Source organism: Mya arenaria, chromosome 8 (genome assembly GCF_026914265.1).
Source record: "Mya arenaria isolate MELC-2E11 chromosome 8, ASM2691426v1".
Taxonomy (NCBI): Eukaryota; Metazoa; Mollusca; class Bivalvia; order Myida; family Myidae; genus Mya; species Mya arenaria.
In genome coordinates, this window is record NC_069129.1 from 48,429,803 (window position 1) to 48,501,891 (window position 72,089).

Genomic DNA, 72,089 nt, shown 5'->3' on the forward strand with positions numbered 1-72,089 from the left:
CTAGTCAAGTGTAACCGCGGCCCCCGAGGTCCGGGGGATAAAGCGGGGAAAGCCGGGAAAATTGGCCGTGTTTTTACCTTCCCGGTGGCCCCGCAGTGCCGAGTGAATGCGGTGGTTTTGTATTCGCGACACATTTAGCGAGGAATGTGCCTTACTTAGGGTCCCTGGGGTGCGAGGGCATTTGGCAGGGATTTAACCATCAGTTCGTCCCCGCAGGACGGGAGTTTTACCCGGGCTTGGCTTCACCGAAAGTCAAAGTCCTCGCTACTCCCCGGACCTGGAGGGGCCGTGGTTACAATTGAATGGTGCATTATATTGTGATTTATTGAAATAAAGTAATCAGAATCTGAGGCACATGTTTTCAATCCTTGATTGCATGTCTGAGGAATCTTCTAGAAAATGATTAATATTAAAGCAGACAACTGGATGAAGTACATTGTGTATAATGTACAACTACATGATTTTATTACTAATATTATTAATAAGGTGTACATTTTTTTGCGTTTAAGTAGGGCTTTTGCGCACTACTTGAACTGTTAGCCGATTTAATGATAAAAAAATGGTAAGACCTATTCTTGGAATTTCACCAGAAAAACAAATCTCTGAAACAGAAACCTAGTCAGCATAGAGTTGACTCAGCAGTGATTAAATATCATCTAATTTTTCAAGTATTAACGCATTAGAGGAGACCAAACTTCAAGTGTGCTTCATGTTCTTTTTAACATACTTTAGTTATTATTACACTGATTTTATATATATATATATACTGCATTCTGAGTTTGTATATTGAACACTCGCTATCGAAATTGTAAGAACATCGAGATAACGAACATTCGATATAACCGAAATAAATAGCATGTCTTTCTTACCCCATTTTCTTTCGAAAAGAAATCGACATATCCGGAACATTGAGATAAAAGGGTTCGACATAGCGAGTTTCGACTGTTACTTTGAATGCATTTATTTTAAAGAGACCACTTTATGAATAAATCCAATTAAGCTTTACCACTTTTAAAAAAATTAGTAATTTATAAGCTTTGTCTGGTTACACGACAAAATGTATATTGTCTTCAAAACTGAACGGTATACTATTATAAATTGTCTGTTTAATTATTCCATATTCATCATAAAAAAATATTCAAAATTAGTTCACCAGCTAGTTATATATTCATTTTTTATGATTTTAATAAAAACTTCTTTAATTATATTTTCGAGCATTGCATAACTTTTTTTTAGAAAAGTCACAAGATACAGCAAATACCTTAATAGCGAATAAGCTAACCCCCTAAAGTATAATGTAGAGTTTATGGTATCATTTTAAATACATTATTTAGGCAATATTCCAATGCAAACAGTAAACCATATATACAGTCGAAATCCGTTGGCTCGAACTCGCTTGGCTCGAATTCATCGTTTGCTCGATCTAGATGGAAGGGACCGATTCCTATATACTAAATGTAAACATTTCCGCTTGGCTCGAAATTTAGGACTTCGAGCCAACGGGGTTCTACTGTATATCATATTTCATAGTCAATGCTCATTCAAATATCAAATTGCTAAGTACAAAACTTGATAGTAATAATTTATTTTTAAAATACAACTGTTACACATCAAATAAAGCATAAGAAGAGAATAAATATAGTATAAATATTAATCTATAAAACTCTATCAAGGAAGTATATTATAATGCAGTTTTTAGAATAAGATAAGGAAAATTAATATGACAGAATAATATTTAACGTGGTTATTAATATAGTGTCAAACATCTTTGCGTAGGTGAATGTTAAATATGTAAGAAAGTTAACTTCTGTACCGGGTGACCACATATTATTTCTCTATCTGCTTTATAATACTGATATAGAAATTTCTGAAAAACATCAAAGAAAAAGCTTTTTTGTATTTTTATTCTTAATTTCAACTGAAATCGGACCTCACATCAACTATTTTGCACCATTTCAAGGTCAAATAATGTCTGTAGCATTATATAGGTAAGAGCTTTGCACACTTTTTTTCTACTCATAACACACTTTCAAATGATAGCAATATAATACTGTCCGGTTAGCGCACTCGCTTCTCACAAAGACGACCAGGTTTCGATTCCCGGTATGGCCGCATGTGAGTTTGGTTAGTGGTCACCAAGACAGACAAGTGGGTTTTCTCCGAGTTTTCTCCGGGCACTCCGGTTTTCCCCACAACACAACAACACCGTGTTGTCGTAACTTTCTTCAGCAAAGTTGCGAAATGTATAATGTTTAAACATCCATAAATCGATATACAGATAGTAGTAAATATACAGATGGTAGTAGATACACAGATGGTAGTAGATATACATATGGTAGAGGATATACAGATGATAGTAGATATACAGATGGTAGTAGTTATACAGATGGTAGTAGATATACAGATGGTAGTAGATATACAGATGGTAGAGGATATACAGATGATAGTAGATATACAGATGGTAGTAGATATACATATGGTAGAGGATATACAGATGATAGTAGATATACAGATGGTAGTAGATATACATATGGTAGAGGATATACAGATGGTAGTAGATATACAGATGGTAGTAGATATACAGATGGTAGTAGATATACAGATGGTAGTAGATATATAGATGGTAGTAGATATACAGATGGTAGTAGATATACAGATGGTAGTAGATATACAGATGGTAGTAGATATACAGATGGTAGTAGATATACAGATGGTGGTAGATATACAGATGGTAGTAGATATACATATGGTAGAGGATATACAGATGGTAGTAGATATACAGATGGTGGTATATATACAGATGGTGGTAGATATACATATGGTAGAGGATATACAGATGATAGTAGATATACAGATGGTAGTAGATATACATATGGTAGAGGATATACAGATGATAGTAGATATACAGATGGTAGTAGATATACATATGGTAGAGGATATACAGATGGTAGTAGATATACAGATGGTAGTAGATATACAGATGGTAGTAGATATACAGATGGTAGTAGATATACAGATGGTAGTAGATATATAGATGGTAGTAGATATACAGATGGTAGTAGATATACAGATGGAAGCCGATATACAGATGGTAGTCAATTTACATATGGTAGTCGATAAACATATGGTATTAGATAAACAGATGATAGTAGATATACAGATGGTAGTAGATATACAGATGGTAGTAGATATATAGATGGTAGTAGATATACAGATAGTAGTAAATATACAGATGATAGTAGATATACAGATGGTAGAAGATATACAGATGGTAGTAGATATACAGATGGTAGTAGATATACAGATGGAAGTAGATAAACAGATGGTAGTAGATATACAGATGGTAGTAGATATACAGATGGTAGTAGATATACAGATGATAGTAGATATACAGATGGTAGTAGATATACAGATGGTAGTCGATATACAGATGGTAGTAGACATATAGATGGTAGTAGATATACAGATGGTAGTAAATATACAGATGATAGTAGATATACAGATGGTAGTAGATATACAGATGATAGTAGATAAAAAGATGATAGTAGATATACAGATGGTAGTAGATATACAGATGGTAGTAGATATACAGATAGTAGTAAATATACAGATGATAGTAGATATACAGATGGTAGAAGATATACAGATGGTAGTAGATATACAGATGGTAGTAGATATACAGATGGTAGTAGATATACAGATGGTAGTAGATATGCAGATGATAGTAGATATACAGATGGTAGTAGATATACAGATGGTAGTAGATATACAGATGGTAGTAGATATACAGATGATAGTAGATATACAGATGGTAGTCGATATACAGATGATAGTAGATATACAGATGGTAGTAGATATACAGATGGTAGTAGATATACAGATGGTAGTAGATATATAGATGGTAGTAGATATGCAGATAGTAGTAAATATACAGATGGTAGTAGATATACAGATGGTAGTCGATATACAGATGATAGTAGATATATAGATGGTAGTAGATATACAGATGGTAGTAGATATGCAGATGGTAGTAGATATATAGATGGTAGTAGATATACAGATGGTAGTAGATATACAGATGATAGTAGATATACAGATGGAAGTCAATTTACATATGGTAGTCGATAAACATATGGTATTAGATATACATATGATAGTAGATATACAGATGGTAGTAGATATACAGATGATATTAGATATATAGATGGTAGTAGATATACAGATGAAAGCCGATATACAGATGGTAGTCAATTTGCATATGGTAGTCGATAAACATATGGTATTAGATATACAGATGGTAGTAGATATACAGATGGTAGTAGATATACAGATGGTAGTAGATATACAGATGGTAGTAGATATACAGATGGTGGTCGATATACAGATGGTAGTAGATATACAGATGGTAGTCAATTTACATAATGGTAGTCGATAAACATATGGTATTAGATATACAGATGGTAGTAGATATACAGATGATACAGATGGTAGTAGATATACAGATGGTGGTAGATATATAGATAGTAGTAGATATACAGATGGTAGTCAATTTACATATGGTAGTCGATAAACATATGGTTATAATATAATAAATATACAGATGGAAGTCGATATACAGATGGTAGTCGATATACAGATGGTAGTCGATAAACATATGGTAGTAGATATACAGATGATACAGATGGTAGTAGATATACAGATAGTAGTCGATATACAGATGGTAGTCGATATGCAGATGGTAGTCGATATACATATGGTATTAGATATACAGATGGTAGTAGATATACAGATGGAAGCCGATATACAGATGGTAGTCGATATACAGATGGTAGTAGATATACATATGGTATTAGATATACAGATGGTAGTAGATATACAGATGGAAGTCGATATACAGATGGTATTAGATATTCATATGGTAGTAGATATACCTATGATAGTCGATTTGCATATGGTAGTAGATATACAGATGGTAGTCGATATACGGATGGTATTAGATATTCAGATGGTAGTCGATATACAGATGGTATTAGATATTCAGATGGTAGTCGATATACAGATGGTAGTCGATATACAGACGAAGTTGATATACATATGGTAGTCGATTTACATATTATAGTCGATGTACATATGGTAGTAGATATACAGATGGTAGTAGATATACAAATAGAAGTCGATGTACAGATGGTAGTCGATATACAGATGTGAGTCTATGTACAGACGGCAGTCAAGCAAACAATCAATAAAACTTCACAAGCTTTATTAAGGCACATTTTTTACTTTATCTTTGTTTCCTAAATAAGAAAGAAATGATTTATCGGGTTTATAATACAGAGTGTTTCGTTTTAAAATAATACAATAATAGAGTTACCAATTACGGGTGTATTATAACCAAACATCTAATTTTAAAATAATACAATAATAGAGTTACCAATTCGGGTGTAATATTATTACCAAACATCTAATTTTAAAATAATACAAAAATAGACTTACCAATTACGGGTGATATAACCAAACATCTAAATCTAAAATAATACAAAAATAGAGTTACCAATTACGGGTGTAATATTACCAAACATCTAATTCTAAAATAATACAATAATACTGGTTGAGAAGCAGTTTCCGACAGTTTTTATTGAATTATTTATACGTGTTTGAATACCTACTAAAATTGTTCACATTTTAGATAACTTCAGCTGAAGCTGCTATTGTCGATATATTTTTCAGATGTGTGACGTCACATTTAGTGTATCTAATAGGGGCGCAAAGAGGGTACTTACACTGTTCTGATTATCTTGTGATGAGAAGCAGTTTCCGACAAATATAATGCGGGGCAGATTTAAGGTGCCTATTGTATGCTTTTATTATCCGTTTATTAAATATACTAAATATAAGACTGTAATAAGAGAAATATTATTCAATTCTTCAGCATTTACGAAAAATTTAAATCTTAAAATTCGACAGTCAATTCATACTCGAAATCAGGCAGCAACTGAATATCAATGATATTTTAATTCATTTTTGATAGAAACTTGTTTTTGTATACATTTAAGTGAATGTGGATGCGAAACAAGCATGACACCAGTGTTCACAAATATGTACACAATGATCATCGTTTGTATAAGTCAATTAAGGAAAACCTTGAAGCTATTGATAGATATGCAAATTAGGTTCACACGCATGCGCACTACGCTGCGCGTGCCGATCCCCCACGTGCAAGTTTGTGTACAAAATGAAAAATAAACATTACATATTAAATAATAATAATAGTTGCTTACGTGTCTCGGTAAGAATTTCAACTTTTGATTGCCTAGTTACCATATAGTTGAATTGCAGTACCTTCTTTATGAAGATCTAAAGAAAGTACGCGAAAAAGCAATTTGTCGGAAACTGCTTTCCGTCGGAAACTGCTTCTCAACCAGTAGAGTTACCAATTACGGGTGTAATATTACCAAACATCTAATTCTAAAATAATGCAATAATAGAGTTACCAATTACGGGTGTAATATTACCAAACATCTAATTCTAAAAAAATGCAATAATAGAGTTACCAATTACGGGTGTAATATTACCAAACATCTTATTCTAAAACAATACAATAAAAGAGTTACCAATTACGGGTGTAATATTACCAAACATCTAATTCTAAAATAATTCAATAATAGAGTTACCAATTACGGGTGTAATATTACCAAAAATCTACTTCTAAAATAATACAATAATAGAGTTACCAATTACGGGTGTAATATAACCAAACATCTAATTATAAAATAATAAAATAATAGAGTAACCAATTACGGGTGGAATATAACCAAACATCTAATTCTCAAATAATACAATAATAGAGTAACCAATTACGGGTGTAATATAACCAAACATCTAATTCTAAAATAATAAATAATAGAGTAACCAATTACGGGTGTAATATAACCAAACATCTAATTCTAAAATAATACAATAAAAGAGTAACCAATTACGGGTGGAATATAACCAAACATCTAATTCTCAAATAATACAATAATAGAGTAACCAATTACGGGTGTAATATAACCAAACATTTAATTATAAAGTAATGCTATAATAGAGTAACCAGTTACGGGTGTAATATAACCAAACATCTAATTCTAAAATAATAAAATAATAGAGTAACCAATTACGGGTGTAATATAACCAAACATCTAATTATAAAATAATGCAATAATAGAGTTACCAATTACGAGTGTGATATAACCAAACATCTTATTCTAAAATAATAAAATAATGGAGTTACCAATTACGGGTGTAATATTATTAACAAACATCTAATTCTAAAATTATACAAAAATAGAGTTACCAATTACGGGTGTAATATAACCAAACATCTAATCCTAAAATAATACAATAATAGAGTTACCAATTACGGGTGTAATATTATTAACAAACATCTAATTTTAAAATAATACAAAAATAGAGTAACCAATTACGGGTGTAATATAACCAAACATCTAATTCTAAAATAATACAAGTATAGTGTTACCAATTACGGGTGTAATATTAACAAACATCTAATTCTAAAATAATGCAATACTAGAGTTTACAATTACGGGTGTAATATTTCCAAACATCTAATTCTAAAATAATACAATAATAGAGTTACCAATTACGGGTGTAATATTATTAACAAACATCTAATTTTAAAATAATACAAAAATAGAGTAACCAATTACGGGTGTAATATAACCAAACATCTCATTCTAAAATAATACAAGTATAGTGTTACCAATTACGGGTGTAATATTACCAAACATCTAATTCTAAAATAATGCAATACTAGAGTTTACAATTACGGGTGTAATATTACCAAACATCTAATTCTAAAATAATACAATAATAGAGTTACCAATTACGGGTGTAATATTACCAAACATCTAATTCTAAAATAATACAATAATAGAGTTACCAATTACGGGTGTAATATAACCAAACATCTAATTCTAAAATAATACAATAATAGAGTTTCCAATTACGGGTGTAATATAACCAAAAATCTACTTCTAAAATAATACAATAATAAAGTTACCAATTACGGGTGTAAAATAACCAAACATCTAATTTTAAAATAATACAAAAATAGAGTAACCAATTACGGGTGTAATATAACCAAACATCTAATTCTAAAATAATACAATAATAGAGTTACCAATTACGGGTGTAATATAACCAAACATCTAATTCTAAAATAATACAATAATAGAGTTTCCAATTACGGGTGTAATATTACCAAAAATCTACTTCTAAAATAATACAATAATAAAGTTACCAATTACGGGTGTAATATAACCAAACATCTAATTTTAAAATAATACAAAAATAGAGTAACCAATTACGGGTGTAATATAACCAAACATCTAATTCTAAAATAATACAATAATAGTGTTACCAATTACGGGTGTAATATTACCAAACATCTTATTCTAAAATAATACAATAATAGAGTTTCCAATTACGGGTGTAATATTACCAAAAATCTACTTCTAAAATAATACAATAATAGAGTTACCAATTACGGGTGTAATATTACCAAACATCTAATCCTAAAATAATACAATAATAGAGTTACCAATTACGGGTGTAATATTATTAACAAACATCTAATTTTAAAATAATACAAAAATAGAGTAACCAATTACGGGTGTAATATAACCAAACATCTAATTCTAAAATAATACAAGTATAGTGTTACCAATTACGGGTGTAATATTACCAAACATCTAATTCTAAAATAATGCAGTACTAGAGTTTACAATTACGGGTGTAATATTTCCAAACATCTAATTCTAAAATAATACAAAATAGAGTTACCAATTACGGGTGTAATACTATTAACAAACATCTAATTTTAAAATAATACAAAAATAGAGTAACCAATTACGGGTGTAATATAACCAAACATCTAATTCTAAAATAATACAAGTATAGTGTTACCAATTACGGGTGTAATATTACCAAACATCTAATTCTAAAATAATGCAATACTAGAGTTTACAATTACGGGTGTAATATTACCAAACATCTAATTCTAAAATAATACAATAATAGAGTTACCAATTACGGGTGTAATATTACCAAACATCTAATTCTAAAATAATGCAGTACTAGAGTTTACAATTACGGGTGTAATATTTCCAAACATCTAATTCTAAAATAATACAATAATAGAGTTACCAATTACGGGTGTAATATTATTAACAAACATCTAATTTTAAAATAATACAAAAATAGAGTAACCAATTACGGGTGTAATATAACCAAACATCTAATTCTAAAATAATACAAGTATAGTGTTACCAATTACGGGTGTAATATTACCAAACATCTAATTCTAAAATAATGCAATACTAGAGTTTACAATTACGGGTGTAATATTACCAAACATCTAATTCTAAAATAATACAATAATAGAGTTACCAATTACGGGTGTAATATTACCAAACATCTAATTCTAAAATAATACAATAATAGAGATTCCAATTACGGGTGTAATATAACCAAACATCTAATTCTAAAATAATAAAATAATAGAATTACCAATTACGGGTGTAATATTACCAAACATCTAATTCTAAAATAATACAATAATAGAGTTACCAAATACGGGTGTAATATTACCAAACATCTAATTCTAAAATAATACAATAATAGAGTTACCAATTACGGGTGTAATATTACCAAACATCTGATTCTAAAATAATACAATAATAGAGTTACCAAATACGCGTGTAATATAACCAAACATCTAATTCTTAAATAATACTATAATAGAGTTACCAATTACGGGTGTAATATTACCAAACATCTAATTCTAAAATAATACAATAATAGAGTTACCAATTACGGGTGTAATATAACCAAACATCTAATTCTAAAATAATACAATAATAGAGTTTCCAATTACGGGTGTAATATTACCAAAAATCTACTTCTAAAATAATACAATAATAGAGTTACCAATTACGGGTGTAATATTACCAAACATCTAATTTTAAAATAATACAAAAATAGAGTAACCAATTACGGGTGTAATATAACCAAACATCTAATTCTAAAATAATACAATAATAGTGTTACCAATTACGGGTGTAATATTACCAAACATCTTATTCTAAAATAATACAATAATAGAGTTTCCAATTACGGGTGTAATATTACCAAAAATCTACTTCTAAAATAATACAATAATAGAGTTACCAATTACGGGTGTAATATTACCAAACATCTAATTCTAAAATAATACAATAATAGAGTTACCAATTACGGGTGTAATATTATCAAACATCTAATTTTAAAATAATACAAAAATAGAGTAACCAATTACGGGTGTAATATAACCAAACATCTAATTCTAAAATAATACAATAATAGTGTTACCAATTACGGGTGTAATATTACCAAACATCTAATTCTAAAATAATACAATAATAGAGTTACCAATTACGGGTGTAATATTACCAAACATCTAATTCTAAAATAATACAATTATAGAGTTACCAATTACGGGTGTAATATTACCAAACATCTAATTCTAAAATAATACAATAATAGAGTTACCAATTACGGGTGTAATATAACCAAACATCATACTAGATGCATTATACACAGTCAAATATTCATGAAACTTAATCAGAATGTTTTCCTTGATGAACCCTTGGTCGTAAATAAATCTGGGTCACATATGATTGCAAATTAGGTCACAAGGTCAAATCTTATAAAAAATCTTGTCCGGAACCATATCATGGTAATGATTGGTCAAGTTATGTTCAAACTTGGTCATGATGTACCCCTTGATGAAATATGGACCACTTTAAAATATGGGTCACATGGGGTCAAAAACTAGGTCACTAGGTCATATCTTACAGAAAACATGGGAACACTATAGAGGCTCGATATCTTGAGGGTCGATATTTCTCCACGCTCGAAGTCATTTTCGCGGTCCCAAGTTAGAATTTCACACTTTGTTTTGTATGCCTGGGTCGATGTCATTTTCGCGGGTTCAGTTAAGAATCTCACACCTTAAATTGTTTGCTTGGCTTCATTTAGCACAAGGTGCTAATTGATTAAAATTGCTTGACTGGTATTATAATTATTATCAAATTTAAATGGTTAAACAGGTTGATTTACCATGACATCACTTTAAGTTATGTCTCTAATTGTTATCCATCTATAAATTTCTATGCATTTTGATATACCTTATGAGCTATAGTTGTGTTACCCACTGTTTAAAACTGCTTGTTTGTTGCTTTCGCATAAATGTATTTTCATAATAATTTTAAAAAAATCAAAATATATTTTATAAGTATCGAATAAGTCATGCTACGTACTTCACGATTGTAATTATGTCCAATAAATACTCTTCGCTTCTCTTGCGGAGATGGTGTAGCCAATAACAAATGTCGTAAACAATACTTTTTGTAACGAATAAAAAAAATAACATTCTGTAAGCAATCCCGCTTGGCTCGATATTCTCGAGGCTCAAGTATTTTGGCCGGTCCATAGAATATCGAGCCATCGAGTTTCGACTGTAGTTAAAGGTTTATCACTCAAATCTATGTTTGTTATTTGTGACAGATGTGTATGTATTGATTCAAGACGTTAATGCTGTTTCTGTCAATAAAGGTAGTGAAGGGAATTGGCTTTAAATGCATTAACACTTATTGGCTGGAAGCATTTAATCCATTATTGACTGAAAATCAGTGATTTTGGTCGCTGTCATTAATGAATAACGTACAATAATCTTCCCAATCATATATACCTTTAATGTTAATCAATCAGTTATAAGGCTAATCTATTCACGTGAAATTGAAAAATATTTATATGAATGTATGAGGGTTAATTAAGATTTTTAATTAATAAGTTGTGGGCTTGCTGTAGGGGGCAATGATCACCTGAGTTTGCCAGCCTGTGTTTCAAGGAGCTGTTGAGTTTGTTTGTCTTTTTCCTGCACTCCGCTCGCCTCCCACCAAACCTTCAGTGCAGAGTAGCTTGGAACAACTTCAACCTGCAAAGCCAATATATATATATATATATATATATATATATATATATATATATATATATATATATATATATATATATATATATATATATATATATGTATATATATAAAGGGAATTCAATACTTGCTAAGAAGCAAGTTTTTTGTTTATATTAAGTCTAACATACTTATTTTATTTTAACAAAATTTGTGAATCAAATCAATTGGGAATTAAACCAGCCTGATGATTGATATTCCCCGCCTGATTGGGCTAAGTCAAGGAATGAAAATAAATTGTTGGTGAAGTATATATATGAGTTTGAGTTTAATTGCAACTGTTTGAAATAAAAAAAATATTGTATATAATCTAACTTTTAGAATTGACCAAAAAAACCTAGTTTATGACTACATGTTACCCAGTTCCAAACTAATCTAAGATTTCATCAAGGCAAAGTTTCATCAAGATTGGTCGAGATATGTTGCAAAAAATATAGCCTCTAGAGTGTCCAAAAAGGTGTTTTAAGATTTGACCTCATTTTTACCCTATATGACCTACTAGTTTCAATCTATTCCAAGATTTCATCGAGGCAAACATTCTGATTAAGTTTCATGGAAATTAGAGCAGATGTATTGCCTCTAGAGTGTTTCCAAGTTTTCTCTAAGATATGACCTAGTGACCTAGTTTTTGACCCCATGTGACCCATATTTTAAAGTGGTCCATATTTCATCAAGGGGTACATCATGACCAAGTTTGAACATAACTTGACCAATCATTACCATGATATGGTTCCGGACAAGATTTTTTTATAAGATTTGACCTTGTGACCTAATTTGCAATCATATGTGACCCAGATTTATTTACGACCAAGGGTTCATCAAGGAAAACATTCTGATTAAGTTTCATGAATATTTGACTGTGTATAATGCATCTAGTATGTTCTTTGGTTATATTACACCCGTAATTGGTAACTCTATTATTGTATTATTTTAGAATTAGATGTTTGGTAATATTACACCCGTAATTGGTAACTCTATAATTGTATTATTTTAGAATTAGATGTTTGGTAATATTACACCCGTAATTGGTAACTCTATTATTGTATTATTTTAGAATTAGATGTTTGGTAATATTACACCCGTAATTGGTAACACTATTATTGTATTATTTTAGAATTAGATGTTTGGTTATATTACACCCGTAATTGGTTACTCTATTTTTGTATTATTTTTAAATTAGATGTTTGGTAATATTACACCCGTAATTGGTAACTCTATTATTGTATCATTTTAGAATTAGATGTTTGGTAATATTACACCCGTAATTGGTAACTCTATTATTGTATTATTTTAGAAGTAGATTTTTGGTAATATTACACCCGTAATTGGAAACTCTATTATTGTATTATTTTAGAATAAGATGTTTGGTAATATTACACCCGTAATTGGTAACACTATTATTGTATTATTTTAGAATTAGATGTTTGGTTATATTACACCCGTAATTGGTTACTCTATTTTTGTATTATTTTAAAATTAGATGTTTGGTAATATTACACCCGTAATTGGTAACTCTATTATTGTATTATTTTAGAAGTAGATTTTTGGTAATATTACACCCGTAATTGGAAACTCTATTATTGTATTATTTTAGAATTAGATGTTTGGTAATATTACACCCGTAATTGGTAATTCTTTTATTTTATTATTTTAGAATTAGATGTTTGGTTATATTACACCCGTAATTGGTAACTCTATTATTGTATTATTTTAGAATTAGATGTTTGGTAATATTACACCCGTAATTGGTAACTCTATTATTGTATTATTTTAGAATTAGATGTTTGGTAATATTACACCCGTAATTGTAAACTCTAGTATTGCTTTATTTTAGAATTAGATGTTTGGTAATATTACACCCGTAATTGGAAACTCTATTATTGTATTATTTTAGAATTAGATGTTTGGTAATATTACACCCGTAATTGGTAATTCTATTATTTTATTATTTTAGAATTAGATGTTTGGTTATATTACACCCGTAATTGGTAACTCTATTATTGTATTATTTTAGAATTAGATGTTTGGTAATATTACACCCGTAATTGGTAACTCTATTATTGTATTATTTTAGAATTAGATGTTTGGTAATATTACACCCGTAATTGTAAACTCTAGTATTGCTTTATTTTAGAATTAGATGTTTGTTAATATTACACCCGTAATTGGTAACACTATACTTGTATTATTTTAGAATTAGATGTTTGGTTATATTCCACCCGTAATTGGTTACTCTATTTTTGTATTATTTTAAAATTAGATGTTTGTTAATAATATTACACCCGTAATTGGTAACTCTATTATTGTATTATTTTAGGATTAGATGTTTGGTTATATTACACCCGTAATTGGTAACTCTATTTTTGTATAATTTTAGAATTAGATGTTTGTTAATAATATTACACCCGTAATTGGTAACTCCATTATTGTATTATTTTAGAATAAGATGTTTGGTTATATTACACTCGTAATTGGTAACTCTATTATTGCATTATTTTATAATTAGATGTTTGGTTATATTACACCCGTAATTGGTTACTCTATTATTTTATTATTTTAGAATTAGATGTTTGGTTATATTACACCCGTAACTGGTTACTCTATTATAGCATTACTTTATAATTAAATGTTTGGTTATATTACACCCGTAATTGGTTACTCTATTATTGTATTATTTGAGAATTAGATGTTTGGTTATATTCCACCCGTAATTGGTTACTCTATTATTGTATTATTTTAGAATTAGATGTTTGGTTATATTACACCCGTAATTGGTTACTCTATTATTTTATTATTTTAGAATTAGATGTTTGGTTATATTACACCCGTAATTGGTTACTCTATTATTGTATTATTTGAGAATTAGATGTTTGGTTATATTCCACCCGTAATTGGTTACTCTATTATTTTATTATTTTATAATTAGATGTTTGGTTATATTACACCCGTAATTGGTAACTCTATTATTGTATTATTTTAGAAGTAGATTTTTGGTAATATTACACCCGTAATTGGTAACTCTATTATTGAATTATTTTAGAATTAGATGTTTGGTAATATTACCCCCGTAATTGGTAACTCTTTTATTGTATTGTTTTAGAATAAGATGTTTGGTAATATTACACCCGTAATTGGAATCTCTATTATTGCATTTTTTTAGAATTAGATGTTTGGTAATATTACACCCGTAATTGGTAACTCTATTATTGCATTATTTTAGAATTAGATGTTTGGTAATATTACACCCGTAATTGGTAACTCTACTGGTTGAGAAGCAGTTTCCGACGGAAAGCAGTTTCCGACAAATCGCTTTTTCGCGTACTTTCTTTAGATCTTCATAAAGAAGGTACTGCAATTCAACTATATGGTAACTAGGCAATCAGAAGTTGAAATTCTTACCGAGACACGTAAGCAACTATTATTATTATTTAATATGTAATGTTTATTTTTCATTTTGTACACAAACTTGCACGTGGGGGATCGGCACGCGCAGCGTAGTGCGCATGCGTGTGAACCTAATTTGCATATCTATCAATAGCTTCAAGGTTTTCCTTAATTGACTTATACAAACGATGATCATTGTGTACATATTTGTGAACACTGGTGTCATGCTTGTTTCGCACCCACATTCACTTAAATGTATACAAAAACAAGTTTCTATCAAAAATGAATTAAAATATCATTGATATTCAGTTGCTGCCTGATTTCGAGTATGAATTGACTGTCGTAAATTTTAAGATTTAAATTTTTCGTAAATGCTGAAGAATTGAATAATATTTCTCTTATTACAGTCTTATATTTAGTATATTTAATATACGGATAATAAAAGCATACAATAGGCACCTTAAATCTGCCCCGCATTATATTTGTCGGAAACTGCTTCTCATCACAAGATAATCAGAACAGTGTAAGTACCCTCTTTGCGCCCCTATTAGATACACTAAATGTGACGTCACACATCTGAAAAATATATCGACAATAGCAGTTTCAGCTGAAGTTATCTAAAATGTGAACAATTTTAGTAGGTATTCAAACACGTATAAATAATTCAATAAAAACTGTCGGAAACTGCTTCTCAACCAGTATTATTGTATTATTTTAGAATTAGATGTTTTGTAATATTACACCCGTAATTGGTAACTCTATTTTTGTATTATTTTAGATTTAGATGTTTGGTTATATCACCCGTAATTGGTAAGTCTATTTTTGTATTATTTTAAAATTAGATGTTTGGTAATAATATTACACCCGAATTGGTAACTCTATTATTGTATTATTTTAAAATTATATGTTATGTTATAATACACCCGTAATTGGTAACTCTATTATTGTATTATTTTAAAACGAAACACTCTGTATTATAAACCCGATAAATCATTTCTTTCTTATTTAGGAAACAAAGATAAAGTAAAAAATGTGCCTTAATAAAGCTTGTGAAGTTTTATAGATTGTTTGCTTGACTGCCGTCTGTACATAGACTCACATCTGTATATCGACTACCATCTGTATATCGACTTCTATTTGTATATCTACTACCATCTGTATATCTACTACCATATGTACATCGACTACAATATGTAAATCGACTACCATATGTATATCAACTTCGTCTGTATATCGACTACCATCTGTATATCGACTACCATCTGAATATCTAATACCATCTGTATATCGACTACCATCTGAATATCTAATACCATCCGTATATCGACTACCATCTGTATATCTACTACCATATGCAAATCGACTATCATAGGTATATCTACTACCATATGTATATCGACTACCATCTGTATATCGACTTCCATCTGTATATCTACTACCATCTGTATATCTAATACCATATGTATATCTACTACCATCTGTATATCGACTACCATCTGTATATCGGCTTCCATCTGTATATCTACTACCATCTGTATATCTAATACCATATGTACATCGACTACCATCTGCATATCGACTACCATCTGTATATCGACTACTATCTGTATATCTACTACCATCTGTATCATCTGTATATCTACTACCATATGTTTATCGACTACCATCTGTATATCGACTACCATCTGTATATCGACTTCCATCTGTATATTTATTATATTATAACCATATGTTTATCGACTACCATATGTAAATTGACTACCATCTGTATATCGGCTTCCATCTGTATATCTACTACCATCTGTATATCTACTACTATCTATATATCTACCACCATCTGTATATCTACTACCATCTGTATCATCTGTATATCTACTACCATCTGTATATCTAATACCATATGTTTATCGACTACCATATGTAAATTGACTACCATCTGTATATCTACTACCATCTGTATATCTACTACCATCTGTATATCTACTACCATCTATATATCTACTACCATCTGTATATCTACTACCATCTGTATGTCTACTATCATCTGTATATCTAATACCATATGTTTATCGACTACCATATGCAAATTGACTACCATCTGTATATCGGCTTCTATCTGTATATCTACTACCATCTATATATCTAATATCATCTGTATATCTACTACCATCTGTATATCTACTATCATATGTATATCTAATACCATATGTTTATCGACTACCATATGTAAATTGACTTCCATCTGTATATCTACTACCATCTGTATATCTACTACCATCTGTATATCTACTACCATCTATATATCTACTACCATCTGTATATCTACTACCATCTGTATATCTACTACCATCTATATATCTACTATCATCTGTATATCGACTACCATCTGTATATCTACTACCATCTGTATATTTACTACTATCTGCATATCTACTGCCATCTATATAACTACTACCATCTGCATATCTACTACCATCTGTATATCTACTACCATCTATATATCTACTATCATCTGTATATCGACTACCATCTGTATATCTACTATCATCTGTATATCTACTACCATCTGTATATCTACTACCATCTGTATATCTACTACCATCTGTATATCTACTACCATCTGTATATCTACTATCATCTGTATATCTACTACCATCTGTATATCTACTACCATCTATATATCTACTATCATCTGTATATCTACTACCATCTGTATATCTTCTACCATCTGTATATCTACTATCATCTGTATATCTACTACCATCTGTATATCTACTATCATCTGCATATCTACTACCATCTGTATATCTACTACCATCTATATATCTACTATCATCTGTATATCTACTACCATCTGTATATCTTCTACCATCTGTATATCTACTATCATCTGTATATTTACTACTATCTGTATATCTACTACCATCTATATATCTACTACCATCTGTATATCTACTATCATCTGTTTATCTACTATCATCTGTATATTTACTACCATCTGTATATCTACTATCATCTGTATATTTACTACCATCTGTATATCTACTACCATCTATATATCTACTACCATCTGTATATCGACTACCATCTGTATATCTACTACCATCTGTATATCTACTATCATCTGTATATCTACCACCATCTGTTTATCGACTACCATCTGTATATCTACTACCATCTGTTTATCTACTTCCATCTGTATATCTACTACCATCTGTATATCTACTACCATCTGTATATCTTCTACCATCTGTATATCTACTATCATCTGTTTATCTAATACCATATGTTTATCGACTACCATATGTAAATTGACTACCATCTGTATATCGGCTTCCATCTCTATATCTACTACCATCTGTATATCTACTACCATCTATATATCTACTACCATCTGTATATCTACTACCATCTGTATATCTACTATCATCTGTATATCTACTACCATCTGTATATCTACTATCATCTGTATATCCTCTACCATATGTATATCTACTACCATCTGTATATCTACTATCATCTGTATATCCTCTACCATATGTATATCTACTACCATCTGTATATCTACTATCATCTGTATATCCTCTACCATATGTATATCTACCACCATCTGTATATCTACCACCATCTGTATATCTACTACCGTCTGTATATCCTCTACCATATGTATATCTACTACCATCTGTATATCTACCACCATCTGTATATCTACTACCATCTGTATATCTACTACCATCTGTATATCTACTACCATCTGTATATCTACTACCATCTGTATATCTACTACCATCTATATATCTACTACCATCTGTATATCTACTACCATCTGTATATCTACTATCATCTGTATATCTACTACCATCTGTATATCCTCTACCATATGTATATCTACTACCATCTGTATATCTACTATCATCTGTATATCCTCTACCATATGTATATCTACTACCATCTGTATATCTACTATCATCTGTATATCCTCTACCATCTGTATATCTACTACTATCTGTATATCTACTACCATCTGTATAACTACTACCATCTGTATATCTACTATCATCTGTATATCCTCTACCATATGTATATCTACTACCATCTGTGTATCTACTACCATCTGTATATTTACTACTATCTGTATATCGATTTATGGATGTTTAAACATTATACATTTCGCAACTTTTCTGAAGAAAGTTACGGTAACACGGTGTTGTTGTGTTGTGGGGAAAACCGGAGTGCCCGGAGAAAACTCGGAGAAAACCCACTTGTCTGTCTTGGTGACCACTAACCAAACTCACATGCGGCCATACCGGGAATCGAAACCTGGTCGTCTTTGTGAGAAGCGAGTGCGCTAACCGGACAGTATTATATTGCTATCATTTGAAAGTGTGTTATGAGTAGAAAAAAAAGTGTGCAAAGCGTTTACCTATATAATGCTACAGACATTATTTGACCTTGAAATGGTGCAAAATAGTTGATGTGAGGTCCGATTTCAGTTGAAATTAAGAATAAAAATACAAAAAAGCTTTTTCTTTGATGTTTTTCAGAAATTTCTATATCAGTATTATAAAGCAGATAGAGAAATAATATGTGGTCACCCGGTACAGAAGTTAACTTTCTTACATATTTAACATTCACCTACGCAAAGATGTTTGACACTATATTAATAACCACGTTAAATATTATTCTGTCATATTAATTTTCCTTATCTTATTCTAAAAACTGCATTATAATATACTTCCTTGATAGAGTTTTATAGATTAATATTTATACTATATTTATTCTCTTCTTATGCTTTATTTGATGTGTAACAGTTGTATTTTAAAAATAAATTATTACTATCAAGTTTTGTACTTAGCAATTTGATATTTGAATGAGCATTGACTATGAAATATGATATACAGTAGAACCCCGTTGGCTCGAAGTCCTAAATTTCGAGCCAAGCGGAAATGTTTACATTTAGTATATAGGAATCGGTCCCTTCCATCTAGATCGAGCAAACGATGAATTCGAGCCAAGCGAGTTCGAGCCAACGGATTTCGACTGTATATATGGTTTACTGTTTGCATTGGAATATTGCCTAAATAATGTATTTAAAATGATACCATAAACTCTACATTATACTTTAGGGGGTTAGCTTATTCGCTATTAAGGTATTTGCTGTATCTTGTGACTTTTCTAAAAAAAAGTTATGCAATGCTCGAAAATATAATTAAAGAAGTTTTTATTAAAATCATAAAAAATGAATATATAACTAGCTGGTGAACTAATTTTGAATATTTTTTTATGATGAATATGGAATAATTAAACAGACAATTTATAATAGTATACCGTTCAGTTTTGAAGACAATATACATTTTGTCGTGTAACCAGACAAAGCTTATAAATTACTAATTTTTTTTAAAAGTGGTAAAGCTTAATTGGATTTATTCATAAAGTGGTCTCTTTAAAATAAATGCATTCAAAGTAACAGTCGAAACTCGCTATGTCGAACCCTTTTATCTCAATGTTCCGGATATGTCGATTTCTTTTCGAAAGAAAATGGGGTAAGAAAGACATGCTATTTATTTCGGTTATATCGAATGTTCGTTATCTCGATGTTCTTACAATTTCGATAGCGAGTGTTCAATATACAAACTCAGAATGCAGAATATATATATATAAAATCAGTGTAATAATAACTAAAGTATGTTAAAAAGAACATGAAGCACACTTGAAGTTTGGTCTCCTCTAATGCGTTAATACTTGAAAAATTAGATGATATTTAATCAATGCTGAGTCAACTCTATGCTGACTAGGTTTCTGTTTCAGAGATTTGTTTTTCTGGTGAAATTCCAAGAATAGGTCTTACCATGTTTTTATCATTAAATCGGCTAACAGTTCAAGTAGTGCGCAAAAGCCCTACTTAAACGCAAAAAAATGTACACCTTATTAATAATATTAGTAATAAAATCATGTAGTTGTACATTATACACAATGTACTTCATCCAGTTGTCTACTTTAATATTAATCATTTTCTAGAAGATTCCTCAGACATGCAATCCAGGATTGAAAACATGTGCCTCCGATTCTGATTACTTTATTTCAATAAATCACAATATAATGCACCAGTCAATTGTAACCACGGCCCCTCCAGGTCCGGGGAAAAGCGAGGACTTTGACTTTCGGTGAAGCCAAGCCCGGGTAAAACTCCCGTCCTGCGGGGACGAACTGATGGTTAAATCCCTGCCAAATGCCCTCGCACCCCAGGGACCCTAAGTAAGGCACATTCCTCGCTAAATGTGTCGCGAATACAAAACCACCGCATTCACTCGGCACTGCGGGGCCACCGGGAAGGTAAAAACACGGCCAATTTTCCCGGCTTTCCCCGCTTTATCCCCCGGACCTCGGGGGCCGCGGTTACACTTGACTAGTGCATAATATATTGTATGGAAAATGTGGTTTTGATTTACCACACTTAATAGTCAACATGGTCATAAAAATATGCTTGAATGTACTATACTTGACTGTAAAATATTATAACATTTCTTTGTATTTTCATTGAACACATACAATGGTTTATTTTAACTTCTAAAGACCTGCACAAAATGTCGTGATGACGTTTTGGTTTTCCATTTAATACGATTACGGCAGCTATTTAAAGAAACACAACTAACTAATATTAAACAGCTTTACTGAAGTTTGTACTTTGATAGTTTCAAAAACAAAGGCAATTTTCGATTTCAGTTGAGATTGTTTACCTTAAAATCATTTATATGAGGTCAACGATGTTGCGAAAAAATTAAGTCAGTGGATAAGGCTAGCCTTATAAGATAAATATTTACACCTCAACTTTCATTCCCTAAATGAACTGCCTTTTGGCAATTGCGTTTATCAATCGATGAACGCAACATCTTCGGATATGTTCTGATCGCAATGCATCGCATAACAATATACATGGATTTTTTTTGTTTTGTTATTGTTTGTTTTGTGTCAGAAGGTGCCGTTAGATATAAATAAACACTTGTTAAGTTATGATCTGTTGAATGTATCGTTGCCATAAGTGTTTCAATTTTACGTTTAAAAGTAATTTCAAGTTGTTGATCTTATCCCGCGTTATCGTGACGTCATTTGATAAAACGTTCCCGGTTACAGTCGGGTCGTTCTATTTACAGAATGGGTAAGAAAGTATTACTAAAAGGTTTTCTTAAATGAAAAAAAACAACATTTTTTAACAATTCTTGAATGTAATAATGCACTATTTGTGTAAATATAAGTAATGAATTGCGGGTTTGATGTCATTATCGGGCATATGGACGCAATTTGGCTGGTCCTTCGGACTCCACACACTTTGACCAGCCCAACTGTGTTCATACCCCGAAAATAACATCAAACCCGCAATTCATTCCTTAACCCTTTCACTGCCAACGCTGAAATTACCAAATGACGTCGCCTGTGCCAAACGTGTAATTTAGCGCATTTCAAGAACGTCGCAAATTAGAAAATACACATATAAGTATGACATACGCTCAGTAAAGGTTAAATAGTTTCCGTTTTTCTTTTGTTTAATGCATGCTTTTGAGGGTCTTAAAGATGAAAACATTTGAATGTTTTAAAAATTACCACATTTTTATTTTGTAAACATGTTTTTAAAGATAAACATAGTCTATACAGGTTACATTTCAAGGGGTGAAAGCGAAAGGTTTCTATCTGCTTCTTGATTTAATGTAACTTAGACCCATTTCGCATTCACCCCACGATTTGGTAATTTAAAATATGAACATTATTTTATGTTATTTTAAGATAAACATAGGTATTAAAACGATAAGCATACACAGGAGATGGAAGAACATGATACAACACTGAGTTTGGGATGCAGCCAATGCCGGTATAAGGTGCACACCCCAAGTACAATTCATTATTCATAAGCGATTATGAAGAGTTTTATTCCCACTGATGACTGGAGGTTGTTGGTTTGTGTCAACAACTTGCCATTAAATCCTATCATGAATCATACATTCCATATTTTTGAAAGGCTCCCCAGGGGATTTTCTTCAGAATTCCAGGGAATTTGAGTCTCATACCGGCGGATTTTTATAATCGCCATTTTCATAATCTTTAATTCTGGAGGATATTCATCCCTTCACCGGGGAACCGGGGGATTGTTCGAAATTCCTGGGGATTTTTCCCCCAGCCGGAGGATATGGCATGTATGATGAATGATAAGTAATCTAAAGCATCATTATTTTTTAGCTTATTCGTCATCATACTACATGCTGGGAGGAGAGTTGCGATTTCTTCGTTATATTTTTTAATAAAAATGTACATCGAAACTGCTTTGTTAATTTATTTGAAAGACAATGTATGATCAAATGATGAAAATGACCCAAAAACTTGCAACACAGTGAATCCTCAATTATTTCCACGTGCACCGCCACAATCAGAAGACGTACGCTTCAATATAACCGTCTAGCACTCTCAGTGCTGGAGGCGTGCGTCGAGCATAAACCTCGAAAACCTTGAAAAAGAAGATTAGAAAGGCAGACTTATGGATACAATAATTATGATGATTAGAAATGTAATTTTTGTTCTTTTTTATGTGTGGTACTTTGCGAAAATGTTTAGCAATAAAGTTTCATGTATATAGTTTATTTAATAACAATCTGTTTGATAATTATAAGAAATTTTAGTAATGCAATGTTTTAGAGCATCTAAGACTACTGTTGAAATTTGTCTCAAAGCCATTAATATCCATTTCAAGGTGATTTTTACTAGTTTTAATGCAATTTATATCAAACAAAGAACAATCTAAACAAACACATCTATAAGACTGAAAGGGAAAGCACAAAAATTACATTTCTAATCATCATAATTATTGTATCCATAAGTCTGCCTTTCTAATCTTCTTTTTGATACTTTAAAAGGCTTATAAGCCCTTTTGAATGTTTCTTTTTCCTCTACTGCAGCAAGGGGCCTTCTTGCCAGCTTGCTATCTAGCACTTTCTTCATGAGGGAATCATGCTGTAACCCATACAGATCTTGTCTAAACTTGAAGTCACTAGTTCTTACTCTTTTTGAATCATTTCCATCCACCCCTTTCTCTTCAACACTCAATTCTTGATCAAAACTGTATGATACATCTTCACATATATTACTATCAACTTCATGACTATCAAACAATTTATCCTCAAACTCAATTCTTTCAACATCAGTTTCACCTGGTTGTACCACCAAATCACTGCTATGCCCAGCAGATTTCTGTGCTCGTTTCCTTTTCCAATCTCCCTGATGTTCAAGCTTGTCTTTCTCTGTCTCCTCCTGCTCCAATTCTGTATCTGGAGGCCCTGTGTCAAGGTTGTGAAGTAGCTCCTCTATTTGCTTCTGGCGAGCTACGCTGATATCCCTCATGAACACGACCGGAGGCACGCGCCCACACACCTGAGACTGAAGTAACAAGTGCCTGCAATAAAAATACATCTTTAAAGATGCACTCTTACTCCCAAATAAGATTTATCACATAATTAAATTTGTTTTAATATACCGATAAGGATGAAAAAATGTCGAAAAAACACTGTTTCTCATGAAAGATAACGAGTTGAATTTGAAAGAAATGTGCAGTAATCACAGTACTTCTACCTTATGAGACGAAAGTAAATCACAGTAAATCTTTAAGCACTTACCAATCATTTAATATTTTCGCGGTTTAAGCTATTAAATTCACGGTTACAATCTTGCTATCAGTTATTAATATTTTAAAAGCAATATTTAGTATTGAAGTACAGTCGAAACTCGTTGGCTCGATATCTCATGGCTCGATATCCTCGTTGGCTCGAACCAGATTAAAAGGACTGATTTTCTTTACTCTTTGTTCATATAAAATTCGATCAGATGGCTCGATATCTTGAGGGTCGATATTTCTCCACGCTCGAAGTCATTTTCGCGGTCCCAAGTTAGAATTTCACACTTTGTTTTGTATGCCTGGGTCGATGTCATTTTCGCGGGTTCAGTTAAGAATCTCACACCTTAAATTGTTTGCTTGGCTTCATTTAGCACAAGGTGCTAATTGATTAAAATTGCTTGACTGGTATTATAATTATTATCAAATTTAAATGGTTAAACAGGTTGATTTAACATGACATCACTTTAAGTTATGTCTCTAATTGTTATCCATCTATAAATTTCTATGCATTTTGATATACCTTATGAGCTATAGTTGTGTTACCCACTGTTTAAAACTGCTTGTTTGTTGCTTTCGCATAAATGTATTTTTATAATAATTTTAAAAAAATCAAAATATATTTTATAAGTATCGAATAAGTCATGCTACGTACTTCACGATTGTAATTATGTCCAATAAATACTCTTCGCTTCTCTTGCGGAGATGATGTAGCCAATAACAAATGTCGTAAACAATACTTTTTGTAACGAATAAAAAAAAATAACATTCTGTAAGCAATCCCGCTTGGCTCGATATTCTCGAGGCTCAAGTATTTTGGCCGGTCCATAGAATATCGAGCCATCGAGTTTCGACTGTAGTTAAAGGTTTATCACTCAAATCTATGTTTGTTATTTGTGACAGATGTGTATGTATTGATTTAAGACGTTAATGCTGTTTCTGTCAATAAAGGTAGTGAAGAGAATTGGCTTTAAATGCATTAACACTTATTGGCTGGAAGCATTTAATCCATTATTGACTGAAAATCAGTGATTTTGGTCGCTGTCATTAATGAATAACGTACAATAATCTTCCCAATCATATATACCTTTAATGTTAATCAATCAGTTATAAGGCTAATCTATTCACGTGAAATTGAAAAATATTTATATGAATGTATGAGGGTTAATTAAGATTTTTAATTAATAAGTTGTGGGCTTGCTGTAGGGGGCAATGATCACCTGAGTTTGCCAGCCTGTGTTTCAAGGAGCTGTTGAGTTTGTTTGTCTTTTTCCTGCACTCCGCTCGCCTCCCACCAAACCTTCAGTGCAGAGTAGCTTGGAACAACTTCAACCTGCAAAGCCAATATATATATATATATATATATATATATATATATATAAAGGGAATTCAATACTTGCTAAGAAGCAAGTTTTTTGTTTATATTAAGTCTAACATACTTATTTTATTTTAACAAAATTTGTGAATCAAATCAATTGGGAATTAAACCAGCCTGATGATTGATATTCCCCGCCTGATTGGGCTAAGTCAAGGAATGAAAATAAATTGTTGGTGAAGTATATATATGAGTTTGAGTTTAATTGCAACTGTTTGAAATAAAAAAAATATTGTATATAATCTAACTTTTAGAATTGACCAAAAAAACCTAGTTTATGACTCCATGTTACCCAGTTCCAAACTAATCTAAGATTTCATCAAGGCAAAGTTTCATCAAGATTGGTCGAGATATGTTGCAAAAAATATAGCCTCTAGAGTGTCCAAAAAGGTGTTTTAAGATTTGACCTCATTTTTACCCTATATGACCTACTAGTTTCAATCTATTCCAAGATTTCATCAAGGCAAACATTCTGATTAAGTTTCATGGAAATGAGAGCAGATGTATTGCCTCTATAGTGTTCCCATGTTTTCTGTAAGATATGACCTAGTGACCTAGTTTTTGACCCCATGTGACCCATATTTTAAAGTGGTCCATATTTCATCAAGGGGTACATCATGACCAAGTTTGAACATAACTTGACCAATCATTACCATGATATGGTTCCGGACAAGATTTTTTATAAGATTTGACCTTGTGACCTAATTTGCAATCATATGTGACCGAGATTTATTTACGACCAAGGGTTCATCAAGGAAAACATTCTGATTAAGTTTCATGAATATTTGACTGTGTATAATGCATCTAGTATGTTCCAAAGATTGTTCTAAGATTTGACCTAGTGACCGAGGTTTTAACCCCATATGACCCACTTTTACAAGTGGTCGATTTCTAATCAAGGGGAACATTCTGACCAAGTTTGAACATTTTCTGATCAATGCCTACCAAGATATGGCACCTGACGGACGGACGGAATGACGGACGAACATTGCCAAAACAATATTCCCCTCCCCAAACCTTCTATTCGGCGGGGGATAATAATAGTGCAAAACAAGCTCAACTTTTACATAAGGCTACATTCCTTTTTTTGCCGAGCACTCTTTTTCATTTACACTTAGGTTTCAGCTATCATGCCATCATATATTTATAGTTTATATCATTTAATCTCTTCATGACATATCTGAAATGATATAAACAATAAACATAATATCGAAAGATTTTGTTCATGTTCTTAACGTTGATACCTTAGTTTAGTAAAGCCTATTATTTTTTTGACATGTACGTCTTTCACAAGTTAAGAGGTGAATAAACAGCATTTTGAAAGGGAGTGTTAGGTTGGGTACAACTAAAATGTGACCCTAATACTTCAAATTCGGGGTCTTCGGGTCAGAATGCATCGCTTCCAATCAATGGAAGTTTTATTTGGGGGTCCTTGGGATGCATGTCTAGTTCAGAATGGGCATCCCTACAAGTAGCTTATAAATTGAGTCGGGAACTTGTGTATCAAGGAAATTCCTCGTTGCTATTTTTGTTTTACAAAATGTGATGAAACAATACATGTATCATAATAATCATGTCAACAACCATTTCACCTTGACTATGTTTACAAACACATCCATCTCCCCATTGGCAAATATCTGCAGGATGGTATCTTCAAGCACATTGCCCACCCAGTTGGTTCGACGCAAAACTCCGTCCGAGTATCGTACCTTGCTCTTAGCACCGGATTTGACAGTTGTTCCCTGGGTCTAAAATTAGAAACAAAATATCAATACAATAAAATATATCTATAACATAGAAGCATATAAACATTCATATTTAACATGCAAAATCTTCATAATGGGTGCACACATATATGTCAAACCTGCCACCAAGTTTAAAGAAAAATAATCGCCCAATAATTAATTATTACTACAATATAGTAACTTTAATTAAAATAAAAATTCATTTTATCATAAACAATAGTCAGTAATAAAATCTCTATGAGCTTTATGTTAAAAGAATCTTTTTTTAAGGCCCTAATGTCAAATATAAAGAAATCTTATCATACCTCAGGATTGAAAGGCACTGACCATGCTACAGTCTTTTTCCTGGAATGTACAATAGCCATATATCAGTGTGTTTTAATACATTTTTAATGGTCTGCTTCTAAGAACTATTTATTATTATGTTTAAACACCCTTGTTCTCATTTAAGAGGGCCCTTTCTCAGTAACATGAAGTTCGGCCAGATAAGCAATCGTAACCGTTTATGACCACTTGGTATTAGAAATAAAGAAAATGGTTTCAAAAGTATTTATTTATTTAATTAGTAACAAGAGGCCCAAGAGGGCCTATGTTCTACTGGCATGGCTCTTGTTGTCGTTTTAAATCCAGAGCATGTACGTATGAGTAATAGGCAACAAATTTAATAGTTCACTTTTTGTGTTTGGGTTAGCTGAAAACGCTGCACGTTCAACATCTGAGGACAGAAAGTGTTGTTAGCAGATTAGTTTCATGAACTATTTTAATATGTGCCAAATAAAGGTTATCTGAGGGTAAACAATATTTGCTTTCAAAACTGTTCTCATGGTCAAAATTTCATTTCTGTAGCTTTAAAAATAAAAAGGTTTGTCAAAAGGTCAAAGTCAAGGACATCCGAGGACCACATTGATGCTTGTTTGCAAAACTGTACACATGGTCAAAATTTCATTACTGTAGCTTTAAAAATTAAAAAGTAAGCCAAAAGGGGTGGGGCCAGCTTTTGCCCAAGGGGCATAATTTCAAATGTTTTGCTAGACGGTCATCATATGATCCTCCATAACAAATATTAAAGGTATGGGCCTTGTGGTTTGAAACAAGATTTTGAAAATATTTCTTTAATAAGTCTCTAGGAATCTTGTGACCCTCGGGGCAGTTCCAGTTTTGATCCAAGGGTCATAATTTGAACAACCATGGTAGCGGACCACTAAATTAAGCCATTATCAAAATAGCAAGGATCTGCATAGCTTTTTCAGACAAAAAGGTTTTTAACACTTCCCAATTTAAGTTTACCAAACCTGTGAACCCGGGGGCGTGGCCAATAATGACCCCAGGGGCATAATTTGAATAAGCATTCACAAGCAATTGTGACTTTACATGTAAACTTCGCTAAAAATAGACTTCGCTCATGTAGACTTGGCTCAAAATAGACTTAGCTAAAAATAGCATTTTTTATACTTTCAAGACCCATAATCTAGGCATATACATATACAATAAAAATAGTGTAATAGTGGTAATTTAGAACAGACTGATTACCATTTTCTGTCAAGTAACTGCTGCTACAGCATGCGTCTTCCGAAAAACATGCATGTGGCATGTCGCCGTGATGCTGCTTACCACTACGCAGGTATTTTAACAGATGAAGGTGGTACAAAAATATTTTTGTACATGTTTATTGAACCACGCCTGCAGAATTTGCGGTAAGGGAAAATCACGGGAGAAATGTGAAAAAACTGTATGGTTGGTAGTGTAGCTAAACTGTTCTTATATAGCTAAAGAGGGCTATTTTTCAATGAAAGAAAAGTTATATACTTGAACAAACCATTTTTGCAAATCTGAATTATTTATACCGGGGAGTATGCAATTGTTTTGTATCTTGCTACAGTTTGTTTTAGAGCATCTAAGACTACTGTTGAAATTTGTCTCAAAGCCATTAATATCCATTTCAAGGTGATTTTTACTAGTTTTAATGCAATTTATATCAAACAAAGAACAATCTAAACAAACACATCTATAAGACTGAAAGGGAAAGCACAAAAATTACATTTCTAATCATCATAATTATTGTATCCATAAGTCTGCCTTTCTAATCTTCTTTTTGATACTTTAAAAGGCTTATAAGCCCTTTTGAATGTTTCTTTTTCCTCTACTGCAGCAAGGGGCCTTCTTGCCAGCTTGCTATCTAGCACTTTCTTCATGAGGGAATCATGCTGTAACCCATACAGATCTTGTCTAAACTTGAAGTCACTAGTTCTTACTCTTTTTGAATCATTTCCATCCACCCCTTTCTCTTCAACACTCAATTCTTGATCAAAACTGTATGATACATCTTCACATATATTACTATCAACTTCATGACTATCAAACAATTTATCCTCAAACTCAATTCTTTCAACATCAGTTTCACCTGGTTGTACCACCAAATCACTGCTATGCCCAGCAGATTTCTGTGCTCGTTTCCTTTTCCAATCTCCCTGATGTTCAAGCTTGTCTTTCTCTGTCTCCTCCTGCTCCAATTCTGTATCTGGAGGCCCTGTGTCAAGGTTGTGAAGTAGCTCCTCTATTTGCTTCTGGCGAGCTACGCTGATATCCCTCATGAACACGACCGGAGGCACGCGCCCACACACCTGAGACTGAAGTAACAAGTGCCTGCAATAAAAATACATCTTTAAAGATGCACTCTTACTCCCAAATAAGATTTATCACATAATTAAATTTGTTTTAATATACCGATAAGGATGAAAAAATGTCGAAAAAACACTGTTTCTCATGAAAGATAACGAGTTGAATTTGAAAGAAATGTGCAGTAATCACAGTACTTCTACCTTATGAGACGAAAGTAAATCACAGTAAATCTTTAAGCACTTACCAATCATTTAATATTTTCGCGGTTTAAGCTATTAAATTCACGGTTACAATCTTGCTATCAGTTATTAATATTTTAAAAGCAATATTTAGTATTGAAGTACAGTCGAAACTCGTTGGCTCGATATCTCATGGCTCGATATCCTCGTTGGCTCGAACCAGATTAAAAGGACTGATTTTCTTTACTCTTTGTTCATATAAAATTCGATCAGATGGCTCGATATCTTGAGGGTCGATATTTCTCCACGCTCGAAGTCATTTTCGCGGTCCCAAGTTAGAATTTCACACTTTGTTTTGTATGCCTGGGTCGATGTCATTTTCGCGGGTTCAGTTAAGAATCTCACACCTTAAATTGTTTGCTTGGCTTCATTTAGCACAAGGTGCTAATTGATTAAAATTGCTTGACTGGTATTATAATTATTATCAAATTTAAATGGTTAAACAGGTTGATTTAACATGACATCACTTTAAGTTATGTCTCTAATTGTTATCCATCTATAAATTTCTATGCATTTTGATATACCTTATGAGCTATAGTTGTGTTACCCACTGTTTAAAACTGCTTGTTTGTTGCTTTCGCATAAATGTATTTTTATAATAATTTTAAAAAAATCAAAATATATTTTATAAGTATCGAATAAGTCATGCTACGTACTTCACGATTGTAATTATGTCCAATAAATACTCTTCGCTTCTCTTGCGGAGATGATGTAGCCAATAACAAATGTCGTAAACAATACTTTTTGTAACGAATAAAAAAAAATAACATTCTGTAAGCAATCCCGCTTGGCTCGATATTCTCGAGGCTCAAGTATTTTGGCCGGTCCATAGAATATCGAGCCATCGAGTTTCGACTGTAGTTAAAGGTTTATCACTCAAATCTATGTTTGTTATTTGTGACAGATGTGTATGTATTGATTTAAGACGTTAATGCTGTTTCTGTCAATAAAGGTAGTGAAGGGAATTGGCTTTAAATGCATTAACACTTATTGGCTGGAAGCATTTAATCCATTATTGACTGAAAATCAGTGATTTTGGTCGCTGTCATTAATGAATAACGTACAATAATCTTCCCAATCATATATACCTTTAATGTTAATCAATCAGTTATAAGGCTAATCTATTCACGTGAAATTGAAAAATATTTATATGAATGTATGAGGGTTAATTAAGATTTTTAATTAATAAGTTGTGGGCTTGCTGTAGGGGGCAATGATCACCTGAGTTTGCCAGCCTGTGTTTCAAGGAGCTGTTGAGTTTGTTTGTCTTTTTCCTGCACTCCGCTCGCCTCCCACCAAACCTTCAGTGCAGAGTAGCTTGGAACAACTTCAACCTGCAAAGCCAATATATATATATATATATATATATATATATATATATATAAAGGGAATTCAATACTTGCTAAGAAGCAAGTTTTTTGTTTATATTAAGTCTAACATACTTATTTTATTTTAACAAAATTTGTGAATCAAATCAATTGGGAATTAAACCAGCCTGATGATTGATATTCCCCGCCTGATTGGGCTAAGTCAAGGAATGAAAATAAATTGTTGGTGAAGTATATATATGAGTTTGAGTTTAATTGCAACTGTTTGAAATAAAAAAAATATTGTATATAATCTAACTTTTAGAATTGACCAAAAAAACCTAGTTTATGACTCCATGTTACCCAGTTCCAAACTAATCTAAGATTTCATCAAGGCAAAGTTTCATCAAGATTGGTCGAGATATGTTGCAAAAAATATAGCCTCTAGAGTGTCCAAAAAGGTGTTTTAAGATTTGACCTCATTTTTACCCTATATGACCTACTAGTTTCAATCTATTCCAAGATTTCATCAAGGCAAACATTCTGATTAAGTTTCATGGAAATGAGAGCAGATGTATTGCCTCTATAGTGTTCCCATGTTTTCTGTAAGATATGACCTAGTGACCTAGTTTTTGACCCCATGTGACCCATATTTTAAAGTGGTCCATATTTCATCAAGGGGTACATCATGACCAAGTTTGAACATAACTTGACCAATCATTACCATGATATGGTTCCGGACAAGATTTTTTATAAGATTTGACCTTGTGACCTAATTTGCAATCATATGTGACCGAGATTTATTTACGACCAAGGGTTCATCAAGGAAAACATTCTGATTAAGTTTCATGAATATTTGACTGTGTATAATGCATCTAGTATGTTCCAAAGATTGTTCTAAGATTTGACCTAGTGACCGAGGTTTTAACCCCATATGACCCACTTTTACAAGTGGTCGATTTCTAATCAAGGGGAACATTCTGACCAAGTTTGAACATTTTCTGATCAATGCCTACCAAGATATGGCACCTGACGGACGGACGGAATGACGGACGAACATTGCCAAAACAATATTCCCCTCCCGAAACCTTCTATTCGGCGGGGGATAATAATAGTGCAAAACAAGCTCAACTTTTACATAAGGCTACATTCCTTTTTTTGCCGAGCACTCTTTTTCATTTACACTTAGGTTTCAGCTATCATGCCATCATATATTTATAGTTTATATCATTTAATCTCTTCATGACATATCTGAAATGATATAAACAATAAACATAATATCGAAAGATTTTGTTCATGTTCTTAACGTTGATACCTTAGTTTAGTAAAGCCTATTATTTTTTTGACATGTACGTCTTTCACAAGTTAAGAGGTGAATAAACAGCATTTTGAAAGGGAGTGTTAGGTTGGGTACAACTAAAATGTGACCCTAATACTTCAAATTCGGGGTCTTCGGGTCAGAATGCATCGCTTCCAATCAATGGAAGTTTTATTTGGGGGTCCTTGGGATGCATGTCTAGTTCAGAATGGGCATCCCTACAAGTAGCTTATAAATTGAGTCGGGAACTTGTGTATCAAGGAAATTCCTCGTTGCTATTTTTGTTTTACAAAATGTGATGAAACAATACATGTATCATAATAATCATGTCAACAACCATTTCACCTTGACTATGTTTACAAACACATCCATCTCCCCATTGGCAAATATCTGCAGGATGGTATCTTCAAGCACATTGCCCACCCAGTTGGTTCGACGCAAAACTCCGTCCGAGTATCGTACCTTGCTCTTAGCACCGGATTTGACAGTTGTTCCCTGGGTCTAAAATTAGAAACAAAATATCAATACAATAAAATATATCTATAACATAGAAGCATATAAACATTCATATTTAACATGCAAAATCTTCATAATGGGTGCACACATATATGTCAAACCTGCCACCAAGTTTAAAGAAAAATAATCGCCCAATAATTAATTATTACTACAATATAGTAACTTTAATTAAAATAAAAATTCATTTTATCATAAACAATAGTCAGTAATAAAATCTCTATGAGCTTTATGTTAAAAGAATCTTTTTTTAAGGCCCTAATGTCAAATATAAAGAAATCTTATCATACCTCAGGATTGAAAGGCACTGACCATGCTACAGTCTTTTTCCTGGAATGTACAATAGCCATATATCAGTGTGTTTTAATACATTTTTAATGGTCTGCTTCTAAGAACTATTTATTATTATGTTTAAACACCCTTGTTCTCATTTAAGAGGGCCCTTTCTCAGTAACATGAAGTTCGGCCAGATAAGCAATCGTAACCGTTTATGACCACTTGGTATTAGAAATAAAGAAAATGGTTTCAAAAGTATTTATTTATTTAATTAGTAACAAGAGGCCCAAGAGGGCCTATGTTCTACTGGCATGGCTCTTGTTGTCGTTTTAAATCCAGAGCATGTACGTATGAGTAATAGGCAACAAATTTAATAGTTCACTTTTTGTGTTTGGGTTAGCTGAAAACGCTGCACGTTCAACATCTGAGGACAGAAAGTGTTGTTAGCAGATTAGTTTCATGAACTATTTTAATATGTGCCAAATAAAGGTTATCTGAGGGTAAACAATATTTGCTTTCAAAACTGTTCTCATGGTCAAAATTTCATTTCTGTAGCTTTAAAAATAAAAAGGTTTGTCAAAAGGTCAAAGTCAAGGACATCCGAGGACCACATTGATGCTTGTTTGCAAAACTGTACACATGGTCAAAATTTCATTACTGTAGCTTTAAAAATTAAAAAGTAAGCCAAAAGGGGTGGGGCCAGCTTTTGCCCAAGGGGCATAATTTCAAATGTTTTGCTAGACGGTCATCATATGATCCTCCATAACAAATATTAAAGGTATGGGCCTTGTGGTTTGAAACAAGATTTTGAAAATATTTCTTTAATAAGTCTCTAGGAATCTTGTGACCCTCGGGGCAGTTCCAGTTTTGATCCAAGGGTCATAATTTGAACAACCATGGTAGCGGACCACTAAATTAAGCCATTATCAAAATAGCAAGGATCTGCATAGCTTTTTCAGACAAAAAGGTTTTTAACACTTCCCAATTTAAGTTTACCAAACCTGTGAACCCGGGGGCGTGGCCAATAATGACCCCAGGGGCATAATTTGAATAAGCATTCACAAGCAATTGTGACTTTACATGTAAACTTCGCTAAAAATAGACTTCGCTCATGTAGACTTGGCTCAAAATAGACTTAGCTAAAAATAGCATTTTTTATACTTTCAAGACCCATAATCTAGGCATACATTGGCAGATCTGGCTGGTTTCAAAAGGAACCGAGCTTAAATGGATATCTAAATACTGTACAAGTTTCATCGGAATACAATCAAAAATGAAGAGTGTATCGTGTTCACAAGCTATTGTTTATACAATAGCATTTTTTTATACTATCAAGGCCCATAATCCAGGCAGGGCGGATCTGGCTGGTTTTCTAAAGGAACTGAGCTCTAATGGATATCTAAATACTGTAAAAGTTTCATCGAGATACAATAAAAACTGAGGACTGTATCGTGTTAACAAGCAATTGATAACAGACGCACGGACTACGTACACTTAACCATCGCATAGGTTCTTCTGGCCTTTGGCTTTGGCTAGCAGAGCTTAAAATGAGCAATAAGGACAATGATATAAATAGAAAATATAACATCAGACTGTCACTAGAGCAATACAGAGGGATAACAAACAATTTTCTGTTGTTTTTTAATATAAAAATTAATATATATATTTATATAATAATAACAACGTTTTTACTTTGTATGAGTAAAAATAGTGTAATAGTGGTAATTTAGAACAGACTGATTACCATTTTCTGTCAAGTAACTGCTGCTACAGCATGCGTCTTCCGAAAAACATGCATGTGGCATGTCGCCGTGATGCTGCTTACCACTACGCAGGTATTTTAACAGATGAAGGTGGTACAAAAATATTTTTGTACATGTTTATTGAACCACGCCTGCAGAATTTGCGGTAAGGGAAAATCACGGGAGAAATGTGAAAAAACTGTATGGTTGGTAGTGTAGCTAAACTGTTCTTATATAGCTAAAGAGGGCTATTTTTCAATGAAAGAAAAGTTATATACTTGAACAAACCATTTTTGCAAATCTGAATTATTTATACCGGGGAGTATGCAATTGTTTTGTATCTTGCTACAGTTTGTATGCTCCCTTTTTAAATTAAAAAAAAGAAAATTTATATTGAAAACACATATTATGATGATAAATTATTAATTTAATTCAAATACAGATTCTCTCAATTGTAAAATGCCGAAAACACATCAATAAGCTGCTACGTACATGTAATACCATTATTTGGCACTCACTAATAATTCAAGATAATGCAAGTGCCCTGGGAGTATGATCATAGCTGACCTTAGTGTTTTAGCCAGGAATTAAAAAAGCAGGGGTGGCCAAAAAAAGGGCGGGGGGGCCAAAATAGGGGCATGGTGCTTTCTTAAATGGGAAAACAATGCGCACAATATTAGCTTTGTATTGTTGTAAAACGACCATGTATCTTATCAAAGTACATGCATGTTCATGCACACATTGTAGTAATATCCCTACAGAATACTCTTAATTCTTCTTTCTTGTTCATTTTCACTTCAGACACTTTCTTTACCATCTCGGGTTGTTGTCACCAGGGCTCTCACAAGGCTGATTTTTTCGGGAGAAGTCACTCTTCCCACCAGTCAAATTATAGGGAAGTGGGGAGACTTTAATGAGAAGAGATACTTATCGTAAAACCTGAGATAAATATTGTGCCATGCCAAAAAACTAAATTCACATTAACTTTGATTGCTTTTACTAAATGGAATGTTAAAAAAAGTGTTATTTTTTGGCCAATCAAAAGTGTACTTGTCTAGAGTCTCCTTTTTGAAGTGTATAGTTTGCCTCCAAAAAGCGTCTAAAATAAAAACAAAGATATTTAAAAAAAAAACATTTGAAACAATCAGAATGACCTTATATATGAGCTGTTAAAAACATTTAAGTGCAGCCTGACCTATTCCTCGCTCATGTTTACATAAGGAAAACAAGTGCCCCGGGGCGATTAATCTAAAAGCAATACAATTTTTAAGAGACACTAGTCCATATAAACAGCCGCTTCAGAGTCTTTGACGATTTTTGTTTTGGCGACTCTCAGTTTCCACTTGTTGTTTTCCTAGTCAAGAATGGCAGATCCAAGAGATCCAAGGGCTAAGTATATTGAGCGGCAAGATAACACGTACGAAGCCGTTCTGAATAAGTGTTTCATAAAACACTAGAGTAATAAGATAAAGGTATTGGAGAAAAATAATTCATGTGTAACTTTTGTTTTTTGATTTAACAATACAGTGAAAGATATTGTAGAGTTACAGTCAAAGAATATATTATACATTGGTATGAATCAGTTGACTTGTGGCGTTGTGGGAGAAAAATAAATATCCAAATGTTTAAAAAAAATCCCTTAAAGATGCACTCTCAAAGATTATTAAATGTTTTGACAACTTTTTAAATTTTTGTCTTGGAATGAGCCATTTTTTTACGAAAATGCATGGAAAACAGTTATATAAGACTGCTGACAAAAATTAGATCGCAGAGTTTTATATTTAATTTCAAAAATTGATGTTTTATGCATTAATATTTTTAAACCGTTAGTAATGGTTTAAGCCATAAAACATTATTTTTTTAATGGAAACGTGAAAATCTGCGATCTGATCATTTGTCAGCAATCTTTTATCATTGGTTTGCAGATATTTAGGCAAAAAGTTGCTTTTTCAAAGACAAAAAATAAAAAAAAGTTGTAAAAACGGTAAATCTGTGAGAGTGTAGCTTTATTGTGGCTACAGTGATACAGATTTAAAATAAACACACTCCTCGATAAATGGGCGCTAAAATGGCCTAAGGAAGGACTTGTAAAGATTCAGAGTTTACGAAACGGACTGTTTAGGAAAAGACCATAATTCTTCTCAACTACACATGTATTCGGACAACAAATATTAGGATTGTAATTTCTCGTCAACTACCTATTTCCTTTGTTCATTATTTTCTTCATCATAGGAAACACTTCAATGCTCTTGTTCCTGATAAAGAATACCCCATGAGCACGATTAAGCAGTAAAAAACACTATTTTTTAAAAATGTTTCCAGTTTGTTGCAAGGGCGCCGCCATCTTGAAATGCAAAAATTATAGATGAAATATTATGCACGAAAGAGGTCAAACTACACTAATTGTTATGCCGAGTTAAACAACCAACGTCTTCATGTATACCGCTTTAAATAATACAGTCCCGGACACTCGAATTCTTTGTTTGTCTCAAAAGCAATGTAATGGTTGCTGGACAAAATGCGAGAGGTTTGGCAAGGATGGAAGGATTAGTTGCCTTATTTGTTTCCAAAGCAATGCAATTGTTGCTGGTCAAATGCGAGGGATAGAGCCAGGACGGAGAGAATGGTCGCCTTGTGTTACCAATGTAATGTAATGCTTGCTGGGCAAATGCGAGGGATAGAGCCTGGGCGGAGGGATGAGCCGCCTTGTTTGTTTTCAAAGCAATGTACTGGTTGCTGGGGGAAATGCGAGTGATATATGACAAGGACAGAGATGAGTCGCATTGCCTGCCAGTTTCCAAAGCAGTGCACATAATGGTTTTTGGGCAAATCAGACGGATAGAGCCAGGACGGAACGAATGGTCGCCTTGTTAGTTTCCAATGTAAGGTCATGGTTGCCAGGCAAATTAGAGGGATAGAGCCAGGGCGGAGAGATGCCGTGTTGCCACTTCTACAACAACAGCTACTACTATTCCTTCTACTAACTATCATATAACTACTACTGATGCTGCTAATCTCGCGTTTATCAACTATATGTTGCTGTGAATGAAGGAACTAAGCTTTTTGAATCAATGCGAAGACCCTTCATTTATCTATTTATAATGAGCGCACAAAGTACAATGAACCCTTAAAGGGACTTTACACCAGATTCGCACCAAAAATTGTTTTTTTTTCTGTAGCGAATCTCAGGACAATTATCTAATGGAATCTGTTACGCTTTGATATCATAATTGTAAAAAAAGTACCAAAATGTAAAAAAAAAAAAATTGTGTCGGAGACCGGGTTCGAACCCGTGTCGCCAAAATTGAAGTCCAGCGTCGTATCCACTGAGCTACGACGGCCTACTCTATAAATTACATATTTAAGCTATACACGTACCTTGGTAATATCACGTGATAACACCGACTATCCAATCACGCATAAGGAATGAATTCTACCTGGTAGACATACCCAGTAATCTTTTTTATGGAAAAATACGAAATAGCTGCTCGACTTAAATAAATTGTAAACTATGTGGTACTTCAGTTAGTAAGTTTCAATGCATTGTACACATCGATGCCAAGTTTATGTCAGTTTTCGACAATGTAATTGCTGCTGGAAAAATGAGAGGGATATAGTCAGGTCGGAGAGGTACGTTTAAGAGCCTGCACAACTCAAAATCCGCAATACAATCGATTCCGTTGGCTCGAACTCCAAGGGACAGGCGAAAATACCTCGAGCCTCAGAAAATTCGAGCCAAGCGGGAATCTTTTCCTGAATATAAAGAAATGGGTCCTAAGCATCCAGATCGAGCCAACGAGTTATTCTAGCTAAACGAGTTCGAGCTAACGGGGTTCGACTGCAATGAAAAATATAATGGATTTGAAGATTTCACCTAGTGTTTTTTGTTTTTCATTGCACCATGCATTGTCGTTGGTATGCATTCCGTGTTTTTTACAATTGATTTGACAATATTAAGTAATATTCAATACACAGTAATTAAATTTATGATTCACAGTTCCTCAATTTATGGTTCACAGTAACTCAATTTATGATTCATAAAAACTCATGGAAACTCATTTTTACAGAATAAAAAACAACGACGTTTATGTTGGTAATAGTTATTTATTACCCGGTGTTTCAGTTTCCCCAAACGAGAGCAAAGCAGACGATCAGAACCACTTTGCAGATAATGCCCCAGACTTACTGATCCTTGTTTGTTAGATTATCAAGATCCTCCCGCGCCTATTGGCTGAATTCTGGCTCAACCAAGTCGTGACGCCATCACGAATTCTGGCTCAACCCCGTCGTGACGCCATCACGACTTGAAATGTTTCTCAAATGCCATAAATGGCATGAGATGGAAGTGACTGCAGTTCGCAGTCAATCCAGACATAAGAAGAGTTGAAGAAACAATTTGAGGTACATGAGTTTCTTGTTTGAGCCTTAGCCAGTTGCGCAGAGACCCCTTCGAAACACGGGGTCATCTTCCCAGGGTTGAACCAGTACCCGTTTTCCAATTTCTCAATGCCGAGCGCTTGGCAAGTGAGTTTCTGATAACATGTTTTAACGTCTTCCTGTTTGACGCCGTACGGTGTGTGAACCCCCGAAGAGAATACTCAACCACTGAGCTATCGGGGCGGTGAAAATAATGTAAGTATATGAGTCATTCTGCGACCCTTCTAGCTATTCTCGGAATATCCCATTGACACCTGCCATAATGAAGCTCTTATGAAATTAACCGCTGTGGATTTTTTACCACTTATCTGATAGATTTAAATGATGGCCCTAACATAAATGAATTCATATTTGCGACAGGTCATTGCCTTTCTTTATTGATTATTGCTTAAAATAAATAATATGTTTATTAAGACCAAATCACAAGTACATTGGAACATTAAGAACTTAGAGTGATTCTTTAACATAAATACAGAGCCCAATCAGCTAAAATTTATTTACAGGATTTCTCAACCGACACTTCAAGATTTGTTTATAAACATTTTTTATTTAAAATGTTTAAGTGAAATCTTTGGTTATTTTCAGGACATGGTTAAATGAAGAAATATTACATACAATTTTAATAAAAAGACAATACCACTTTTGCGTCTCAAGATATGCAAATACTCAAAATATGTAAATCAATTTTATTAGATACCTTAAATTTGAAGGTATAAAATCATTTTATCAGTTTAATTATTCAAATGGAAGCTGGATTTACACTTGGAAATTTCCATTGAAAACATCCTTTATAGGTATTTGAAAAAAGGTTATGATACTACTACAATATTTACACTAATTTGTTTTTCTCTTTCTTGCTAAACATAACTGCAAAATACACTTATTATTTATTCGATATATTGTACATGTCATTCAATATAAATGGTTATTCAGTTTGATAACACAAGGTTACAAAAAAAACAAATCAAAACCGCAAGCTTAAATTGTAAAATAAATGTTTTTGCATTTACTTTTCAGTTGTTTAAAGGTTATTTAATGCATGGTAATTTCTTCCTAAAAATAACGATCACGACTAAGGAAGAAACACTGTCAGTTTGCATTAAATACCTTCAATGAGTCATTACCCGATATTCCGACAACTACTGTGCGTGTGTGGGGACAGAAGGACACAGAGCAGGAATATGTCAGTCCGTCCTTCCGTCCCAGTATTTCCTCCATCTTGCCGTCCCACTCCGTCAGCAGCATCACGTTGTGACTGTCATATCCACACACGAGCAGCTGACCCGGACCTACCGCAACCACGGACCGGGGATATTTGAGCTTCTTGTCCCTGTACTCTTGTAGGGCCTTCCCGTCTAGAGACAGCTGGTGGACGGTGAGTGTAATGTAGTCAGACACGTACAGGGTCGGTGGTGTGGAAGCTGACACAGTCAGGTAGTATGGGCATTTGAAAGGTTGTCCTCCATCAACTGTTTTAAATGTACTGATAATAAGCCCATCCAATGTCATCACTTCAATACGCGGGTTAGATACGTTAGAAACGTATAGTCTATTGTTGTAGTATGCAATACCACGACACCAAGATGATACTTTCATTTCCTTTCCACGCGTCAACTGCCCGTCTTTCGTAGACAGCAGTTGTATCATGGACTTATCCGGGAGAGTGACAGCGGCCTGGTCATCAGGAAGCGCACACACGTCACAGGGCTGGACTGGCAGTTCGAGTCGGGACGTGACGGTGCGGGTGGTGGCGTCCACCAGTTTGGCACAGCTGTTACCGTAGTCAGTAAGAAGGAAGATACCGGGAGACAGCAGGGCGAGGCCGGTAATAATGCAGGTTTCCTGGTCTTGTGGCGTTCTGACATTGATGTCTGCTTCATTCTTCCATGTCACAGTAGAGAGGTCAGGAACTGGAACTGAACACAAAAATGGACTAGATTATTTTTTTTCACTTTCGTCTTATAAACTGAAATGAGACAATGGTTTTAACTTTTTTTAAAAAGGTGCAGCTTTAATTTTAAGTGTTTTTTTTTTCAACGAGAAAATTTAGATTAAACAAACAAGACACGGACACCCGGTAATAAATATAAATGATAAAGTGTTTTTGGTTTTAGTGTAATATACAATTAATTCACCGAGCGAGCACCAAAAGCTATATTTGACAAGTTGAGTTATAATAATTTTAATGTTCCCGTCATAAGTACGCATGCAAACAAATTCAATGTACAATTTTTCCCGTATATCTTACGAACACATTATTAACAGGTCTTTTCTGTCAGTTTGATATTTTAGCCAAATTATTGTGACAAGATTTACCCCAGGGATAAATAAGTGCGCATAAGCGCAAACAAGCATTATTTTGTTTTCTTTCGGAGACAAATTTGCCTTAAATGTCCCAGCGTGTGTTTCTATATTGGGGATCTTAATTCGAATATTCGACATAAAACAATAAAAGTAACGCATTGATATATAAAAAGAAATCTGTCGAAATGTTTTGGCAAATAATTTATAACTTTTGTTTTTTAGTGAAAATATTTACTTTTCCTAATTGTCATATACACTCGTCAAAAACATACCCCAAGGCCAAATGTGCATCCCGATTTTATGTTTGCCCCGGGTGCAAATGTTGGGCATATAAGACACAGCACTAAAAATGGGCATTGCCATTACTTAGAGTCACCTTTTTAAAAATAAAGATAGTATTTCGAACAGAAAAAATACATATAAATCAAAGTTCTTTTTGTTTTAGATGGAAAAGGTCGGAGTGTTGTGAAGACCTTGAAATATATTTAAATGGCACTGTAAAAAATGTTGCTACAAATACGCTTATGTACAGTAAGCCCAATAACTATGGATTTTATGATAAATTCCAATTAATACCGAATGGGAAAAACAGGCTGCGTTGGCATTCGCGTCGAGGCCGATTTCTGTTTGTTTACAGTGTACTTGCAACCAGGCGGGTTTACCGAATTGATTGCAGCAAAAACTTATTGATGATTAGTAATTTTGTATTAAAACGTTTTCATTTAGTTTAAGTTTAACTTCTGTGTCATAATTGAAGTAATTGCTTTCGCTATTATGAACAAGAACTCAATATAAGGACAAATTATTGAGATATTACTTAGAATTTTAATCAAATAATTACAACGCTATCCTTTTTAGAGTCAAGTGATACTTAAAAATGTAAAGTGATTTTTAAACATACTATTCTTTCGAAACTCTCCCGCAACGTCAAGTGTTCCAAGGCCCTTTTTCGAACCCAGTAGCCGCTCCGTGTCCGCGTCCTTAGTAAACTGGTACTTCCGGGCGTTCATCCTATCAGCCATCTTCTCCATATTATCATAAATTCTCCGTAGCTCCTTCTGGCTTCTCCTTGATGCCACGTACCGCTGATTGACCGAGACGTCACCGGAAGTAAATTCCGTCCTCATGGCCTCAAGTCCGGTTTTCGTCAACTCACAATCGGTCTTAAGTGCAGACAGCGCGTTCTCATCCTCGGTATTAACCTTCTCGATGTTGTCGAGCAACTCCTTCTCGCGCCGGTCTAGATAAATGTTTATTTCTGCACGGAACTTCCGCAGTTTATCTATCTCAACCTTCGACTGGTTTTTGACATCACCAAAGAGCTCCTTGACGTTTCTTATAAACCCGGATAAAAGATCTTCAGCTCGTTTAATCGATGGCTCCAGCTCTCTGAATGATTTTCCAGTGACGAATTCTTTAGCCACATCAGCGATATAGTCAACTTTACAGTTGCGATGGTCGAGTACGACACAATCACCACAGCCAAGGTCTCCGTGGGTCGGGCAATAAAATTTGATCATCTCCTTCGGATGGTTGTTACAATAATCCGTGTCGCCGATAGCTGATTTCTTCGTTGACGTGTAGAAGGAGGGCATCTTATCTTTGGACAGCAAAATGTGGTTCCTGGACATCTTCAATCTCTTATGGTATTCGACACAGGGAGCGCACATGTACTCCTCGCAGGTCTGACAGAAGCCCTGGGCCACAGCGCGTTTACCGCCTTCTTCACACGGCTGGCAGTAGACCGTGGCGTCAGCGGAACCCTTGTCAAGGTCAGGGTCACGCTTCTTTCCGGGTACCTCCATCTATGTAAACAAACTAATATATGAATCACTGTTATAAGCTAACTGTTTTATTCAAATGAAAACGTACAGATTCAGTACGAGCAAGTAAAAATTTGACCTTAGACAAACATAAAATGTCTTGTCTAGATACGAATCATTTTCAAAACGAAAGTAGTGATCTTTGTTCTAATTTAGAAAAACATTAAAGATCGTTCAAATGCGCTATTTTATTATCCCCACCCCCACAAAAAAACTGCTTTTAATGTCGGTTATATCAAGCAATTCTCAATAAAGAAATACAAGTTATATTTACCTTTATTTTGTTCATCTTCAAATTCAACAAGGGAGTAAATTCATTTCAAATACTGCGCATGTCCAAATATAACCTTTGTATATATTCACTATGCTAAAACGTTTGTAAATATGCGATTAAAAGTGACACTCTTATTCAAAGTCAATACATACGCATGTATAACAAACATTAATTTTGACTGATAAACTTTTAACTACTACTTAATATTGCATGGAAAATATTATCTGCTGATAACAAGCTTGTAACCTTGAATTAAATAGCGAAAAGCGTTAACATATTAAAACATCGGTAAATGCTTAAATATTTAAGGTAGAAATACCGTGTTTTATGCTCATTTCTTTCAAATTAAACTCGATATCTTTCCTAATAACAATCTCCGGACTTTATTGACCGATCATTATGTAAATATGCAGAACCAAATAATAATAATAATAATAATAATAATAATAATAATAATAATAATAATAATCCCTTCCCCATCTCTCTCTCTTTCAAAAATCCATTCCTTTTCCCCATTTCCCCCCTTTCCCCCTCCAACTTTATGTTTGCCCACCCCTCACCATTTACTCTTCTATCTCCCATCCCTCTTCCTTTTCGCAGCCATCTCCCTTTCCCTATCACTCTGTCTTTTCCAGTCCCTTTCCCTAACCATCCATATCCTTTTCCCCATTCCTCACCTTTTCACCATTCCTCTCAATTGCCACATCCATCGACCTTTCCCAATCCCTTTCATTTTCTACCCCTCTCTTTTACCCCATAACTCGCTTAATCCATGTCTGTCCCTTTCCCCATTCCTCCCCTTTTTCCGATCACCATCATTTCCCCCATTCCGCTTCTTTTCCGAATTCCTCCCCCTTTTCGAATCCCTCTCCATTTCCCAATTCCTCCCCATTTCCCCATCCTTTCCCCACCCTTACCCTTTTCCCATCCCTCTCCCTTTTACATCCCTCTCTCTTTCCTGATCCCTGTCTCTTTCCCCACGCAACCCTCCTTTACCATCCCTCTCCCTTTCGCCATCCAATCCCTTTCCCTGTCACTCACCCCTTCCCAATCCCTTGTCCTTTTACCCATCCTTCTCCCTATAATTCTCATCATCCCTTTTCCCATAAATCCTCTTTTCTCATCCCTTTCCCTTTCCCCATCCCTGTCACCATATCCCTGTCTTTCTCAATTCCTCTCACTTTCCCCATTCCCCCCTTAACCAATCAACACCATATTAACCCACCCGGAACCATTTCCCCTTCTCTCACCCTTTTTCCATCCTTCTCACCACTCTCCCTTTCCCCAGCGCTCTTCTTTCCCCTTATCTCACTCTTTCCCCATCTCTCTCCCTTGCCCACCACCGCCCCCCTTTCCCCAGCCCTCTCCTTTCCCCTTCTCTCACCATTCCCCCATCTATTCTTTTTTACCGATCCATTTCCCTATCCATCCCGTTTTCCTATCCATCCCTTAATTCATCCCACTCCATTTTCCTTCCCTCTTCTTTTCCTTATCCCTCTCCCTTTCCGCATCCCACTCTCTTGTCCCATCCCACTCCCTTTCCCAAATCCCTCCTCTATGTCGATCCTTCTCCCTTTCCCAATCCATCCTCCCTTCCCCCATCCCTTAAAAATTCCCTTTCCCCCCAGATAATCATATCTTTCTACACCTTGCTAAACCAAAATCCCTGTCTAAATAGGATGGATTGAAATAGTATATATATTCTAACACATTTAAAACTTGTTGATACATTTTTTATCATCTAAAGTGTTCATTCTGCAGCTTATTTTTGTACGTATATACCTATCCGGAGAGAAACATTTTAAGCCGTGATTTCCTTTTAATCCGCTTTATTACATCATGTTTATAGTCGTATGACATTTAATATTTCAATGTCTGATATTTGTGTTGAATAAATTATACTTTAACTAACATCGGTAAAACGTCTACAGTTTCTGAGTTATTTTACTTCATTTTAATAAAACGAAACTGCCAAATATTCAATTGTAGAATGAATAGAATTCTGTAAATCAAAGGCTAAACTAATTCAATAGCCAATACCGCTTCTTACTGTAATTGACGTTAGAGCATAATATGTGACATTTTTCATTTTGTGCTTTTAGCAAGTTTCAAAAATTATTGGCAATCGACACAATTTGCCTTTGACCATTGACAATACTATTATCAAGGGAGTAATGCACGCATGCACGCACACACACACACACGCCACACACACACGCACACGCGCCACACACACAGGCACACGCGCACACGCACACACGCCACAAACACACACACACACATACACACACTCGCACGCACGCACACACGCACACATGCACGCACACACACACACGCACACACACACACACACACACACACACACACACACATACGCGTTTATATATACTTGTGAGTTATTTAGAGCTACACCGACGTACCGAGGTCTGCCCTTTCTGTTGAAGATAGAGCAACCATCTTTCAAATTAATATCGTAAATGGGGCATATATTGTAAATTGCTGTCGAGAATTCAAATAACATCAATAGTTTGTTCTTCAACTTTTCAACATCATTTAGAGGCATCTCCATATATGGTATGACATGTGTCTGTCATCTCCTCGTTTGCATATTACACACAACTGCCTCATAATGTTGATGATTAGTGAATACTTGTTTTAACTCATAACGTTGATGATCAGTGAATACGTGTTTACTCACCGAGGTAAAATATCATTGTATTAAATCATACATTAATTCTCGAGTTTACTAGCACTCATCATGAAGTTTTAACCCCTAGGAGGATTTTACCACAAATGTTCTTCCTCCAGAGCAAACCCCAATCTATCCCACTTGGGCCTTTTGTTTCCTTCTTCTTCTTCTTCTTATTATTATTTATTTAGCATTCGTAAGCCCCGCCCATTCTTTATCATACAGATTTTACTTCATGTCATCTAACCATAACATTTTGCGTTCGTGTACTTTGTGTGTGGCATTAACGACTTTGAACAAGTAGTATGCTGCATTTGACACATTATTGTACACGGCTTTTTTCTTCCCGCTTCATTATTTTCAGAATTGTTTGATGACTCTAAAAATATTTGCACCTATCCGTGTTTTGCCCCGGAGGGTGGGTAGAGCGCACACCATGAAATTTAAACAGACTGCGTTGTTTTGTTTCCTGCCACGGAAACTTGTCAAAATTCAATCATGGTGTATGATTTGTTCCAGTTCCTGTCGTATGAGGCGGTGTAACCGCGCCAGTCAGAATCCGCTTTCTTTAGCTCTTAAAGGCCTAGTTTAAGGAATGTTTGGCATGATAATCCCCTGCTGTGCATCTCCTGCTTATCACACTGGTTCCACAGTAGGGGCCAATATCATGTGCATTGGTTTATTGGCTCAGGGCTATTTAGGGTCAATTTTTATAATAAAACAATGAAAACTGCGCAACAGGATACTCAGATTGGAGATCTGATGAGCCAATTAAGCATTAAGATTAAGATCGATTAACAGAGGCTGGGTACTTGGGGGGGGGGGCACTTATAGAAGGCTTAAACTAGGCCTTTACGGTTGTTCGGTTAACGCACTCCCGGGTTTGGTTCCCAGCCTGGGCGCATGATGGTTTGGTTTGAGGTCACCAAGCTGGACTAGTGGTATTTCTCTTGGCACTCAGGTTTCCCGCACAACACAACACCACACTATCGCGTAATATCTTGAGTGATTAATCGTAACAACTTTGTTTCACAATCGTTGCAAAAAAATAAGTAAATAAACTAAACTAATACTTCAAACCTGGGAACAATGCCGTGATATCGTTGATTATTGCTCTTATATCAAACGCATTTTGAGATTTAAAAGGTGCATAGCAAACATTTCTACATTAATGTATATTAATACTGACTTGAAAGTACAGATACAAGTTCAGTAGTCGAAAGTTTAAACATAATGACATAGGGTTAAAGCCAGAAACACAGAAAAAACAACACAAACATGCACAAACGACACACAACATATATAATGTATAAAACTAGGGGTGTTTATCAAGGATTGCTGGGTTAAAACTTTGGAACGTCAGCAAAATGTAATTTTACTGGGGTTTAATTAGTTTGCGTACGCACAACCTCGTAACCAAATTGTAAAAACAAGCGGCACCATTAATGTCATTTGGAATGGTACATGATAGACGCCAGGAGTCTAAAATCGTTTTCTCTTTTGTATCGGCGGACTATCAGACTACTTTGACATCGAGACTTCGATTTAACCAACTGTTCACCTGTCCGGAGACCGGATAGACATGTAACACGTGTTCCAGTGGTGTTGCTTTCATCAACTTAATCACAATTAACAAAGACGAGCTTTGTACTTAACCCTTGATCGGCCTTTGCCTTATTCTAACCAAACACAGCCGACGGAATTAAAACTAAAAATGATACCTGCATAGTTTTGCCTAAGTTTATGTTTCTTCCTTTATTTATACCTATGTGTACCCATGGAGCTTATTTTCATCTTATTATTCACATTGCGTATAATCTGTTGGCTGTCAAATCTAAAAGCGATGATGCAAAAGAAATCTGATATTATTGTCAAGGGAAATAACTGAGTAAGAGAATTTGACATTCGGAAACTCTGAGTAAGAGAATTTGACATTCGGAAACTCGGACTTGTAGGTTGGCTGCTAATAAGCGGTGCTAAAGTAAAAATATACTTCATAAAAAACGTCTAAATTTCTTTTGGTTTTGAAATGTGTCCTCTTGTTAATGTAAATCTTCATTATTTCACACGTAACGTTTCAAACTGACCACAATATTAAACGGTTACCCGAACTGTGTTGGCCACTGGCTTATAGTATAACTTTTTGGCTACCATTTAGAGCACAAAGAGCCAATTCCCAGCAGCGGGTTCCCTGTCCCCCTTAAAGCCACTTCAGGATTTCATCAAGATAATGAAGTAGTATTTTGTTCCTCAAGTCCATTATATAGATCGCTCAATACATTGTATACATTCCATTCTGTAGGTGGAACTCCGTGAAGGAACTTTTTGTATCTTCACCATCAGTGTAAAACAAAGCATCCTTTTAAGGCAAATTTATTTCATGTGTATTTTATATATTTCATTAAAAAATATAAGCAAAATAATTGGGGGTCATCATTTTGCCTCAGAGCAAAAATAATCTAAAAACAAACAAATAAGGAGCGCCGTGGAGCGAGCCCTCAACTTTTTTTCGAAGATTAAAACGAGTAAAATTAAATATTTTAATAATTAATAATGCCAGGGGATTGCCCCTTGATCTACACTTGAATATTGCAGAGACTGAGTTGAGTTGCCATGATTATGGAATTTTAAATAAATCATGGACATTTTATATACAAGTCATTTTTGGTTACATGCAGAGGGAAATAAAATAGTGAACGAGGTTAACAAGCACATATGTGAATACATTGTGCAATGAACAATGTTAATCTCTCACATTCATCACATACATTTGCCATCTTTACATGTCAAGAATATGTCACAAAATACAAGTGAGAAACTACAAAGTAACATGAACTGCAAACCAATGACTGACACCATGAAATTACACATTAACTGTGAATGTGTATAAAATACACTTCTCCATAAAATTCAAATGAGAAATTACTGTTTGAATAAAACAATCGGCAACTCTAAAATTCTGTGACAAAAATTATTATGACATAATGTCACCACTACTGAGAACATTGTATCAGTGTTGTACATGACATACCCATTTTGTTAAATTGTTGTTCGAGCGTATGTCAACACATATCTTCTATTTTTCATTTACAATGCAGTAGACCTTGGAACCAGTTTTAGTTGTGACAAAATATAAATTCATTGTGGTCATTGTGTCAAAACTGTTTGAAAATAAAGTTAATTTATTGAAATTATTATTGTATAGAAACAATCGACAAATTCTTATCCTGGTAAACTTTCTGCAAATCAACTAAAAATTATATTTATTAACCTAGATGATAAACAGTGCAAGCGAAAATAAAGTGCTTGGACAAGCCTTTTCAGCCATTTTGAAGTTTCCAAGGCCTATTACTCTGTCACGCAAAAATGAACTCTGAGCAACTTTTGATAAAAAGGCTGGGTCATGTAACACTCGAAATGTGCTTATGTTCCCATTGGCTGTTAAAATATGCTCTTCAAAACCTCCGGAAATCTAAAAATGATTGAATCTAATTTTTAATAATGTAGAATAGTAACAATGACTTCATCATGATGACATAATAGATACATACTAAGAATAAAGCCTTAAGCCAGAGAAAAAATATTTTAGATTCTCATCCTAGCCCGCCCGTCATATAAAAAATAAATAAAATATGCCATTCAGCCCCATTTTTTTCTTCAAAATACGGATGAGAATCAAAACATATTTTCCTGTGGCCTTTTGCTGCAATCCACTGTAAGATATAAATTAACCTCATATGCAGTGAACCATTGGCTTACAGAGACATGCTTGGACACCTTGACACTATGTACAAGATGTACTAGCACTTTGAACACTTATTATTGTTTCAGTGTGCAATCTGTCGTTATCCAACTGTGTAATGTGTTTTTTTATTTAATTCCACTTCAGAGAATTCAAACACTTGTGGCTTTTGATTGAATTAATACAGTCTTTCATCTTCAGTTCCCGTCTCATAGTAATGTTGAACACTTCGACATTTTCTTAGGAGTTGGCCTTGCTCCTCTGTTAAACGCTGAAAGTTCCTGGCTGAAATGCAAGAGAGGATTTAAGCTGGACAAAAGATAAAGGTTAAATAACATGAATAAATCACCAAGCCAGGAATATCGTTACACTTTAAATCATATATATAACTACCAATGTTATGAGCAACAGAAGAGTTCGAAGATATGTGCAAACTGGTTTGAGGAAATTGGAACTAGAGCTTGAAACTCTAAATGATCATGTGAATGTTGGTCTCGCCATTCCACAAGTGGATTAAAAAATCACAAAATCGGCAAAAATGTATAACATTTCATGATTGCAACATCATTTGTGAGATATAAAATATTTGCCTCATGTACACAACTTTAAGTTGTATACAAGCATTCAGAGGTAGAATTTTAACAAACAGCAACACACCAATTTTAGAAAGCTTTTTGCATACTTTGGGAGGTAAAAAAACTCATAGAGACTTGTCTTTAGAAAGCCTTTAAAACAAAAATGATTGCATTTGAGCTGTGTTGTCTAAACAATGGTCAATCTCAGGATTAATACAATTATGGAAAACAAGTATCAAATTTGTCCAAGATTTTGTCAAGGAAAACATTATGACCAGATTTATCAAGACAGTGCCAAAATGGTCTCTTGAGTATAACAGGGCTTTTTTAAGTGACCTAACAAGTTAGTTTTTCGACAAAAGATGACCCAGTGCACACTGAGGTGCTTCATTTCAACACCCACATTTCATCAGTAACTGGAAGCATACTTTGTCTATATAACAGACAGCAACATTGCTGCAAAACTATTGGATCATAAATAAAACTCTTATTTTTAAGCGAACACTTTTAATGAGAAACAAGATAAGTCTACATCTGCAAGCAACATACAAACATGAATTTACCTTCAGGCAGCCCTTCAGCATGTTCAGAGATGACAGTGGATGGGGCAACTGTACCATTGTTCCCTGTAGCATCTGAAACACACAGTTAAGTTGAATGTCAACTGCTACAATATTATGAAAGCTTACTGGTATTCAGGTACAAAAATAACACATGCAATTATTAACTTACTGGATACATAAATTATAAATGTTACAAACATATTAGATCTAAATGTATTAATCAAGAAGTGTTGTCATTTTGGGTAACAATAAATCAAGGTGACCAAACATCTGCGGTTAAACTTCGACACACACAATTCATTACACACTTTTAGCATACATCATGAGGTACTAAAGTCAATGCATGTCTAGGTGCAACAGGAAAAAGTATGTACCTATTTACAGATAAAATGCTCAATTAAGCCTGCAGTTTACCAAGATAAGCATGGTCCACTTCTGATCTTCTGTTGATGCACCAAGAGCATCTTGAGATGGTTCCGAGATCTCTGTAGTTTCTGCAACTGTATAATCGTCTTAACAGCATCTGAAATGCATTGAAAGTGTTTCAAACTGCAACATTCTCGGTTCAGTCTATATTATATACCTGTATTATAGAGGGTTAAGTTGAAGTCATGGGCAAACAGAACTGTAATAGCATTAAATAGTCAATCTAAAAAACTGGCGCCATTTTTCTAGTAATTTTGGAAATCTCTCTCTATATATAAATATTGTTGAATAATGAACACCATATTTCCAAACAACATTATGATGCAGAATACCATAAAAAGTTAAATTACAAGTGCAGAGCTCCTGATAATTCTGTAGGGTTAATGGTACTGTTTGCTGACCATTTGGACCAAGCATATTGTTCACTTGTGGTTGAAATTAGCACAAGCCTACAAGCGCCGCACTCGTAAAATACGTTCCGGGCTGGCTTAGATCCTGGGTTTTATACAGCAGATCTTGTTTAAAATTGTATTGCCAAGTATAAGAATTCTGGTTTCCTCATTCAAAAGATAAGGTTTTAATGCAAAAAATTATTTTACTCTACTGGTGTTTGGGTGTAAAAGATATTTTTAAGTAAAAGACTACATAATTTCCATAATTATTTCAAGAAAATTATGAGTACCACATCCAGTAGTTTGAAAATCAAAGGTTGCCTGTACCACTGCATTTGAAATTCAAAGGGCATTTGCCATAAAGTAAAGGGTTGATGACAAATAACCCTCTAATCTTGAGCTCTGTAAAAGTGGCTGACAAACCTTGTTATCCGGTTTACAGAAGATGTATTCAAGGACATGCATGACTGTGTCCACATGCTGGCCTGTGTAAGAACCAATACGCAAGTTCGAGTCCAGCTCTCCTGAAAAAAAAACATAAACAGGATACATTTTTACAATGCTGTTAACAGCAATTATGAATCTTTTTTTAAATATCAGTTCATACGAAACAATAAAGAATTAAAATACAAGGAATAATAATGTGCATACTTTTTGTGTTGTTTGTTCTTTATTTTAACTTGTATTTAGGAGGGAAAATTCAAGAATGTATTTATGGCATTATACAATTAAAAAAAATCAGCTTTGTCAACTCCTGGTTGTGAAAGAAATGGGAAATATGAATTTTGTTGCTCCCGCTCCTTGCTTCAACTTTTCTTGGTCACAATCGAATAAATAAACAAATATTTGTTGTGGCCTAAAGTTCATACATTAACCATAAAAGTACAGTGCATTTATTCCTGAAATTGTTCGAGCTCATAAATGCCTTACTTTTGCTTCTTCCTCCCTGCTAGAATGCAATATGTCTCTCGCAGCTCGCAGAGAATATATCCTCCAAATATTTTCCGCATATGCCTCTCACTCTAATCAACCATATACTGTAGCTGCTCATGGGTCAAATCTTGAACATTGCTGCAAAAAAACATGTACAAAAATAGAAAAACATGTCCTGCAAACAATTGCTTAAGATTACAAAGTATGCTTACGGTACATAACATTGTTTTATATACCGGATAGGTAAAGTTTAGCACAAGTCACCTATAGCTGATGTAGAAGTGTTTCACAACTCCATGGAAAGGTGTCTGTTGTAGACCTTTCCATTGGCGAAGCAGTAACCAATGTTTTTTTGTTTATAGTAGTACATGAAAGAAACTAACATTATTCATAATATGTGCACTGAACACATCCTTAATCAATAAAATGAAATGACAAAACAAGATTCCTTGAGAGCAAGGTTAATTATCTGGTCTGTGTGCAGGTATCTCACTCAAACAGTTGTGGGTTCATTCTGCATCAGGGATACATGTAATGATGTATGTCTTTCTGACAAGCTTTTAAAACAGACACATTCAGGTTTGACTGGTGAAGGAAACAAGACCTTTTCGGTTACCTTATACATTTAATCTCGATCTTGAATTCCATTATTTTTTCTCCATGGTCATGTCACTTTTACAGAATCAACTTCATCACTCTCTTCAGATATTGCCTGGTTTTCATTCCCTTTGTTCATTATGAAATGATTATCAATGTTTCAACCAAGAAAATATGCTAATATTTTAACAAAAGGGCCATGATTGCCCAGAGTGGTGACTTTATTTAAAGATTTTTCACTCCCCCGCTGACCAGGCACCATGGTGATATTTTCTTTGAAAAACAGACATGCTAAAACTGATAGGATTGTATGTACACCAACATATGTCAGATGTCCTAAAATCAATTTTAAGTTACATACAAACATTCTGAGGTACAAGTTGAACACACAACAAGTGAGCAATACACAAATCTTGAGAAGCTTTTAGCATACTTTGTGAGGTAATCAAACCGCAGAATAGCTGATAGTATTTTAAAATTTATAACATTTTGTAAGGAACACACACACACACAAACACACACATTCCGAGGTATATCTTAATAAGCATTGTGTCTACTTTATGAGGTACCTTTTGACAGAAATAGTCTTTAAGTTATGAGCATCAACAGACTGTGATCACCAGCGACAAATAATTACTCAAAGAAAGTTGGTTTCGTATTCAATTTACCTTGAGGCGGCCCTTCAGCATGTTCAGAGACAACTGTGGATGGTAAACTATCCCTCTGATTTCTACAGCATCTAAAACACAAATTTAAGTTGAATGTAAACTGTTACAAACTCATTAAAGCTTAAAACTTCACAAAAATATACTGGTATTCAGGAATAAACAAGAGCTGTCACAGTATGTGACGAATGCCCCCGAACGTGACATTGACCTACGAACAAGGTCAGTACATGAAAAGTTGATCTTGCCTTTACGTGTCAAATACATATGGCAAGTTATTTTAAATTGCCTCTGAACATAAAAAAATACCACCCATACTGACAACCTACACTGTTATGTCCTTATATTCAGAATTCCCTTGTGAATAAACACTAAGTGTGACCTTGACCTTTGAGGTAGGGACACGGGTCTTGCACGCAACAAGTCGTCTTGGTATGTGGAACACATGTGGCAAGTTATTTTAAAATCTGTCCATACAAGGGAAAGTTACAGCCCGGACACGACAACCTATACTCTATGTCCTTATATGCAGCACTCCATTGTAAATAAACACTAAGTGTGACCTTGACCTTTGAGGTAGGGACACGGGTCTTGCAGGTGACACGTTGTCTTGGTATGTGGAACACATGTGGCAAGTTATTTTAAAATCTGTCTATACAAGAGAAAGTTACAGCCCGAACACGACAACCTATACTCTTTGTCCTTATATGCAGCACTCCATTGTGAATAAACACTAAGTGTGACCTTGACCTTTGAGGTAGGGACACGAGTCTTGCACGCCACACGTCGTCATGGTATGTGGAACACATGTGGCAAGTTATTTTAAAATCTGTCCATACAAGGGAAAGTTACGGAGCCAGACGGACGGACAGACGGTGCGATTTTAATATGCCCATCTTCGGGGGGCATAAAAATAACACATGCAATTATAAACTAACTAGATGCTTACATCACTAAATAACAAACATACAATATCTGGATGTATAAATCAACAATTGTTCTGAGAAATAATGTCCCTGAGGTGACACCAAATAAGTGACAAAATAACCCAGACTCTATGAATCTAATAATTTAAGAACAAGAATAAGTTTTACTAAATAAAGCTTAAAATACATTCTGAGGTTTAACTTCAACACACACATTTCATTACAAACTTTTAGTATACATCATGAGGTACTTTAAAGACTGTGCTGGTCTAGGTGCAACAGAAAAAAGAATGTACCTGTTTCAGTCATAAGCTCAATTAATGTCAGGATGGCTCAGAGGTAGAGTATCCTCCTCACAACCAAGAGGTGAGCACTAGGTTTGATTCCCGCTCAGAAAAATGTTCTTGTTTCCACTCATTTGTACACTGTCTTAGTACTGAATTTGACTAAGGAAACCGACTGGAGTGTGTTTAAAATAAGCTGTTAGCTTTACACAATCAGGCTTAAATAAAGTAGTATAAACTAATGAGCACTCAAGTTTACCATGATAAGCATGTTTCAATACTTCTTCTGCTGATGCACTGAGGACATCTTTAAATGGTTCAGTGACCTCTGTAGTATATGCAGCTGCATGATCATCTTTTACAGCATCTGAAATGCATCGAAATCCTATACCATGTGCAGATCTGCCATGCCAAAATACCATTACGGTATATCAAAGTATATGTCATATGTTCACAAACACAGGTTTGCGGAGTTGTAAGATCATTCTACAATTCAAATTTTAAGTTACATACCGTGATTCCGAGGTACACTTTTAACACACAGCAACACACCATTATTTAAAAACGTTTGGCATACTTTGTGAGGTATTAAAAAATAGAAGTGTTACCTTGATCTTTGAGAAAGAGACACAGGTCTTAACACGTGTCTTTAAGTGCTTTACAGAATGTGCAAAGTTATTTAAAAATATGTCCAAACATTAAAAGGTTACAGCCCGGATATGACCACCTATACTCAATGTCTGTATATTAAAGCTGCACTCTCACAGATATACCAGTTTTACAACTTTTTTATTTTTTGTCTTGGAAATAGCAAATTTTGCGTTAATATTTGCAAACCAACGGTAAAATATTGCTGACAAAATATCAGATAGCAGATTTTCATATTTTCCGTTCGAAAATTAATGTTTTATGGCTTAAACCGTTACTTACGGTTTAAGAAAAATGCATAAAACAGCAATTTTTGAACATAAATATAAAAATCTGCGATATTTTTGTCAGCAGTCTTATTTAACTGAGTTCCGTGGATTTTCGCAAAAATTGGCTCGGCCCAAGACAAAAAATAAAAAAGTTGTCAAAACGTTCAATCTGTGAGGGTGCAGCTTTAAACAATCCATACTGATCAGACATAAAGTGTGACCTTGACCTTGGAGGTAGAAACACAAATCGTGCATGTGTCTCCCATATGAAATTTTCAGCAAGAATCCGGCCAGAATTTTGCAGGAAAGTGGCAGGAATATCATATTTACGCCCGTAATCTGGCAGTAATTTATTTGTGGGAAGGAAAGTTATGTACCTGGACTGGAACTTCATTCATTTACATACGGAAAATCCACAATATATTACAAAATTACAATTGGAAACTGATTCTGGTAATAATTTTAAACTTAGAAAATTTCTGAAATACTTTTCACTGTTAAAACAGACTTAGTTTTACATGACACGCGTAAAGTTCATTTTTCTGGCTGTAAATAGGGACCTCCATTTTTTTCTTAATGACTTTTATTTTTAATGGTGCATCATCAGCATTTGTCTTTAACTTTATTATTATTATTATATTTTTTATTATTATTAAATTTTCATTTCATAAGTTTAAAAAAACACAAAAAGATAAACATACATTTTAACATATTAATTAGAAATTAGAAGTCTTTTATCAGTGTGCTCTGTTAGTTTATTGACCAAGCTATTTCTCACGGTACACATTGCCTGGGCTTATCAGATTATCTAAGGTCAGGCAGAAAATTTCAGTGAGTATGCGGAGAATCAGGGCTCAGTAGCCAATAAGATCAGTGGATTTCAAATGTTCAGGCGGTTTTCTTGATGTAAACACAGCCATGGCGGTTATACTTTCTGCAGATTCCTATTGTTTGCTGGATATAATCAGGATCTGTCATAGTTTGAAGGTAAACACTTATTTCAAAATGTATCTTAAATTATATGTCATTCATTTCATCCTATTTGTTACATAATTATGAGTCTTTTGAATTCATAAAACATTTTAATAATGATTTTCTGTATATGTATGTTACTCTGTGTTAAAATGCTGTTAGATGGCTTTAATATTAAATGGCAAGGAAAGTACACAAGATCTGAAAGTAACAGTTGGAGCACATAAAGCAGACCATACCCAAAGAAGGTTTGTGAAGGATTGTATTTATTCAGAAAGAAATATATCTATATGGAAATCATGTTGCTTTTATGGTCATAGTTTTAAAGCAGTATCGTTACTCATGTAAAAAAACAACAACACATTTGTGATAAGTAACATTTTTATGTAGCAGGTAATTAAAATGCAGGTTATGTTGATTGAATATTTGTATTTGTGTGTTTTATTGCATGTTTCTAGCCATTGCCGAGAGCCATAAAACAGGGTTTGACTTCTTGGCATATCCTTGTCAACATATCCACCAATCTGTATAAGTCCCGGTGGCCGTGTGGACTAGCCGGTTGTTTTCTAATATTTTCTTGACTTAACCAGCGTTGGTTCTAACTCCACTATAACAAAAATCCTTTCACTGTATTTTTTTTCTGCAATTTTGACATGATAGAGTAAAATAATGATAAATAAGTGTTTCCAGATGCATTACCGGGAAAACTTAGTTTTGGTCCAAAATCATGAGCGAGTCACTTTAAGCTGTGAGGATGATAAAGTGTGCTTGAGAATGTTAAAATGGATTAAAAATGATGCATTTTGATACTAGTAATAAAATAATTTTACATGATATTAAATTTTACTGCAGATTGTGTGACGTCCTAGTTGCTGGACAGAATACATTTGGATCTGACTGGAAAAAAGGCATTACCAATCAAGCAAGTTGAGTCTGTGTTAGAAAAGTGAAAATAAGCATGGACAAAACTCGCAGAGGATTCCAAAAACACTATAACTTTAATTTTCAAATAAGTCTTTGTAGACTCATTGTCTCTTCATTTCATAATATTTATATTGCAGATTATAACACTATAATCAGTTTACTGATTTTAAAATCACAAAAAATAAAGTCATGCAACGATTACAACAAAAGTATATATTATAATAAATAATATCAATGAAAATCATTTTATTTAAACAAGTTAGAAAAGTTTAAGCAGGCACGTAGTGAAAAGCAATGAATTGAGTTTTAGAAATGTTGTAAATTCCAGTTACATTAAATATTAAGTTACATTTTACGGTCAGATTTTTGAAAAAAATCCTGTTCCAAAATTCCGGTTAATTTAAACATTACGTCCACTTTTACGGTCAGGTTCTGTCCGTTTGGCACACGTAAATCCATCTTAATATTACGTATGGAAATTTTTATGCACAAAATTTTATAAAAATTCCGGTGCATTTTAATATTACGTCCACTATTACAGTCAGATTCCGTCTGTTTAGCACACGTAAATCGTTCTTTATTTTCCTTAATTCTGGCCGTAATTATCATGATTCCGTACAAGTACGTAAAATTGAAAGTGTTATGTTTTACGGTTGGAAAATTTCGTACAGGAAGGACACACAGATAATTTTAATATGCAGGGTGTGGATAATTCATGTTCATTTCTGAGATATTATTAAAGTATCTGTCTTCAGCACACAAACATGTATATCAGACTCATAAAATTATTTCACAATTTTAAATTACGTAGGTTGTCCGGCTAGCGCAGTTGTTAGCGCACTTACTTCTCACCTGGGCAACCCTGGTCCAATTCCCGGCCTAGGCGCATGTGAGTTTGGTTAATGGTCACTAAACCGGACAAGTGGGTTTTCTACGGGTACTCCGGTTTCCCCCACAACATCAGACCACACTCTTGCACAACATCGTGCCAACGAGAGGGACTTAGTTTAATAAGCTATCAAAGGTTTCTTCACAATCGTTGTAAAATATATAATGTTTAAACAAAATTACTTTCAAACATTCTGAGGTACAATTTTAACACACAAATAAGCACTGAGCATACTTCAGGAGGTATTTAACATAGGGCCAGAGTTTTTTCAATTTTTCGTTTTACGATAGCGCAGTACCTAAATATTGCAAAACTCAAAAAAGAAAAAGATTCAAATTCCTAACTTTATTTTTATTTTTTCCGCCGCCCGTCTCTTCGATCTCAGATAGAAAATAAAATTTAGTGTTATTTAACCTTATTTCACAACAAAAAATTATCGCGCACAGTTTCCAAGATGGCGGAAGCCGGCGATTATTGCTTACAAAGTAAACTGAAATATGTTTCATTGTTTTGTGATATCACATGCATATTATATGCCATGACGAAAATAAACTTGCTTAATATCATGTCTAAGAGCTTATAAGGAATATGGCTGCCTGTTTACGAAATTTTAAAGTGGATTTAGTTTGAAGACTGATAATGTTGTTCATAAAATCGTGGCGATTTTTTGTGATATCGGAACGGAATTGTATTTTCTTTATATCGAAGCATAAAATAACTTAAATACTTCTGTGCGTAGACCTGTTTACACGGGGAAACACTGAAAATTGGAATTTGCTGTACAGTTTCTGACTACAGAAAAAGACGAGAATGTGACATTGGATTTGGCTTGTTTGTCTTAAAGACAATAAAGTTATACCACCTACTGCATACCATTTTTAAGGGCATTGACTCCTCTTTTCATGTCACCTATTTTAAAATGGATTGTTTGTATGTTGATTAAGAAACTTAAAAAAACTGGACTCGACCGTGAAATCTGGTAAGTTTGAGTTACATACCTTGTTTCTTTCTTGTATATCAGACATTTAATTTCCTCAGAAGTGTTGTTTATCTCATTATATATACCCAAAATGATATTATTAATCAACATTTTAGACACAAACAATGAGCCAGATGTCTTTGGTTTTGCCAGTGCAAGTTTCAGTGACTATTAAAAACACTTCAAAAGTGTAGAAGCACATATTAAAATCATGCACATATATATACAGAATTGATTTAATTATCATCATGTGAAAATGACAGCTTGTTTTGCCTTTATAATACAGACTATTGTTGCATCATTTAATCGATTACCAGTTATTTGCAAATATTTAGGTCCGGAGTGAGAATTGTTTATATTTATATGTTAAATCTGCGTTAGGAAGTCTGGATTTTTTTCACTAAACGTTTTTTGTCATGTATATCCAATATAGCTGCCGCTGTTTCTGCTACAGTGGGCTTGGCTATTTCTCGGCCACCGGCCAAATGTCCGATCGAAAGTTGGCGGTTTTCTGGCCGTTTCTTGGCCAAATATGGGCCGCTCTGTTTAGACACCTGCCAGAAAACGACCCGGCCAATTTTCAGCCAGTTTATGGCCAAATCCATGGAAATTGCTGGGAAATGGCATTCTTGTTTAGATTTTCATTGAGACAAGTTGCATTTTTAGTTTTCTATAATTATTTTAATAACTTTGGATTTTTGGCGAAATGTTTGATAATTTTACAAAGATTTAAAATGAAAAACATTTATGCTGCGGCTGTCATTTTATTTTCTACGAACTTGAAACATTTTGGCATTTATTCTTGTTAAGAAATACATAACTTAGATAGTATTTAACTTGTCAGAGAAATTTTGGACTTTCTGAAAGTATGGACACTACAAATATATTTGAAGAAGTTTTTTAAACTGATGTCCTCTAACAGCTGTGGCGCAACACTATTATACATCAGGCAGTATGGAGTACAAAACAAGTGTGCACAACTGCAAAACATGCATTGTATAAAAAAATTCAAAAAAAGGAAAAAATATGGAAAATCCATCTTATTTTTATTCTTTTTTCTCGACGCTCATTTTTCGACATCTTTTTCTTATTTTTATTCCTGGTGCTTTAATATTTTTGTAAAAATTCTCGTAAAACGAAAAATAAAAAAAACTGGCCTAATTGCCCTTCCCTAAATTTGCCACCAACTTCCATCAAATGCCATGGATTTGGGTGGCATTTGGTGGAAAATGGGTGGCACTTGGTGGAATATCAAGAACTTCACCAACTGCCATGAAATTTCCACCCAACTGGAGGTGGCATTTGGTGTAAAAAAATGCATGTGGCACTTGGTGAAAAAATTTGACTTAGTTAATTTTTCATATGGCAGTTGGTGAAAAACTGAACTTAGTTAATTTTTTGGGTGGCATTTGGTGAAAAAGACTTAGAAAATCTCAAGAGTTCTGTAAGATGGAACTCATTCACCATTAATTATCATCATGGAATAAGAATAGCATTCAGTTGCTGTTGATGCTGCTGCATCATTGCATAATTATGCTACTATTTAAAACTAACTGGTAATACTACTTTTGGGGATTTCTCCCACTACTACTATAACTATAGTCCCACTACTCTTCACCATGTTGGTGGTTCTATTGATGATGATTATGATGTTGGTGGTTCTATTGATGATGATTATGATGTTCAGGTGGTTCTATTGATGATGATTAAGATGTTGGTGGTTCTATTGATGATGATTATGATAATGGTGGTGGTGGTGATTATGCTGATTGTGGAAGTGGTGATTATGATGGTGGTGGTGGTGATGATGATCATGATGATTGTGGTGGTGGTGGTAGTGATTATGATGATGGTGGTGGTGGCGGTGATTATGATGATGATGGTGGCGATTATGATGATGGTGGTGGCGGTGGTGGTGATTATGATGATGGTGGTGGCGGTGGTGGTGATTATGATGATGGTGATTATAATGATGATGGTGATTGTGAAGGGGTGATTATAATGGTGGTGGTGATGGTGATCATGATAATTGTGGTGGAGTTGGTTGTGATCATGATGATTGTGGTGGTTGTGGTGATCATGATGATTGTGGTGGTGCTGGTGTTGGTGGTGATTATGATGGTGGTGTTGGTGGTTCTTCATTTCAACACACATATTTCACCAATATTTTTACGCATACTTTGTCCAAATACATGTTAAAGAGTATAATAAGCCTGATTTTAATAGATGACAAGATATCTAACATTTGTAAGCAACACACACACACACATTCCATGTTCATCTTTACAAGCATTATGTCTACTTTATGAGGTACCTCATCACAGAAAAATAGTCTTAAGTAATTAACATCAACAGATTGTGGTCACCAGCGAAAAATAACTATGTAAAGAAAGTTGGTTTTTGTATTCAATTTACCTTGAGGCGGCCCTTCAGCATGTTCAGAGACAACTGTGGATGGGGCAACTGCCCCACTGTTCCCTACAGCATCTGAAACACACAGTTGAGTTGAATATATACTGTTACAAACTCATTAAAGCTAAAAGCTTCACACATATATACTGGTATTCAGGTACAAAAATAACATAAGCAATTATTAACTAACTAGATGCTTACATCGCCAAATTACGAACATACAAGATCTAGATGTATAAATCAACATGTGTTTGTCATTCCGAGAAACAATGTCCCCCAAGGTGACACCCAATAAGTGATTAAATAACCCAGACTGAATAAATCTGTTAATTGAGAACAACCATAAGTTTTACTGAATTAAGCTTAACAAACTTTCTGAGGTTTGACTCCAACACACACACACAATTCATTACAAACTTTTAGCATACATCATGAGGTGCTTTTAAGTCGATGCTTGTCTAGATGCAACAGAAACATGTATGTACCTGTTTCAGATCATAAACTCAATTAATGTAAGGATGGCTCAGAGTTGTAGTGTCCGCCTCGCAGCCAAGAGGTGCTAGGTTTGATCCCCAGTCAGGAAAATGTTCTAGTTTCCTCTCATATTTACACTCAGTACTGGTGAGTTTGACCAAGGAAACCGACTGGAGTGTGTTTAAAATAAGCTGTTAGCTTTTACACAATCAGGCTTAAATCAATTAGTATGAACTAATTAGCACTCAAGTTTACCATGATAAGCATGTTCCAAGACTTCTGCTGATTCACCGAGGGCATCTTCAGATGTTTCTGTGACCTCTGTAGTATCTGCAGCTGTATGACCATCTTTAACAGCATCTGAAATGTATCAAAATTCTATACCACGCGCAGATCTGCCATGTCACAATGCCATGAGAAGTATTTGTCTTATGTTCAAAGACAGGGTTTCAGGAGTTGTAAGGTCATTTTAAAATTTTAATTTTAAGTTATATACAGTCATTTATCACACAGCAACACACCATTATTTAAAAACTTTTGGCATACTTTGTAAGGTAATAAAACATAGACAAGTGTGACCTGGATCTTTTACAAAGGGAAACAGGTCTTAACGTGCGGTCTTCATGTGGTTTACAGATGTGCAAAGTTATTTTAAAATCTGTCCAAACATCAAAAGGTTACAGCCTGGATATGATCACCTATACTCAATGTATGGTATGTATATTGAACAATCTATAATGATCAAACACAAAGTGTGACTTTGACCCTGGAGGTAAGAACACAAACCTTGCACGTAACACATGCCTAAAGTATACTAAACATGTGTGCCAAATAATTTCAAAATTTCCATACATGTGAAAGACACAGTTCGGACATGAACAGATATACTCTATGTCATTAAACGCAGCATTCCATAGAAATCAAACCATAAGTGTGACCTTTGAGGTAGGGACACGGGTCCTGCAAGTGGAATGTCATCTTTGTATGCAAAACAGCAAGTTACTTTGAGAACTGTCTATACATGAAGAGGATACAGTCCGGGTTATATAGTGTAATTTTGACCTTGGAGGTAAGGACATTGGCCTTGCACACGACATGACGTTTTTGTATGCATAACACATTTGCAAAAGAATTTTAAAATCAGTCCATAGATGACTTAATAACAGTCCAGACACAACTGGGAGGGACAAAGGACACACGGATGATTTTAATTAGCCCAATTGGGATTCATAATCATTTATGAGATATCATAAAAGTATCTGTCTTCAGCACACAACCATGTATATCAAGCGCCATAAAATCATTTTACAATTTTAAATTATGACAAACCTTCTGAGGTACAATTCTAACACACTAAGGACAAATGAGCTGGAGGTAATTTTACATAATGATGAACTGCAGTATAGATGATTGTGTGGTCTTGACAAAAGCCAATCACATAATGAATTAATTATGGAAAAAACTATTCATTTCAACAGTTTTAAGGCCAAAAAAAAAAAAATAGGTCTGTTTCCGGTCGCCCGACCGACCCTCTTATTTCCGCGCCGACCCTATACTTTTTATTGGTGTAAAAGTTAACTGCGCGCATATTTAGTACTTTTCGGTACTTTCTTTCCGTTAATTCTTTGGTCTCATTTCGAATTCGGTAATTTGATAAGCAGTCTATTAAAATGGCGGCACCCATGTCGAGTTCGTCAGTCAATAATCGTACAGTTATATATTAATCCTGCATAGCAATGTCCATGCTCTCCACGAGATCCTCGTGGGTATAACTGTAAGTTATGTGACGTCACACAGTGTGACTCTTTGATCTGAAGCCGATAGAATGTGTTTATTCAGTTCAATGCATGTATAAAATGGTGTTTTAATTAACTTGATGAAGGATTTTCACTACAGGCTTAACTAGAATGGGCTTTTGAGAAAAGCGCATGTCTCCCCCGAAGGCTTAGTAAACAGACACTTACCATAAACATGCAAAGGCCTTCAAGTGCTGCTGTTTCTCAGGGAAAAAACGGCAGGTCTTTTATGGACAAAAAACAAAATAAACAAAATGCACGAAAGTTGAAATGATACGCCAGTTATTGATCGGAAACGGTTTTCATCTTCAAGCCCTTGTGGACTTGACCTTTGACCCAGTGACCCCAACTACTGCATGACCCTTACAAGCATGCAAAGTTTGGAGACTCCAGGTAAAGCAGAACTTAAGTTATTGATTGGAAACCGTTTTTCATCATCACTCTCTTTTTGGACCCAGTGACCCCAAAATCAATACGGATCATCTGCCCAAGAAGACCTACCAGCATGCAAAAGTTCAAGACTCAAAGGCAATAGGAACTCCACTTATTGATCGGAAACCTTTTCTTATGTTCAGGTGTCTGTGACCGTCACCTCTGACATAGTGACCTCAAAAACAATGCGGGTCTTGTACACCCGAGTAACATCTCTACAATTTTTGGTAAACATATGTGAAAGATATTACACGCAAATGATTTTTACATGGAAGGTCACCACGACCTTGACTATTGACCTTGTTACCCCCAAAACAATTGGGATCATCTAGACATCATGACCAACCTCACTTCAAAGTTTGGTGTACCTAGATCAAAGCATTCTCCTGATATTGCACGGAAATATTTTTTTACATTAGAGGTCACAGCGACGTTGACCTTTGACCTTGTGACCCCCCAAAATATAGGAGTTTTCTAAACCTCATGATCAACCTCCCTACCAAGTTTGGTGAACCTAGGTCAAACCATTCTCAAGATATTGAGCGGAAATGTTTCTTACATTGGGGGTCGCCGCGACCTTGACCTTTGACCTAGTGACCCCAAAAACAATAGGGATCTTCTACACCTCATGACCAACCTCCCTACCAAGTTTGGTGAACCTAGGTCAAACCGTTCTCAAGATTTTGAGCAGAAATGTTTTTATATTGGGGGTCGCCGCGACCTTGACCTTTGACCTAGTGACCCCAAAAACAATAGGGATCCTCTACACCTCACGACCAACCTCCCTACCAAGTTTGGTGATCCTAGGTCATGCGGTTTTCCAGTTATCGATCGGAAACGAAGTGTGACGTACGGACGGACTGACGGACTACCGGACTGACGGACAGGGCAAAAACAATATGTCTCCCCCAGAGAAGGGGAGACATAATAAATAAGTTTATGACCATTGATTACTACGGATAAATTAATAAGTGGTAAAATGTAAACATGAAGAAAAAAGGCAGGTTAAACAAACATGTAAATAAAATGTAAAAATGGTAATTTTCTATGTTTTCGGACAGCGAAAAAAATAATTAATTTAAGGTGTCCGAACTCTTAGGTGAATTACGGTATCACTTTCAAATAGTTAGTGTCTTAAATTTAGTACTAAACATATTTTTGAGATTTAAATAAGAAATTAAGTTTCATACTCTAATTCAGTTGAGAATGGAAACGCTTTGTGAACACGGGTCAGGTGTACTTCGGAGATCATTGAAGTGACAAAAACAGCTTCTGACAATGTTTGGAATTTTAATATTCTATCAAATATAAGAATAGCATTATAGCACAAATGTGAAATTGGTAAATATGAAAAATTGACAAATCTGAGGCACTCTTTTTCGACATCTGTTATACAGACAAACATGTTCAACAATACATGCATTTATATTCTAGAAAATGTATATCTATACATTATAATTAATACACATTATACAGTTCTTAATAAATGAATGGACTTGTATTTACATTTTATGCTTTAGTACCTTTTAAAATTGTCTCATACGCAGTTAATATGGTTGTTTTTGAATAAAAGTCAGCCGCCTTCTATTCTAGATCACTTCCCCCCCAAAAAAAATAATAAAAAAAATGCCTACCTACCTACCCTCTTTTTTTTGTGAAGGAGACCGGAAACGAACCTATTTTTTTTTTTGGCCTAAGATTCCCACAAACGTTCTGATGAACAACTTTTAAACACAAAATTCTAACAAACAAAAAAACAAGACACAGACTGAAAAAGTAAAAAAACTATTGAGATTTTTTTTTATTACTTTGTGGATTTTTACGGCAATAGTAGGACAGGGCTTTCCATAATCTTGTTCAAATGTAGAACAAAATTATGAATATTCAAATGGTGGGGCGGAAAATTAAGTCATATAACTTTTAGATGAAATTGGAAAATAAAATAATGTAAGGCAAATACCAGTGTACATGAAATGAGTCAGAGAACATGACATTGCCAGGCTTTTATATAACATATGTCATGTGTAAATTTGAACTACGACAGAAAAAAATTGTCTCTTTGTATTTAATAATACAAAAAGAACTGTTTGCTTTAATTTTTTTAAGGCAATATGATTTTTTTTTATTAAACATTAAATCCCATGTACACGCTTCTTAGAAACAGTAAGTACCAAATGTTTTAATAATCAATATTTTTGAACGCTAAAAGACTTTTCATGTACACTGAATATGTAGTTCTCACTATAAATGCATATTCTGAAAAACCATACAAATAACAAAAACAATTAACAAGGAACATCTCGATATTACTGAATTGTTCAAAAACCACAGGCTTGACATCATTTTTCTGCAAAATATGGTATACAAGTTTGTAAATGCAGAGACATTGATGTCAACATTATGATTCAACTTACTATCATAAAGTTGCCGATAGTTGTCTGGATTCAAGTTAAGTCCATTTGAATGAAATAGCTTTGATTGTGTGCACCTTGCTAATAAAACAATCTCATTTACAAGGAATTCAATTATTGATTAAGTCATGTCTGTATCTACACCATAGGCTATGTAATAAATTATAACATACATTTCAATCAAGACAAAATTAGAGTAGTATCCGTAAGTTTTTATAGGTTTTAAAGGGAAAAATTCATAAAAACAAGCAATGAAAGAAATAATTCAACACTTAACGAAACTAGAGGTTGAGGTTGTATGATGGTCTATTATTAAAATTTGTGACGTCATAAAGCTCACACCAAATTGGGGTATCAATAGGGGAAATCAATAATACAAATTTTACCCAAGTGAGAAGCAATACCCGTCAGACTTTATTTAACATCCAACAGAGTTTGAGTACAATGCATTCAGTATTTTGACTTAAATTAAAAAGAAGAGAAAATTAAAACATTTTATTTCTTACCTTTCGCTTTCTCCAAGGTACATCTGATAAATCAGCAACACCATAATCGTACCTCAATTCAGTGTCTTTGCTGATCATTTCAGTTGCATACAGACAGAGTCTTGGTTGATGTCTGTCATCAACAACTTTAACCATTTTGCAATTAGGCTTTGTGTATCGGTCCAAGTCGTTGACCATGCGTGCCAGACACGTGTCTTTTGAGGCATCGATGCTATTAAAACAATTGAAACATAACATTACTACAAAGAAAGGAAATGTATTATGACAAATGTCCCTATGTGTTTAATGTCCCTATGTGTTTAATGTTCCTATGTGTTTTTTTCACCACTTTGGGTGTCATTAGATTTTTTTTTTATTTTGTGAACAACAATGCTTCAGTTTAAAATATTGAAACCAAGAAAACTATTGACTTTGATAATGTTTTTTTGTTTGGAGAATGCACCCGACATTGCTTAATATTTTTTTCTTAATATAAACCACACATATTTTCCAGTCATGGGGAAATGTATGTTTTTTTTGCACTGGGAATAGCGCTGAATTTTAACCCAAAATTACCGCCCAGACACGACAAGATATTATGTCAATGCATAGTTTTACAAAATAAAATTTAACTGTAACATTCAGCAGTGCTCCAGCTAGCCCGTTTTTCAATGGCGCAGCGCCCGTGCCTCTTTTCTTACCGCCCTGCCCCTTTTTTGAGTACTGCCCTTTTCACAAATGCTCTAATAGCGCTAATTGTCCCGTTAGTGCCCTTTTTACTATTGAAATCATTATTAAAGATCGGCAGCCGCTGTCATAATTGAGTCAAATTACGTAATATTTATGATAATAGTGTTCCCGCTAGGTGTCACCATGCTGCCCCATTGCCGACTGCTTAAAATATGCCGTACTGCCCTTTTATCTTCCCATGTGCCTTGTCCAAGTCATATGACAGCTATTTGTGTAGTGAGCAGACGACATGTGTTTTCATAACCGGTCATCTTTTAATCCGATAATTAGGAAAAGCCAAATAGGGAACATCGGCAGGAGGCGGAGCTATTGAAAACCAGCCAATTAGAATATACATTGAGAACTTGTTTATTCAATGATGAAAGTTCGTAAAATGCGATAGAAAATGTGAGGGGATGGTGAAAAATGTTGTCAAGCACAATTGAATATTTTTAAATAATTGTTTATTGTATTGTACAGACGAGATTCGCCATTTTAAACAGTGTTGATTTGAAGCAGACGGTGACTGCCGATTTATAAACACAGGAAAAGTGGCGCTAACACAATCAAATACATCACTTATTTAGTAAATGTTTTGAAAGTTTATTTGTAAAATATTGATGATGAAAATTTCTTTGTAACCCACAAAAATATGTTGATGCTTTATCTAGTGTTTACCTATCATGTCCACGATCTTGTCAAAATTCGCCGAAACCGCCATTTTGTCAGACCGAATTTAGGAGTTATTTTATCAATGTTTTATGTTTTATAAGTGACTTTTTAAGAAAGGGCAGTGATTTTAATTGTCATTTTATTCTAAAACATGAGCATATTAAACATTATTTTACCAAAGACAATTAAATAACAGCCAGGCTGAATGTAACATTCGTACCCAATCCTGAACGTACCAAATTAAGATTCGTCCCTTACATAATTTGTTTTTTGTGTATTTATTTATTTGATTGCTTCAAATGTTTAACTGTCTTTGTTTTTTTCTTCATTTTACATAATTTTAGGAGAAATATGTGACATTGCACTAAAGAAGACTCCAGTCAAGTACAATCACACTATACCACAGACAAAGACAAATTTTAATTTTGATATTAAAACACACCCTTCTAAATTTTGAGAAAAAGCCCCATTTTGTTCAAGTCTGAAAATCATGGAAAATGATTTAAAATGAGTATGAAAACAAAACAAATTCTAGGGTGAGACCTCCCCCCCCCCCCCCCCACCCCAGAAAAAAAACCCTTGTGACAGGGGTGGACCCCTCTTACAACCACCCCCAATCGCCCCTACACGACTCATGTAGCTTGCCCTTTTCAAAACTCCACCCTGCCCTTTTCAAATCCTGGCTGGAGCACTGCCTTGTAATCTGAGAGAGTGTTTTGGTACGACCACAAGGCCATCACAATATCCAGACTTTATCAATGGAAAAAAGACAAGCTAAAAAAGTAGTGTATAAAAGAAAATAAATAGCAATTTATTACTACAAAAATTATAGCTTAGGCCTAAAAAAAAAATACATTTGGTTCGGGTTACCCGACCCTACCTACGGAATAGGCGCCGACCCTACCGTTTTTATAGACAGTTTGAAAAAAAAATGAAAAACTGAAAAAAAAAAAAAAAAAAAAAAAAAAAAAAAATCGTTTTTTTTTAAATTGCTTTTTAATATTAAGTTTAAACCTTAAATGCTTATACAGAAGATAGCTATAACACCATTCTCCAATGATGAAAATGATATTCTTATATAAAACCTAATAAAAAAAATAAATAAAAAAAATTAAAAAGCCTACCTACCC

At 34.1% G+C, this 72,089-nt stretch overlaps 3 protein-coding genes and 1 long non-coding RNA gene across 5 annotated transcripts; all 4 read right to left on the bottom strand.

Annotated features, from left to right (window-relative positions):
- Positions 1-24,286: 24,286 nt before the first annotated feature.
- Positions 24,287-28,588, bottom strand: LOC128244304 (uncharacterized). Its single transcript, XM_052962319.1, has 4 exons — positions 28,529-28,588; positions 28,071-28,226; positions 26,324-26,436; positions 24,287-24,887 (listed from the first exon to the last, which is right to left on the bottom strand). The coding sequence occupies exons 1-4, from the start codon at positions 28,586-28,588 to the stop codon at positions 24,287-24,289; spliced, it is 930 nt and encodes a 309-aa protein (XP_052818279.1).
- Positions 28,589-30,794: 2,206 nt separating this feature from the next.
- On the bottom strand, positions 30,795-34,190 carry LOC128242404 (uncharacterized). The gene is made up of 3 exons (XR_008262605.1): positions 34,052-34,190; positions 32,303-32,415; positions 30,795-30,866 (listed from the first exon to the last, which is right to left on the bottom strand). It is a non-coding gene; the product is annotated as an uncharacterized LOC128242404 (long non-coding RNA).
- Positions 34,191-41,155: 6,965 nt separating this feature from the next.
- On the bottom strand, positions 41,156-44,969 carry LOC128242391 (uncharacterized). Of its 2 annotated transcripts, none has more exons than XM_052959529.1 (2): positions 43,880-44,969; positions 41,156-42,584 (listed from the first exon to the last, which is right to left on the bottom strand). In XM_052959529.1, exons 1-2 carry the CDS (start codon positions 44,781-44,783, stop codon positions 41,764-41,766), a joined length of 1,725 nt encoding a protein of 574 aa, XP_052815489.1. In that variant the 5' UTR covers positions 44,784-44,969; the 3' UTR covers positions 41,156-41,763. The 2 variants fall into 2 exon arrangements, with proteins under 2 accessions (XP_052815489.1, XP_052815488.1); XM_052959528.1 differs by having other exon boundaries at positions 41,156-42,590; positions 43,880-44,968.
- A 6,471-nt stretch (positions 44,970-51,440) lies between these two features.
- On the bottom strand, positions 51,441-69,603 carry LOC128242399 (uncharacterized). The gene is made up of 8 exons (XM_052959542.1): positions 69,580-69,603; positions 64,690-64,794; positions 55,661-55,731; positions 54,393-54,533; positions 53,886-53,986; positions 53,059-53,167; positions 52,645-52,716; positions 51,441-51,791 (listed from the first exon to the last, which is right to left on the bottom strand). Exons 5-8 carry the CDS (start codon positions 53,925-53,927, stop codon positions 51,685-51,687), a joined length of 330 nt encoding a protein of 109 aa, XP_052815502.1. The 5' UTR covers positions 53,928-53,986; positions 54,393-54,533; positions 55,661-55,731; positions 64,690-64,794; positions 69,580-69,603; the 3' UTR covers positions 51,441-51,684.
- Positions 69,604-72,089: the final 2,486 nt, after the last annotated feature.

What these genes read in the sequence shown, in the direction of transcription:
- LOC128244304 (XM_052962319.1), bottom strand. Translation starts at nt 28,588, where the DNA reads ATGGCTATTGTACATTCCAGGAAAAAGACTGTAGCATGGTCAGTGCCT. An exon ending in TGTTTGTAAACATAGTCAAG is followed by an intron (nt 26,437 to 28,070) that starts GTGAAATGGTTG and finishes TTGGCTTTGCAG; the next exon opens with GTTGAAGTTGTTCCAAGCTA. An exon ending in ACACAGGCTGGCAAACTCAG is followed by an intron (nt 24,888 to 26,323) that starts GTGATCATTGCC and finishes TTTTTATTGCAG; the next exon opens with GCACTTGTTACTTCAGTCTC.
- LOC128242391 (XM_052959528.1), bottom strand. Translation starts at nt 44,783, where the DNA reads ATGGAGGTACCCGGAAAGAAGCGTGACCCTGACCTTGACAAGGGTTCC. An exon ending in GGGAGAGTTTCGAAAGAATA is followed by an intron (nt 42,591 to 43,879) that starts GTATGTTTAAAA and finishes TTTTGTGTTCAG; the next exon opens with TTCCAGTTCCTGACCTCTCT.
- LOC128242399 (XM_052959542.1), bottom strand. Translation starts at nt 53,927, where the DNA reads ATGCATGTCCTTGAATACATCTTCTGTAAACCGGATAACAAG. An exon ending in TCTGTAAACCGGATAACAAG is followed by an intron (nt 53,168 to 53,885) that starts GTTTGTCAGCCA and finishes AATGCATTTCAG; the next exon opens with ATGCTGTTAAGACGATTATA. An exon ending in TGCTGAAGGGCTGCCTGAAG is followed by an intron (nt 51,792 to 52,644) that starts GTAAATTCATGT and finishes CTTGCATTTCAG; the next exon opens with CCAGGAACTTTCAGCGTTTA.